We start from the raw sequence: 72,089 nt of genomic DNA on the forward strand, positions 1-72,089 counted from the left end.
TATTAAAAAGTATAAAATTTATACGAAAATCTCTCAAAAATTCATCGAATACACCAAAATATACAGAATTTTTAATATATATATATTTGCAGTCAATGAGCTTTTGAATTTTTTTCTTTCTTTTTTTTTTTTTTGGTGCACAAATGTGTACTTTTTAAGTGTATTTAGATTAAATGAATTTAATTTTTTTTAAATGTTAAAAAAATTCATTAAAAATAAAAGAATACGGACTAAAAACTCAAAAAACTATTTTTGAAAATTTCAAATCAAATAGTAGATTGGAAAAATAACAATTCACTGTAAGTTTTTTAAAAATAAATTCAAATCAATGACAAATTTTACAAATTTTGATAATTAAGAAAAAAAAAAAAAGAGGGTGAATTACACTAACAGTCCATAATTTGGGACTATATCACTTTGATCATTGACTTTTCAATTGTAATACATTTAATCTTGAATTTCAAATCTTGTTTCCAATAAGAACAATCTGTCGCGCCCCAAAAAAATATAATACAAATAACCCAACTCATTAGGGGAATGAATATAACAGAATTCGTATATTTTCATATATCAGAGTTCGTATTACAAAAGATGTTACATGCATCATACATTCATAAATGTTCATCCTGAATCTACAACATGTAACACTGGCTAATAATAACAAAATAAATACCCTACGGGCTTACATCTTTCTAAGACATTACTTGGTTACAACCAAAAAGAGTCATAAGCTCAATGGATGTAAAGCCCTTGGCTTGAATAAACATTTAAGCATTTACAAAACAAAATAGAGCCTCCAGCTCCGAGGTCCTCCCAAGCTACGTCCTTGGAGGAAGTATGTCACCGGTACCTGAAAGTGGTTTCCCAATTAGGGTGAGCCAAAACCCAGTAGAAACAGTCTATCACAATAAATAAGGTTTAACTAAGCAATAAGTGTCAGACAAACGTTCAGTATTCATGGCCAAATTACATTCTTCCCACAACCATTCAGAACGGATATTCACATCGCATTCCATTTCCATTTATTCATTTTATATCAATTCATTTCATTCAAGTCATATATCAAATATATAACTTTCCAAATAACCCAACTGAGACTACAACTCAGTGCTTCAATCACATAGCTATCATACAAGCACTTCAACCTTGCCATTTTACGGCAATTTCGTCCGCAGGATCGGCACCCATTTATACATAAGATTTCGAGACTTTCACCCTAGACACTCTGGCCAACATAATTCTTAATGGAGTCCATCCCTTATCTCCTCCCAAACAATGGAGTACATCTCCTTTCTCCTTCCAAAATGTTATACATATACAATGTATTCAAAAACATTGTCATATTCAATGACTATCAATTATGCATATTCAATGCCTTATCATACTGTCATATTCAATGATACAATTTAAGTGATTAGTTTCAATTCACCTAATCCTCATGCAATTTCTACAACAATCATAACTATCCGCCACCGATAGTCCAATTCAATGATACAATTTAAGTGATTAGTTTCAATTCACCTAATCCTCATGCAATTTCTACAACAATCATAACTATCCGCCACCGATAGTCCAATACAGATATACAATCTTTATAACATGTAATTTATCAAATTTCCATAGGCGAGTGATTTAACAGATCCAACTACAACATTCATTCACACATTCTCCTAATTTCACATTTCTCATACCAATCCCATTATTTATACAAAATAATTATTTAACACATATTAAGGCAAATTTTTTCCTTTTTCAAATATCAATCCAAAGGTTAAAATCTACCATTCTAATCCAAGATAACCCCAATTCATCTATAGACCACAAAATAGAAATCCCTCTTTTCAATTTGAATCCAAACCCTAGGTTTTCTCCAAACATCCCAAAGTTCACCATGTATACATAACAACAAATAACTAGGTTAAAAATCATAACAAAGTGTAGAATATCCCTACCTCAAAGAGTGAAGTCGAACCAAGCAACAGTGAAACGTCGAGAACACCAAAACCCACATCTATTCAGATCAAAATGAAGATCTTGAAGTGCTCTACCTTTTTCTCAAAGGCACTAGGGTGAAAATCCCAACGGATCTAAATGAAATCTTAGAGAGTATGTGAGTTTTAGAGAGAGAAAGTCTTGATCTATGTTTTTGGGGAGTTTGACAAAGAGAGAGAGAGAAAGAGAAGAAAAAGTAATACCAAAACATCTTTTTCTCGGACTGATATATACGTAGTCTGCTCAAGCGTGGAAAGTGATGCTCGAGCGTCAGAAACAAGGTCCTGCTCGAGCGTGAAAAATGGCACTCGAGCGTAGGATACGCTCTATCAGAAGTTTTGCAGATGAAGGACCTCGCTTGAGCGTGAGAATGGATGCTCGAGCGTCTAATGCATTCTCCCAGTATTTGCAGACCTGCAAAAATACTGAGAAGTGACAAATCCCGCTCGAGCACAAGAATGGCCGCTCGAGCGTAGGAACAAAATTTGTGAAGCCCGCTCGAGCGCAAGAATGCCTACTCGAGAGTAAGAGCCAAAATCTGGGCACAAGGTTTTGGAAAAACAAGCAACCAACCTGTTCCAAACACACAACCACAACCCGATAACCAAAAATAAAGGGGAAAACAAGGGAAACAAGATATGAATAACCATTCTAAACCATACCAACCCGAGTCCGAAACACAAGAAGTGACGGTTCAAAACCGAAATCGCTATAACCTTCCCCTTTTAAAGAATTTCGTCCCCGAAATTACAAATCAAGTCCAAAATCAAAATTAAGCATTCACAACAACGTTATTCTCACAAGTTCAATACAATGACCCATCCTCCGATCATTTATTCTTATCGACTCGATATACAAGTCCCATATTAAAATGAAATTTACAATTTCGGAAAACATTTGCAATGTTTAAACCAAGGTTCAAGTTCTCAAAATTTTACATAGCATATACAATGCTTTCAAAATGATATAATACACATGATACTCCATATTCTTAAACATATGCAATGTTTATAATAAACTCATGTTTCCAAGATGTAAACAACATATACAATGCTCTCATAATTTAAACATATACAATGCTTATATTCCTCATCATCATAATCAAAATCTCAATACATGTTTAGATATCAACAAACAAGTCCGAATATTTCTCTCGGACTTCCAATTCACTCTCTCAAGTCGTTTCCTCGACCCCATGATGTTTCCACAATACTTTAACCTAAGGAATTGTCTTGCCTCGCAAGACTTGGTCCCGTCTATCCAAGACTCTCACCGGTCTCTCTTCATACGAGACATCCTCATCTACCTCCAAGTCGGTTCAATCCAATACGTGCAATGGATCTGGCTCATACTTCCGAAGTATACTAATATGAAACACGTCATGTACTCTGGAAAGTTATGGCGGTAACGCCAAACGATAAGCAACCTCTTCGATCCGTTCAAGGATCTCAAATGGCCCAATAAATCGAGGGAATAACTTCTCACTCTTCCCGAATCTCATCAAACCCCACCTAGGTGATATCTTCAGGAACACATGGTCTCCCACCTCAAAAGACAAGGGCCTCCTCCTACAGTCGGCATAACTTTTCTGGCGACTCTGAGCCGTAACCAACCTCTTACAGATAAGTGCCACTTTCTCCGTCGTTTCCCAAACCAACTTTGGGCCCAACAAAGGTGCATCACCCACTTCGGTCCAACACACAGGAGATCTACACGGTCGTCCATACAAGGCCTCAAATGGTGCCATGCCAATGCTCGATTGGAAGCTATTGTTATAGGCAAACTCCACTGAGGGCAAATGCCTCTCCCACGACCCTTTAAAATCAAGCACACACCCTCGAAGCATATCCTTAAGGATCTAAATAGTATGCTCGGACTGCCCGTCAGTCTGAGGATGATACGCAGTACTATAAAAAAAGAGGAAGAAACACTATATATATACACTATCATATTGATATGACTTTTTTAGAGGAAAAAAAAAACTCTTTAGAATATGCCACATAAAAAAGGAAAAAACACTACTTATATATCTATTTATACTATTATACTATGTGAGGCCTAAAGTTTATCTCTTGCACTTTTGCCACGTGTAAATTGAATAAAAAAAAAGAGAGAAACTTTTCCTCTACACTTACACACACATTCTTCATAGTAGTTTCACTGTCAAATTTTGAAAATCAAATTTATAAGTTTACTTTCAAATTTGAATAATAATATGTTACACCTAGTGTGTGCACCTTCTGCTATATATATATATACACACTATAATATGTATATATATATATATATATTACAGTACTTATACTTTTTAGAATTATAGGAATAATTTACATTTAAACAAACTTCGAATTGTGTATTTGTAATTTATCAAAAAAACAAAAGATTTATACTTCAAAATTGACTAAACTCTTTTCATAATTACCAAAAAAGTTTTTATCCAAATTAATCCCTTCCACAACAGTTGATGCACAAAATTGGAAAGCAAAACAAAAACCCATCAAAATATGCAAGTGATTTCTTATAATATAAAATAATAAAAAAAGATTTATATTTCAAAATTGACCAAGACTCTTTCTATAATTACCAAAAAACCTTTATCTAAATTAGTCTCACCTACAAGAGTCAAAGGACAAAATTGAAAAGAAAAAAAAATCAACCCATCAAAATATGAAGTGAATCTTATATAGATACTAGTAAAGCATGCCCGTGCAAGGCACAGACTGGTTGCACAAGATATTTGGATTTTGTTTTTAATCTGAATAAATTATAAATACTTTTTAAGATTTGTAATACAATCATAATGATGTAAATTTAAATTGATAAAATCTAAAATTGTGAATTTATTTTGTTATAAATGTGAAACTCTATTTTTTCTTTCTTCTTTTTAGGGTAATAACCATGTGCCATCTGTTTTTCTCTTTTTTGGATTAGTAATGTTTAATTTTACAAAAGCTCAAAGTTCAATAGTCAAAAGTTGAGAATATACAACCCATACAAACAATCACTTCAAAATCATTTTTAAAGAAAATGGAGAAATGCTATGATATAACTTTATAATAAAATGCATGTCCTGCCATAAAATGCATAATTTTACCACCAAAATTCGTAACTGTCACACCCCCAAAAATAATACTGTAGGAGAGGGTTCAAGAAAAGAGTTAGAAAATTCGAAGATCTTCGAAGATCCTTGAAGAACAACTTCGAATTCTCTAGAATATGATGAGAGGCTTAGATTCTTCAATAATCTCAACTTAGGAACACAACAACAAAGGAGATGATGGAGATAAGAGATTGGGTGAAGAAGAAGGCAAAATGGCTAGAGAATAGAATAATGGCAAGGCGCTCCCATGGATCTCCCACTTTCACTCTCAAGGTTGATAGTGGAGAAGGGAAATTAGTTCTTTCCCAAGAGTTAAAAATCTCCAAAATCCATCCCTTGTAAAGCTATGGGTGGGTGCTATTTATAGGCACCTCATGATGTAGGATGGAGCCCATGTGCAAGGCACATGGGGGATATTCTCTCTAACCACCTTGTCCGAGGAGGTGACCTCTCCGAGGAGGTGACTTCTCCGAGGATGAGAAAACCCCGAAGAGGAGATCAACCTCTCGGCGAACCCTTCTTCTTAGCCACACCTAACCAATGATCCCCAATCATCCCAAAGGGTCAGGGGTAGTCCCAGAGGACGTCCTGCCGCAAAAAATATTGCCGAGTCTCATGGACCCCCCAGGGTCGTGCCACCTCGACCCGGGTATAGGCTAGTTTAACCGAAGAGTGAATTTGTCTCCACTCACCGTCCTCGGGATCGGGTCCTTTGTTCGAACTCCATTACGCCCATGGTTCTGGTGCGTAGATCCCGGAAAGCTCCGAGCCCGCAAGTGTTCTGAGACTCATTAACGGAGCGACTTCTAGATTGCGTCTGAATCCGTTCGAAGCCAAGTACTTCGGATCTCTAGATTCGTGGATCCGAATCCTTTCGAGTCCGAGTGCCTCGGATCTCTAGGCTTGCTTAATACCCTTTCGAGTTCGGGCCCGAGTAAGTCTCTAGGTTCGTGGATCCGAACCCTTTCGAGGCTTAGAGCGATTCAATCCGTTTGATGGCGATAAATCTGGGCCCATCGATTCTTGGACTTGCGATAAATTCGGGCTCACTAATCTTGGGCTATTGGGCCTAAATAATTTTAGTGGGCTCAAATTAGCCCCTCTTACATTTGCCCCTTGCGTGTATGAGAAATTTTAAATTTCTCAGACATGCATACTGTCATTTCTTCGATCCTGTTTCGCATCACGTTCCCCAAAAAAAAAAAAAATATTTTGTCACGACAGAGCCTATGGGTAAAGTTGATGACGCACTTCAATTTACAGAAAAAATTGACAAGCAAAACATTTTTTTTTTTTTTTTTTTTTTTACAAAATGAGAAAATATAGATGTATATATTTTTTAACCAAAGAATAAAGAAGCTTTTTTTTTTTCTTAAACAAAAAGAAAGAAAGGATAATGCCCACACACTCTTTTTGTTTGGCAAATCCGTGAGTCAGGTAGTTATGTATAGATATATATGAAGGAATGTGTGATGGAATATACCAAGCATGATGCCTCTTTTTTTTATTTAAGGAAAGGCTCAAAAACCCTAAACCTTAGAAACTTTGCACAGCCGCCACACCCATTTCAGCCTTCTCTCTCTCTACAGAGACCAACCCAACCTTTTTCTTCTCCAACAAAACAGAGGCTATCGTGACCAGCTGGTTATATACCTACTGAAGACCACCGACGTTTGCACGCCGGCCATCGTCGCACCTCCAGGCGCTGTCGGTATCACCGAAGATAAGCCACGGTTGCTGCTTGCTACAAACATTGTGAACCCAAGTTGCTGTTGGTGTTACAGACTCTGCCACAGACGCGACTGAATAGTGCTGATCCACATACGTCGCCCACTCAACGCGACGTGTGCGGCCCTTCCGAACACCATCCTGCTAAACACGGCATGCCTGGTTCTGTTGCTGCTGCACCTCTCTGCAACGTCATTGCTCTGCGAAGTCTCCAGCAACATCACTGCGAAGCCGACCTACTGCTCACGCCGTGGCTCCGGACACCACTGATGCTGCGACTCAAAATCCCACCAGCTCGCGCTATCACCAGCCCAATTCGCTGTTTGTTGGCCTGTCCTTCACGCTTGTTGCCTTGCGCCGAGACCAAACCAGCCTACCATCGGCCTCTCTGTGCTGAAACTCTTCCTCTGGCCTCGACGGTACCAACCAGACACGCCGCCCGTTCAACGCGTCGTGCGTGGTCTTGCCTAATGTGACTCTCGGTGATATTTTCAGAGTTTGGACCATGCAGATTTCGGTTTTGATTGCACACCCATTGGCTCCAGCCGTGATTGATCAATGCAAAATGCATCGCCGATTCAACGCGATGTCAGTTTGCCTACTTCATGTCTTCAGCCATTGCTCGTGCCACCATTCTTATTGTCCACAGTCTGTAAAACTTTTCTGATTTCAGCTTATATTTCCACCATTCTTGAACCTCTTTCTCTTGTATATATATGTATTTGTTTTGTAGCAGCTTTTTGTGGAAAATTTTATTTCAAAATCCATGACTTCAGTGACACACATTCTTTTTTAACAGGTTAGAGACTGAAGCCGTGTGTACGTTGATTACTATTGCAGGGCCAAATTCAATCTGCTATTGAAGCCGTGTGTACACTGTTGGTTTCAATCTGAAGCCAATCACTGTTGGCTTCTCTCTGCTGGTACTCCGCCATTGGCTTCAACTACTCCAACGCAGACCACGCACGTTGCCCACTCAACGTGACGTGTGTGGTTGCCGACTTCCTCTGCGACATCCCCGTTGTCTTCGTTTCGAATTGTCCAACATTGACCACACACGTCCGCCCACTCAACGCGACGTGTGTGGTCTTGCCTAGCACTGCACAGCTCGTGCCACCGCCGACCTACTGTCTTCAATTGTGATCTAGCCAATGCCAACCATGCCGCCCTCTCAACGCGGCATCGGTCATCGGTCCATCCTCTTTGTGTTGCTATTTCAGATTGCCGAAACGCATTCTTGAATATATATATATATATATATTTGTTGTTCATGAACTTGCTCAGAGTAATAAAATTGTTGTAGCTTAAATAGATAATTATTATTTGTTGATGTTGTCCCATTCTGATAATGCCTGAATCATGATCTGAAATTGATATTGTTTGTCTCATTTGTTGGCTTTGCTATTTTAGGCAAATGAATTCTTGATTGAAATCCACGACCTCGGGGCCCTTGGAACCCACACTAATGAGAGCAAGGACTATTCCTCGGAAGTCCTGAACAAAAGCAAGACTGTCCCTCGGGAGTCCGAAGGTAGCACACACCCTACTTTGGCAAGAAAGATTCCTCTGGAAGATAACCGAGTCTACCAAGCTTGCACCAACAGAAGTAAAGATTGTCTCTCAGAAGTTCGAACGAAAACAAGGCTGTCCTCCAGAAGTCCGAGCAGAAACGAGGCTGTCCCTCGGAAGTCCGAGTGGATGTGCACTTCTACTTCAGCAGCTAATGGAAGCAAAGGCTATCCCTCGAGAGTTCGAGTAAGAGTTCACTCTACTTTGAAAAGAAAGATCCTCGGAGCTCGTATTGATGAAATCAAGGGCTGTTCTTCGGACCTGCACTAATGAGAGCAAGAGTTGTCCCTCGGAAGGCTCTTCCTCAGAAGTCTGAGCAGAAACAAGGCTGTCTCTCGGAAGTCCGAGTGGATGCGCACTTCTACTTCGGCAGCTAATGGAAGAAAAGGCTATCCCTCGAAGCTCGCACTGATAGAAGCAAGATCTATTTTTCGAAAGTCTGAGGCGGAGAACACACTTTACTTCAGCAAGAAAGATCCTTAAAGCTTGAACTGACAGAAGTAAGGGCTATTCTTCGGAAGTCGAAATGGGAACACACACTCTACTTCAATAAGAGAGACCCTCGAAGCTTGCATTGATGGAAGCCATGGCTGCTCTTCGGAGGTCCGAGTGGAAGTATACTTCTACTGTGTCAAGAAAACTCCCTTCAGGTTGGTAACTGAGTCTACCATTCCTTTTTCTTCTTTGAGAGGCAACAAAAATTGAAAACTGTTTCAAGCAACATAACACAATGAAGATATACAATGTAGAAAAAATAACTTTTAATGGAGATACATAATATGGAGGAAATAAATTTCTTCATAACATAAGAAAGATAGAACTTCATGGACAATGCAGTAAATGCAAACTGTAAATGTCATAGGTAGACTTCTTCTACGGAATGTTGACATTTGCCCCTAGAGTTGCAAGATCATTTGGAAAGCTTTCACTAGCTGCTCAGGTTGTGGCCGTCATATACCACCATAGCCATGTCTTTGGATCTTTCTGTACAGACTGATGTCCCCATCCCTGCAGGATTTTTTCATGAATCTGTTGTAGTCGGAAGCTTGCTTCTTGTTGGCCAACACACCGGGCTAGGAATCCGGTACCTCCTCGGAAGTAAAGTTCACCTTGAATAATTGTGAATTGGGCAAGCTTGGCCATAGTCAGTTTTCCAATTTTGCTTCTGAGTTGTTCGAGGACTTCTCCTCTCCAGTCCTCCGGAAGGCCTTTGTCTTCAGGTATTATCGAAGGCTCTGTTCTCTTCTTGATAATAATTGTCGCCTCCTCCTCTGGGATATCAACTCTTGCCCCTAATGTAGCGAGGGCATCTGAAAACTTGTTGTCGGAACGAGGCACATGCTCTATTTCGACCTTCTGAAATTTGTCAAGAAGCCTTTGGACTGTTGTTCGATATGTGACCAAGGCAGGCTCCTTTAAGACGAACTGTCCTGAAACTTGCTTCACTATCAACTTTGAGTCCCCCTGAATCCGAATCTTCTTGCCACCTTCCCGGTTATAGTAGGTCTGCTGATGAGGTATCGGATTGGATCACTCCTAGTAACAATCTGAATCTGATGTGCTAAGAAGTAATGTCTGAGCTTTTGGGCGGTGAATACCAAAGTTGAGCAATGTCTCTCTATCGGAGTATATCGGACTTCTGCTCCTCGAATCTTCCGGCCGATGTAATACACCGGGCGTTCTGCTCCATCTATATCTTGGACCAATAATGCCCCTATGGACTTGGGGGTTGAAGTTAGGTACAACATTAGAGGGACCCCGGGCTGCGGGGCTATCATGGTTTGAGGCGAGGTTAAGGCCGCCTTGATTCTCTCAAAGGCCTTTTGGTGCTCTTGGTTCCACGTGAACTTGGCATCTCCTTTTAACAAAGAGCCGCAAGGCGCAGAGATCTCTGCCAGTGCTGGGATAAACCTCCGAATATAAGACACCTTCCCGAGGAACTTCTTTAACTCCTTCTGAGAATGCGGGGGAGGCATTGCTCTGATAGATTTGACCTTGTCTTCATCTGCCTCGATACCATGCCTATGTACAAGAAACCCGAGGAACTTCCCGGCCGTCACCCCGAAAGCACATTTGAGAGGATTCATCCTCATTTTGAATTTCTGGCACCTCTTGAATACCTTCTCAAGGTCTCGGAGATGGTCTTCTTCTTTCTTGGATTTCACCACTAGATCATCAACATAATCTTCCATCTCATGATGGATCATGTCATGAAAGATTGCAGTCATAGCCCTTTGGTAAGTTGCACCGGCATTCTTGAGTCCGAAAGGCATGACTGTATAGAAGAAGTTTTCGAGAGGTGTTCTAAAAGCAGTCTTTTCTGCGTCCTCTTCAGCCATCTTAATCTGATTGTATCCACTGAATCCATCCATGAATGAGAACATCTGGTGTCCCGAGGTAGTATCCACAAGGGTGTCGATGTGAGGAAGAGGGAATTCATCCTTCGGGCAAGATTTGTTCAAATCTCGAAAGTCTACACATACTCTGATTTGGCCATTCTTCTTCTTTACTGGCACGATGTTTGCTAACCACGTGGGGTACTGTATTGGCCGGATGAAACCAGCCTGTTGAAGTTTTTCAATCTCCTCCTTAATCTTCTTTTCGAGATCTGGATGATATTTTCGAGCAGCTTGCTTAATTGGCTTGGAGTTTGGGAACACATCAAGATAGTGGGAGACTAGGTCAGGATCTAGTCCGGGCATTTCCTTATATGACCAAGCAAACACATCTGAGTATCGGCTTATCAACTTTAACAACTGTTCCCGCTTCTCTGGGCTAAGGCTCGAACTTACGAATACCGACCTTGGTGTATCTTGTCCATCACTCAAATCTATTTCAATAAGTTGTTCAGGCTGAGGCTTCGGCCCATCTTGCATGCATTCTGGAGCCACTTCAAGCTTTATTACTATATCATTGTCAGGAGGCTCTTCTTTTGACTCGAAGTCGGTGACTGAAGAAACCGACTCCCCGCATCTTCATAAATAGTACACCATCTTGCCTCCTTCTCGGACTTTCATCACCTTCCGAGGAATAGGCGGACTTTCTGGTCTAGACATCGCCCGCTTACTTGATTCTGCCATCGACTCCTTGTCATCTTTGATATCCTCCCAACGAGAAATTTTGACCCCTCGAGGCTTAGAGGTGGTGGGAACTTCTTCGACAGCCAATTCAGTGAAGTAGATGGCATCAGAATAATGAGCTTCATGGATCTCGAAAGGCCTTTTTGTAGCTTGAATTGTCACTGTCTTCTTTCCCCATTTAGCCTTAACACACTGATGATAACTTGATGGTACAGCCCCATATTTATGCATCCAGGTCCTCCCTAAAATGATGTGATAATTTGCCTCAGAATCGATAATATGGAACTTGGTGGCCGAGTGAATCTCTCCGACGGCTAAATCAACTGTTACACATCCGATAGTAACTCTCCTTTCTCCACCGAAGCCAGTGATGACTATCGGCTGCTTCACAAATGCGTTCTTCAGAGATTCCGGCCTTTTCTAGAGTAGCGCGAGTCATAATGTTGATGGAGGCTCCACTATCTAGAAAGGCCCTTTTAAACTCAACTCCGTTAATAAAAGCAGTCACATAAAGCGGGCGATTATGAGAAAAAGGATACTTCCGATCAGCCTCGGAGAAAGTAATGGCACTAGATTGCTCTTTTGCCTTCCTCGGGATAGACCCCTCAGTCGACATGCATTCCTCATGGTGTGCCTCGGCTATATTAATGATAGACTTGGTGATTTCAATTCTTGCCTCCCTGGAAAGTCCAAGCTGGTCAAAGAACTGCTTGAACTTTACACAGTCTTGCAAGGTTTTGGCATAGTGATCCGGATCTTTTTCCACTCTTGAAGGCTCGTAGTTAACCATCTCCTCGGTCTCTTCAAAATGAGATGCCACATAAACATGGTGTCCTCCTCTTCCGTAGTACTCTTCTCCTCCTTCTGGATCAAAGGGATCTTCGCCATGAGTCATAAATGTTCTGCCCTCTGGATCGAGAGCACTTCCATAGTAAACTTGCTCACCCTCTGGCTCGAGGATGTCGTCCAGATAACAGTCATCGTCATCGAGATTGGCGATAGCCTCGATCATCGGGCCTTCATAAGCTATCATAGCAACATTCTTGCCCTTGTCTCGGTGTTGAGGATATGGTTGTTCTCGGATGTCTTGAGTCCCTCGCTTTTTGAACCTCAATTCGTCTGCCTCGACTTTATCTCTGAAGATTTTCCTGAGAGTCCAACACTTCTCTGTCGGATGTTTCAATGTACGATGGTAGACACAAAATTCAGGGCTCTCGCGGTCCTTTTTTTGAAGGCATTTCTTCGACATAAGGCAATTTTAGCTCTCCGTCAGCCACCCATTCCTTAACTAGAGCTTTTACTTCCTCGATTCCACATGGATAAGAAACATTCCCCTTTTCACCATTATATTGCTTCCTCTTCTGGCCTCTATGACCTCCTCCTTGTGAATTTCGGGTATCCGGGGCAGAGGCAGCAGCAACGATAGGTCCACGAGATGACTTGAAACTAGTCTTGTAACTGGCTTTAAATCCGGACTCCTGAGCCTGAGGAATGCTAATGTTCCGAGCTGCTTCTATTAATGCCAAGAAGGTGGGTAGCTTGTGATTAACTAGAAACATTTTGTACCTGCTCAATGCCCCTTCTAGACAAATTTGAACCAGATAACTTTCCTCAACTGCTTCATGACAATCCACGGCCTTGTCCTGAAACCTTTTGACGTAGTCAAGGATGTCTTCACTTTCTTGTTGCTTCTCTTTACACAATGTAAGTGTGGTCACCTTCTCCGCCACTTGAAAGAACTTGGAGTGGATTTTGTTAACCATTTCCTCCTAACTTCGGACAGAGTTTGGGGCCAAATTAACATACCAACTATATGCTCGGTCGGTGAGGGACTTAGAGAATTCTCTCAGTCGGAGGACGTGGTTTGAACCATGAATACCTAGAGTCTCGATGAATCGCACAACATGTTCTCGGGCATTTCCTTGTTTGCCGTCGAACTTGATGAACTTCGGCACTGTATACCCCTCAGGGTATGGATAGCTCAGCATCTCAATGGGGTAAGGCGGCTTGACGTCTGGATCAGGCAAAGAGGGTAAGGTCCTCTTGCCCCGTTCGAGATCGAACATGGCCTGCACATCGGCGAGAGTGAGAAATTGTTGAGGGAGAGAGTTTGATGGTGGTATTCCCGGGACTTGGCTTATGTACCCGAAGACTGAGCTAGGGGCGTCTTGGCCATTCTGGTGCTGCGAATTCATCATTGGTGAGGACATTTGACGATACTGGCCATCAGCGCCTATAGACAAGCCAGTTGGTGATGGGATATTGAATTGAGGCCCATAGAGTCCACCGCACGGCGCCGCTATACCGGGTTGTGCTTGCAGATTTGTTGTCGGCACCAAAGGAGGCCCGCTTGGTGCTTGGGTAACATTTATTGATGGCGTAACAAGATTAGGTATGGGCAGAGCTCCCTTTTGCGCCATCATGCTCCTTATGTTTTCCTGGACACCAACAGTCGCTGGAGCACCATTCATTACACCAGAAACTCCCCTAGTCACCATTGGATCTTGGCTTGGCACGCCATGGAGCCCGGGCATGGGCAAACTGCTGCTGCCTACTGTGGTTTGAGCATGTGTTACTGTGGCCGTGTTGCCATGAGCCATAGGCTGATTGGGGCCTACTTCTCCTTGGATTTGATTTTGCGCTCCGGCGGGAATAACTCCACCACCAGTTTGATTTCCATTTGGCGCCGGTGCAAAGTTAGAACTCATCACCAACATGGTGTGAGTGAGATTCTGAAGAGTGGTAAGAATCTCTTGCTGAGTATTTTGAAGTCCTTGAATGGCTTCAAGCAAAAGTGGTTGCTCTGGAGCCATGGTTCTGTCATCACCACCATTAGAGGATCCTTGTTGGTGAACTTCATATTCTCCCGCCATCCTTGTTGGAGTTGTGTGGATTCCAGATCTCGTTGAGACCATTAACCAATCCGCCTCCCCAGTGGAGTCGCCAAAATGTAGGAGAGGGTTCAAGAAAGGAGTTGGAAAATTCGAAGATCGAATTCTCTAGAATATGATGAGAGGCTTAGATTCTTCAATAATCTCAACTTAGGAACACAACAACAAAGGAGATGATGGAGATAAGAGATTGGGTGAAGAAGAAGGCAAAATGGCTAGAGAATAGAATAATGGCAAGGCTCTCCCATGGATCTCCCACTTTCACTCTCAAGGTTGATAGTGGAGAAGGGAAATTAGTTCTTTCCCAAGAGTTCAAAAATCTCCAAAATCCATCCCTTGTAAAGCTATGGGTGGGTGCTATTTATAGGCACCTCATGATGTAGGATGGAGCCCATGTGCAAGGCACATGGGGGATATTCTCTCTAACCACCTTGTCCGAGGGGGTGACCTCTCCGAGGAGGTGACTTCTCCGAGGATGAGAAAACCCCGAAGAGGAGATCAATCCCTCGGCGAACCCTTCTTCTTAGCCACACCTAACCAATGATCCCCAATCATCCCAAAGGGTCAGGGGTAGTCCCAGAGGACGTCCTGCCGCAAAAAATATTGCCGAGTCTCATGGACCCCCCAGGGTCGTGCCACCTCAACCCGGGTATAGGCTAGTTTAACCGAAGAGTGAATTTATCTCCACTCACCGTCCTCGGGATCGGGTCCTTTGTTCGAACTCCATTATGCCCATGGTTCTGGTGCGTAGATCCCGGAAAGCTCCGAGCCCGCAAGTGTTCTGGGACTCATTAACGGAGCGACTTCTAGATTGCGTCTGAATCCGTTCGAAGCCAAGTGTTTCGGACCTCTAGGTTCGTGGATCCGAACCCTTTCGAGTCCGAGTGCCTCGGATCTCTAGGCTTGCTTAATACCCTTTCGAGTCCGGGCCTGAGTAAGTCTCTAGGTTTGTGGATCCGAACCCTTTCGAGGCTTAGAGCCATTCAGCCCGTTTGATGGCGATAAATCTGGGCCCATCGATTCTTGGACTTGCGATAAATTCGGGCTCACTAATCTTGGGCTATTGGGCCTAAATAATTTAGTGGGCTTAAATTAGCTCCTCTTACAAATACAATAAACCAACCAAGACAACATGTGAATGACAGTAAGAATCAGAGTATAAAATCCTGCTATTACATGAAATCCAATTATATAAGAGTGTGACATATGCAATTATACATTTATGAGCCCGCTCCTGGATCTATAGCATATATCATAGCATGAGATAGAACGGGAAGCAAAACAAGAATAAATGTCCTAAAGGCTTACATCTTTCCAAGATAGTTTTTTATTACAACAAAAGTGGACTTTCAGTCCAATACATTTAAGCCCTTTGGCCGTACAAAAATTAAGTACAAAAATAATAAAATTAAGCCTTCAGCTCTACAGTCCTCCCAAACTAAGTCTTTGGTGTTGGCATATCACCGGCACCTGAAAATGATTTCCCAAATAGAATGAGCCAAAGCCCAGTAGAAACAATCTAGTACAATATATGAATCTTAACAAAGATATAAATATGATGCACATATATAGTATTGGTGACAAAATCTTTTACAACTTGTTTGCAAACCGTGCCACGCCAAGTTTTATATCACAATTCATGTTATCTTAATATCCTTTTTATCTTAATTCGTTTTTATCTCATTTCATGAGCAATTTTCATTTATCACAAACAAACATACTGAGCATACAACTCAAAGGTTCTCAAAATGATATAATCATCACATAAACACTTCCATTTTCCATTTTACGGAATTTTTGTCCACGGGAATCGGAACCCATGTATACATAACATTTTGGGACTTTCACCCTGGACACACAGGCCAATTTAATTCAATGAAATCCATCTCCTATCTCCTCCCAAACAACATACATATACAATATATTAAAACACACAGTCATATTCAATGACAACCGAAAAAGATTAGTTTCAATTCGCCTAATCCTCATACAATTTCTACAACAATGATAGCTATCCTCCACCGATAGCCCAAAATAGTTATTTCTAAACAGATATACAATCTTTACAGCAGATAATTTTTTTTCAAATTTCCATAGGTGAGAGATGATATACATCCAACTTCACCACTTATATCAACATTCATCTAATTTCATATTCCTATTTTCAATTTCATTATTTATGCAAAATAATTACTTGCACATTTTAGGGAAAAACCCCATTTCCTCCCAAATCTTAACCCAACCACCAAATCATCTATTTTAACATAACACAAGTTCATATTCATTCCCATGATCATTTCCAAGTTATCCTTTTTAAAGCCTTTCTTTCAAATTTAAAACCCCAAACCCTAGGTTTGTTAAAATCATTTCAAAACCCAATGTTTCTCACACATCAAGGAATAGCTAAGTTAAAACTCATAAAGAGTGTAGAGAGTCCCTACCTCAAGCTTAGAAGACCAAATGGTGAGATGGAGGATTTCAACGACGCCGAAACCAAGCTTTAATCGGACTAAAAGAGAGCTCTTAAGGTGCACTACCTTTTTAACAAAGGCACACGGGTAGAGAGATCATTAGATCTAAGTGAAAATATAGAGAGAATGTGAGTTTTAGAGAGAGAGAGAGAGTCTCGATCTAGGGTTTTTAAGGGAAAATGAAATGAAAAAGTGATGTAAAATGAGGCTGCTACGAACTAATATACGCACAGTCAGCTCGAGCGTCAGACACAATAAGTTGTTCCACTCGAGCGTAAGAAATGACCGCTCGAGCGCAAAATACATACATCCAGCAGTTTTACAGACAGAAGAACATCGCTCGAGCGCAAGAATGGCGACTCGAGCGCACACCCGCTCGAGCGTAGAAAACGCCACTCAAGCGTAAAATACACTCTCCTAGTAGTTTTGCAAACTAGCAAAAGTACTGAGAGTTTGCAAAGCCTACTCGAGCTCAAGAAGTGCCACTCGAGCAGAAGAGCAAAATTCTGGGCAACAAGAGTTGGGAAATCAAATAACTAACCTGTTCCAAACACAACCACAACAATCCCAAAGCCAAGTTTAAGGGACAAGAAGATAAGCAAGACATATTCAACAGTACGAAACCAAGAAACCTGTATCCAAATTACAAGAAGGGTCGGGTCAAAATCGAAATCGCTATAACCTTCCTCTGTTAAAGAATTTTTTCCTTGAAATTTCAAATCAAGTTTTAAAACTCTATTTAAACCAATTACACTAATGATAATCAATCCATTCCATCACCATGACCCATTCTCCGATCAACCATTCTTATCAACTTAATACATAAGTTCCAATATCGAAAGTACAATCCACATTTTTCGAAACATATACAATGTTTATATAAATCCATGTTTTCCAAACATATACAACATATACAATGTTTCTATATTCTCAAACATATATAATGTTTTCATATTTCATTAACATAGCAAAATTTCAATATATGCTCATACCTCAACTCACAGACTTTCAACTCACGTTCCCAATTTGCTTCCTCAACTCCATGATGTTCCCAAAGCACCTTAACTAATATAAATGTCTTGCTTCACAAAGACTTGACTCAATGACAAGGAATGAACATGGATGCCTCCCAACTGGCAAAACTCGCGGCGGTTTATGAGACAAGAACAAATACCCCCAATAACGATAATAACAGTAACAACAACTCCAACAACAACAGCACTCTAAGACATCCACCACGTCTCGACTACCTACAATACCCAAATCACCATTGAGTGCTTAACACTCCAACATAGGGAATAAGGAAACCGCTCACTGTAGACGTCCCCGAACGCCCCGGGAGGGTTAGTCCCGTTCTGTTCATTTGGGGTCACTACAGCTCGGACTCTTAAATGTCACGGTTCCTAATCTGAACCAAAGAGTCCAAATCCGGCAAATCATTTTGAGAAACTGATTTTTTTGAAAAAGTAGTGCCAAATATGGACTGCTTTGCCAGATACAGAGTCGCCACCTAAATATTTTATTTTGGGAAATTTAGGAAACCCTGACTCGGTGCCAAGAGGCCACGTGTCCGTCATCACCAAAGTTGCCTCGGCTCGGGAACTTGGGTACGATTGGGGAAGGTCACTTCGTGAGCACCCCCACTCGCCCGGTCATAGACTGGCCTCTACTAACCATGATATCAATTTTTGAAAACATTGTATGTTCTTATTCCGGTTATTAGCCTAGTTTACTATGTGATGCTCACAACATACAAGTATAGACCGGGTCGCCCAAATTGGAACAAAACATTTCATGCTTGTTTTTTAAAATGGTTTGCTACCCGCAGGTAGGCTTGAAACATTTGATGATTTATTCCAATTCAGATAACCCAACCTTCACCCACAGGCATTCAGGCAGTTATATCATATAAGCACATAGCCTCATGGTAAGCATGCTATTCATGGCAGCACTCACACGCATGCAAGGATGCTAAAGCATAAAGCTTACCGAGTACTCCAAGCCAAAATAGAAACTACATTAGAAATTATGCATGATCCTAAGTATACAGAAATGCCTAATGCAACACATGCAAAATGCAACTATAGCAAGCTCGGCTATTCTAAGATGGCATATGGAATGTTACAACTATCATGTATTCAACTTTGAAATTGAAAATACAATGCAGTTAGTATGATGCGCCGAGCCCGGTGCATGCAATACAGATGAATGAATGCAAACATGCTGTCATACTGTATGCTAATTGAAACATGCCCTAATCTAACCATCATAAGCGGATAAATAAAAGGGAGAAAGACGTGGGGTTAGAAGACATACAACACACTCACGCACACTTATTACAGTTATGCCCTCGCACAGAGGGTCCGAATAAATAATACAGTCCAAATATTACAGTCCCGAATAAAAGAATATTACAGTCCAAAATATTACAAAATTCTAATTAATTAATGAATTAACTAAGAAAGTAAATGAAACTGGCGTGCAAGCCAGGGACCGCCTTGCTTCTGATGGATGATGTATGTCCGAATTGTCTTGCGCGGAAATCCACCGGAATGCCCCAATTAGCCTCTGTTTACACCTGTTCTTGAAATGCGTGCCAAGCCCCAAAAAGTTGCTGATTCCTGATTTTGCTGCAACAGAGAGCAGGAAAGGGGCATAGCAATGTATTTGCACAGATATATGCATGTCTCGAACCTCGTGCCACCAATCACGCATACCGAGGCATGATGGCCGAGGAGTCGAAATGCACAACTCAATATAGGATGAATGCACATGAAACTATAGCTAAAACCTAACTCCATCATGGATAATCCGGAGTGTCGGTGACTGGGGAATTGAGACACATTCCGTCACTCGGAGTACGAAATGTACCTTGTTTCTCGTGCCCGGGGTAACTCCTATTCCGAACACGATGCAATATGCATGATATGCATGAAATGCAACTAAGATATAATCCTAACATACACGATGCTATGGAAAAGAGATGCCTCGAAGTGCGTACACCCAGGCACGCAAATCGAGAAAATGACAGAATGCAATGAAAATGAGATGCCTCGAAATGCGTGCACACGGGCACGCAAACCGAGGCAATGGTATACGCAATGAAAATGAGGTGCCTCGAAATGCGTGCACACGGGCACGCAAACCGAGGCAATGGCAAAATGCTATGAAAATGAGGTGCCTCAAAATGCGTGCACACGGGCACGCAAACCGAGGCGATGGCAGAATGCTATAAAAATGAGGTGCCTCGAAATGCGTGCACACGGGCATGCAAACCGAGGCGATGGCAGAATGCTATGAAAATGAGGTGCCTCGAAATGCGTGCACACGGGCACGCAAACCGAGGCGATGACAGAATGCTATAAAAATGAGGTGCCTCGAAATACGTACACACGGGCACGCAAACCGAGGCGATGGCAGAATGCTATAAAAATGAGGTGCCTCGAAATCCGTGCACACGGGCACGCAAACCGAGGGGATGGCAGAATGTGATGTAATGACATGAAAACATGATATGGGCTTATACTAACATGAGTGAGCCTCGGCCACATTCACATAGGATGCCGTCGGATAAAAAAGGAGTGCCTCGAAATGCGTGCACACGGGCACGCAAACCTAGGCAATGACAGAATGTGATGTAATGACATGAAAACATGATATGGGCTTATACCAACATGAGTGAGCCTCGGCCACACTCACATAGGATGCCGTCGGATAAAAAAGGAGTGCCTCAAAATGTGTGCACACGGGCACGCAAACCGAGGCAATGACAGAATGTGATGTAATGACATGAAAACATGATATGGGCTTATACCAACATGAGTGAGCCTCGGCCACACTCACATAGGATGCCTTCGGATAAAAAAGGAGTGCCTCGAAATGCGTGCACACGGGCACGCAAACCGAGGCAATGACAGAATGTGATGTAATATGGCAAAAATGATATGCAAGCATGCTAATGGAATTTCAGCACTAAAACATGGGGGAAAACAGTCCCGAAATGAGGCGAAATGACATGAAATGCATGGAATTGTCCCGAAATGCGAATTTAGGCACCCGAAATGGCCTATAGCTATGCCAAACATGCACAACATGGACATGCAATGCAAAGACAGAAGCTAGACAGTCCCAAAAGATGCACTTTCACAGTTATAAACATGGCCAAACAGCAAGCATAGGTATGGCAAAAATGGCATGCAAGAATAGGGGCCAAAAGAGGGGTAATGAAGCAAGTGATATAAGCAAAACCCAAACTGAAAAATTTCCTTCTACAACATTTAAGAGGGACCAAAAATATGAATATTTACAGTATATGGCAGCCTCAAAATCAGTATACAAACATGATAGAAATGTGATGCAAAATGAGGCTCAAAAGTGGCTATAACATGAAGTATGCAAAATATTCACCAAACAGCCAAAGACCCTTAATGAAACATGTAGAATGGGCCAAAATAAGCACTTTTTCAGAACTGTAAAATGGCCAAAAACAAAAGCATGGTAGGCTAACTAAACATGCAAGAATGGGGAATAAAAGAGAGATATAACATGAAGTGACCTATGGAGGCCCCAAACCATGAAAGGACCTAAATGAAACATGAAGAATGGACCAAAATAATCACTTTTTTCAGAACTGTAAAATGGCCAAAAACAAAAGCATGGTAGGCTGCCATTGCATGCAAGAATGGGGAAGAAAAGAGGAGTATAAAGGTAGGTATAACATGGAAGTCCCAAATGGTGTTGAGCTCTTCTTCAATATTGAAGAGGGGCTCAAAATAAGCCTAATATCAGTTTACAACATGCTCAAAAACAGATTACTCATAGGTCGAAAATAGCATGCAATATTATGACATATAAGAGGATCAATGAAGCAAGTGTATCATGGAGGGCTCAAACAGGGTTGAGCCCTTAATGAAAAGTGAAGATGAGCTCAAAAGAGGGCCCTTTTCAGTTAGGGCCGGAGCTTGAAACAAAAAGCAAGTGAGGCTTACAAATGGATCAAGAAAAAGGGTCAAAGTGAAGAAAAGTTACTCACCCTTGAAGACTAAGACTTTGGTTGCTTCTTGGATCAATTTGCAGCTTCTTTGGCCTTTGAGAAACCTTCCTTGTTGCTGGAAATGAGGTGGTGGTGGTAGAGCTTGGTGGTGTAGAAGGAATGGAGCTTAGGGACTTAGGGTTTTTTAAGAAAATGAGAGGGATAAAGATGGAGTTGTGTATGGATGCTTGAAGGTGAAGTTTTCTAACCCCAACAAAGGATCTAGCTTGCTTGTTATAAAGGCCAAAGAAGGGGTGTAAAGGTGGGGGAAAAGGAGAGTAACTTTCCCCCACAAAATATCCCCCGGATAAAGATCTTTTCTGGGGGATAAAGCCCCACAGCTGTAAAGTGCACAGTGCAAGCAATACGGCCGGCCTGGAACTTTTGTTGCAGGTGGCCGGCCGGCCACACCCCCTAGCCGGCCGGCTAGGGGTCAAAAAGGTCAATCAGATTTTCTGGCCGGCCACCAACTGGTGGGGTCCTCCTACCTGTGTACAACACAACCCTGTGGTTAAAAGCCCAAGAAAGTGGGTCTAAGGGGTTCAACATTAGCCCGGAAGGAGGGGGTCAAAAGGGTCAAGTTGAATTAATGGCCGGCCATGAACTTTTAGGGTCCTCTCATGTGTGTACATCACAAATATGTGGTTCAAAGTTCAAGAAAAAGGGTCCAAGGGGTTCAACATTAGCCCGGAAGGAGGGGGTCAAAAGGGTCAAGTTGAATTAATGGCCGGCCATGAACTTTTAGGGTCCTCTCATGTGTGTACATCGCAAATATGTAGTTCAAAGTTCAAGAAAAAGGGTCCAAGGGGTTCAACATTAGCCCGGAAGGAGGGGGTCAAAAGGGTCAAGTTGAATTAATGGCCGGCCATGAACTTTTAGGGTCCTCTCATGTGTGTACATCACAAATATGTGGTTCAAAGTTCAAGAAAAAGGGTCCAAGGGGTTCAACATTAGCCTGGAAGTGCGAAAAACGGGCGCCGGAGGGCGTCGGAGGATGTATAACTGGTTACTGCAACAATTGCTGGCCTCCCACCCTTCAGTGACCTTCCTAGTGATAAAACAGAGGTACCTGCCAAAAATGAACGAAAACCGTTGCAAAACGAATGCTCGGGGACCAAAACGCGCAGTTCGGGGTCCCGAAAATGGGCTGTTAAGCACCGAAAGTGGCATTCGGCCACGAAGTGGGCTTCTCAGCCCCCAGTGTCCCTCAAAAGGGAGCAAATAGGAAGTATGCCAAAAATCAGGACAAACGGAGATGGTTAAGCGGTCCCGAACCGAGGCACACGGCCTAACGGCTCCGAAAACCGGAAACCGGACTCCGAAATGGGAAAAATGGCCTACGGCCACCAAATGTAGCCTATGGACATTGAGAGATGGTCTACTGGACCTCTCCCTTCCCTCAGGAAAAGAAACATAGAAAACCGAGTCTGGTTCGCAAACCGAGACAAGGTACAGAAGAGGGTTCGGAAGTCCGGAGGCAGGGCTCACGGCCGCAACTCTGAAACTTCTGAACGAGCACATTATGCAACATCACCAAGCGCTCAATCGGTGACGTCTGAGTCTTAAGGTCGGTCAAAAATGGGGTGTCTACACTCACACACAAGACTTTCCGTCAACTCTCGTAGAACGAGAACGCAAGATAAAACACAATTAATCAACAACGTTATGGCACATTAATGCCAGGCAATTCTAAGTCCTTGCCAAGAGACATATAACATGTAACCAGCAACTTAGGCTACATCAAAATGTGACTTCTCAACATAAGATATAAGATATTCCGTTCAGGTTAAAAAAAAATCTCTATTTATCCCATTTGTCTGAAAACACCTAGTTTTTCCCCAAATGGTGTTCAGATTTACACCATCACAATTTAAGCACATTATCAGTTGGCCACAGCAAAACTAAGAGATTTCCAAATTATTTTCTTGAAAACTAAAATCGTAAATTCACGTTTCAACCCAAAACCGTTTTAGTTTATGAAAAGTACCCAAGGCCATAATATACTAAAAAGGAGAGTTTGGTTTTCCTCTAAATTATTCATCAGCATTCCTCCAATGAATCACAACACAATCATCCAACAAAACCCATCACATTCACAGTGGTGCCGCAATACCCAAAACAAAATTTCCACGATGAGAACCCCTATAAATTTTCGAAATGCCAGCAACGTAATAACACAAGGGAAAAAATTTCACACCCATCAATCACATAATGATGTAAAACGCTTATAAGACTAAAGTTCTCAACTGAAATCCCAAACCGATTACTACAACTCAAAACAACCTTCTAACTGTCCATGTGGGATTTACATTTCACACCAAGGCACCATTCAATTACACAACCCTCAATTTCGACCTATTTCCGAGGTGACTATATGTCAACCAACCCAACTACTAACCAATCAACTATTCAACACTATCCACCCATACCAGCCTTCAAGCACCGACATACCACTTAATTTTACCCAACTTAGTATCAATACCAACATCTTGCCCAACCTTACCAACTCCGAAATGGAGTTCCATACACAACCTCTCAGGTCCATTGAATCACTCTGGATTCTTCAAAGTTAATCCCCGGTACTCTGATTCTCCATTCACCCCTCACACGTATGCCGATGTGGCATGCACATCATCGCTTCACATTTGAGTCCTAACTGGACTTCTCAAGTCAAACAATACATTCTCTCAAATCAACATACACTCCAGCACCTTACACCACGCACATAAGGACCGAATAAGTCAAAACAACTCTGAGAGAGCACACCACTCACTCCACACCATCTTACTACTTCACTCAGAGTTTCACTATCCAAACTAGATAACAAACACTCATACCATGGAGACCCAGGACTATCGAATATTAAATTGCTCAATCCAATCATTAACTACACTATTGCCCTATGACCGATCCTCTTTTACACATCATCTACGAACCATACACCGCCATACACCATACTAGCAAAACCACCTCACTTATTGCACGATATCTTACCCTTAACCCTAAATGGATTATCTCCACACTGAATCCTTCATTCTGAGAATGTACTCACAACCTCGGCCGAATTCACAACAACGAAATTCACATACTTATTCTCTCAAACCAAGTCAACTCGCAACGGCCTACTACGCTACAACACCATTGTTACCACGCAACCACCCAAATTGAACAACTAGTAAACACAACACCTCCATCCCTCAGTAACAAATAAGGTCAACTCTTTAATCCACATTCTACTCGTCACTCAATACACGAGTACAACCAAAACACTAAGTCTCCTAGTCAATCCACCAGCTGTTGATACTTATTGAACAATTGCCTTGAACCAAGCCCCGAGCACATACACACGACACCTACAAGGCTTTCAAAGTCTTACCATCCTAACTCTATAGAAGAACCAAAGAAGTTCTCAACCTCCTTATCGTCATTCCAAACCTCGACCCATAAACACAAAACCACTGTGACCTTACACATAGGTCACACACTAACTATGGATTATACACCCGACCAATCCTTTCAACAACATCTCTTAACTTAACCAGAATTGAGGTACACACCTCTCACACCCAAATACAATAAGGGAATCCTAGAACTTAGGAAACGCCCGTTATGCCACTGTTTGAAATAATAATACTAGCTACTCAGAACACACCACCCACTAATGCCAACAACCACTACTACGATAAAGGACTAACATCCCTCCACAAGAAACAACTAACTAGATAATACAAAGATCTGCTGCCATTACTTACCATTAAGGTACAAGTCTATACCCAACGAAACTATATGTGATTCACCTTTGAAAACAACATGTTGTATGTACAAAACCTAATGCCAATCGTATACTTCACATCCTTTCAAGGAATTCTCACAATAGTAGACCAAAACCTCTAACACGCATATAAGACCAAATAAGGGATGCTCATGAAATTACACACACCCGGCAAGTATAACTATCCTCGCCCCATGGTAACCTCGACCAAAACACGCATCCCTTAACAACTTTTTTTAATTTCAAAATATGGCTCACCGGCTATCACCTCCTTAAACAAAATCATAAGCGTATATATGCATCAATACGAAAATTTTTCGATCTCATAACAACTTATCACATTAATAAAACTTCAGAGTCATTACATGCTTCAATCCACCCAATCTATGGGAATGAACAAGCAAAGGTACATATATATATATACATATATATAAACAAGCAGTTATGATGTCTCAATATCTCCAAAAAACATTGGTTACATAACATAACCTTATGATTACAACGATAACTGTAGACACCCCATTTTTGACCGCCCTTAAGACTTGGGCGCTACTGATTGTTTACTTGGTGATGAAAGTTGTGCAGTGCAAAGGTTCGATTTCTTCTGCAAGAGGAGCTTCAAATCCCAACTTCACACCCCTCTTTGGACCAAAACGATCTTGAGCAAAAGATTTTATACCTTAAAACCCCCTATTTCAAAATAGTTTTTGAAAGAGTTCCTACGATGTTTCGACGCTCGTATTTTGTTAAATGTTGCGCTTTTCGGTAAACCAAGCAAGGACAAAGTGGAAATGAATGAAAAAGAGGTGAACTCTTTGAAAAATATTTCAAAACACCTTATTTAGGGGTTTGGGGTTGAGGAAAATGGGAGAGGAGAGAAGAAAACTAGTAGAGGAGAAGTTTAGCATGAATCCGGGTAGGATCGAAACTAAGCAATCTTCACTCAAACAGGCATAACTTTTTGCACAGTTGGAATTTGATGTGAGGCTGTCACCATTGGAAATAAGACTTCAAGGGCTTAAATTTAGGCACAAGAATGACCTACAAAGGAATCCGGTTGAAGTCGTTATGTCCAGTTGAAGTCGGGCCCAAAAAGAAGATTTTTCTGGCCAACCAGAGGTGGAGAATGCTGGCCATAAATGGGATTTTTTGGCCATGTGCCGGCCAAGAATGGCCTGTGCCGGCCCCCTGCCATCCAAGAGTTTCCCATGTCGACCAACAATGATGTAGTGCCGGCCATCAGTGATCCAGTGCCGGCCATTGATGCAGAAAGGCAGTTTTCTATAGATATTTTTACTTCTAGCTGTTCCAGCTGTCCCTTTTGGGATATTTTTGACCAAAGCTTGCATTCTTCTATATATAGAGAGGCTTCTCTATTTTTTAGAGGTTAGAACAATTTAGCAAAGGTTTGGGAGCCTCTCTCTCTAAATCCTCTCACTCTAGATTCCTCTCTCTCTAAAGCTTTTGTGCTTGGAAGCTTGCATATATCCATCTTCAACCTATCAACCCTTAACAAGAGTGGTTCATCTTTGGGCTGAGATTGCTTGAAGCTCTCTTGAAGCTCCTTAATGTGGTTTTGCTTAGTTTTGTTGCTTAAGTGTTGTCTTCCCTTCAAAAGGTATAAGACTCACTCTTTAAGCTTGTTTTCATACTTGTTTTTGCCATCCTTTTGTGCTGTTTTTGGGGTGGTTTTCAACTGCAAAAAAAATCTATCTTTCAGTCCTAAAAATGGCAGTTTGAGCCTATTTTATGTTAGGGGGTTGTCTTTTCCTTTTGTTCCTTAGCTTGTGTAGATTTTTATGCCATCTTTCATCACCTTTCAAACCAACTTTTTTGGCCTTTGAACCACTGAATTCCAGGGGAATTTCAGTGATGAAAACCATGTTTTGAGGTCCAAAATAGGAGGGGTTGGCCTCCCTTCCTTGTGTCTTGTTTGCATGAGTAGATAGCCTAACATGTGAGCATGTTTTTTTGCCATCTTATGACTTGATCTCAGAATATTTTTGCTACTTTTTTAACCTGCTTTACCTCTGTTTGGGGCTGGTTAAGTCACTTGAGGCTTGCTTTGTATGCTTGTAGTTCAATGGTGCTTAATAGTCTAGTTTGTGCTATGTGTTAGCCTTTCATTCTAGCCTTTTTTAGCTTATTTCAAGCATGTTTTAGAACTCTATTTAGGGTGTTTTAGGACTATTTTGGACTGTTGGTCCCTTTTAAGCATTGTATTGCATGCCTCTAGTGTAGTGCTCTTCACCAGTCTTGATGTTTTTGGCTCCTAACATGTTGTACATGAGTTATTTGCATGTTGTAGTGTTATTTTTCATGCCATATCAGCACTAAAAATTTTTCCACCTCCCTCTATTCTTCACTTTTTTTTTGCTTTGAAAGTGGCCTTGAGCCCCTTGTTGGCTTGAGTGTGGAATTGAGGTCTCATGCCTAATGGTTTTAACTCTCTCTTGAGGGTTCCTCCTAACCAACAGCATGAGACCTCTTTCATGCTCAAGACACTTGTGGCTTAGGCCATCTTTCCAATTAGAGGACTTTCACATTTGGACAAATCAATTAATGAATGGCTTGGTAATCTTAAAATGTGTAAGCAAGAATTGAATCAAGTAAAACATGCCAAGATAAGCATTGTTGTTTTTATTGCATTATGTTCAATCGGACGTTATATTGAACACAAGGTAGATTGGTCCATTTCATACTCAAAGTGATGAAAATGAGCCAATCTTCCTTTGTCTCCATTGCCCTTGATCATGCATGATAGGGTAGTGGTCCTAGAGTCTTGTTTTGTGCATTGATTGAATGTGTACAAGTTGGATCCTTGTGCATTGTGAATGCTTGATTGGTGGTCTTGGATCCAATAATGCAACTCCTTTGTTGCTTTGAGATGATAAGGAGGGGCATGGTACAGATATACCCTTAGGAGACCCTCTATTTTCCTCTGGTTTGAGCTCTGTTGCAGAATGGTGATGCAGCACACCAGTGTCCGGCAATGCCTCACTGATGACCGGCACTACTTCATCCTTGGCCGGTAGATGGCCAATAGCAAGCTCCCATGGCCAGCAAGCCACTGGTGCACTCCTCAGCATTGATTTGGTAAGGCAGAGCAGAAAGTTCTTGGAGACACCCTACAAACAGAGCCTCTCAAGAGCAAACCGGTGGGCTTTTCAGGGCGAGAAACCGAATGCATGCATGTTCAACTTTCTGAAGCAGAGCTAAAGTAGTGTAATTTAATGCTTTACTTGTTAGTTAGCATTGGATTTGTAATTTAATTAATTAGTGTGCTAATTAGTTAAGTGTTGTAATAATTAAGTAGCTTAGCTTAGCTATTTCTTTATTCGATTGGTTTGTAATAATTAGTCTAATTAGTTTAATTACATTAGTTAGTTAGTTAGCTTAGCTTAGAGTAGCTTAGCTTATTTATTCGGACACTCCTTCGCGAGGGCGTAATGTTGTAATAAGCATGCGTGCGTGCGTGTGTGCATGTGTTCCAACCCCACTTGTTTCTCCCTTTTACTTAACCGCTTTCAACGGTTAGTTTAGGGCACGTTTGGATTAACATACCTTATGTTTGCATACGTGCATCATTCATTTGTCTTGCATGCACCGGGCTCGGGTATCATTCAAACTGCATCGTATTTCAATACCTATTTGAATACATGTATCAAATTGTTGCATTCATATGCCATCTTAGATAACCGAGCCTATTTAATTGCATATTGCATGTGTTGCATTAGGCATCTCAACATAGTTAGGATCATGCATATTTCTAACTAACTTTTGTTTTGGCTCAGAGTACACTGTAAGTTTTACGCTTTAGCATACTTGCATGAGTGTGAGTGTTGCCGTGATAGCATGCTTGCCATGAGGCTATTTGCTTAAATGCTTAACTACATGAATGCCTGTGGATGAAGGCTTAATTGCCTGAATTGAAACAACTCGATGATTATGAGTTTTAAGCCCGCATTGCGAAGTGGCAAAATCATGTTTTAAAGCCCACTTGAGGGTGGCAAATCCGCGCTTTAGCCTACTCGTGAGTAGCATTTTCAAACCATTTTCAAAAACAAACATGAGTTGTTTTGTTCCAATTCTCGTGATTGAGTCTATACTTGTATGTGTGCGCCACATAGTAAAGTCAGCTAGTAATCCGGATAAGAACACATAAGGTTTATAAAACAACATATCATGCTTAGTAGAGGCCGATCCTTTGATTGGGCGAACGGGGGTGCTCATTTCAGGACCTTCCCCTCTCGTACCCAAGTTCCCAAGCCGAGGCAACTTTGGTGATGACGGACACGTGGCCTTTGGCATGAGTCAGGGTTTCCTAAATTTCTCAAAAATAAAATATTTAGGTGGCGACTCTGTAATCTGGCCAAGCAGTCCAGTTTTGGCATTATTTGATGTAAAATCAAATTTCTAAAATGATTTACCGGATTGGACTTTTTGGTGTTTATCAGCCTCACATTGCACTTTCTGAGATTACATTCAGAACCGTGACAGAAGTCTGAACTGTAGTAAGACCAATTCGCGCCCTCTCCGAAAGGGGGCGTGCGGAGAAAGTCGGGTCTACAATAACCCACCAGTTACAAAACAAAATAGCCAAAAAAAAAAAAAACCATCCTAGTAGTACTACCACCGTTACCATCCCTCACAGGACCGCTAAAGTTTGTTATTCTCAAACCCAAGATACCCTAAGAGCTCATAAGCCATGGACAAGAATTGTTGATGTGCCCTAACTGGCCACACTTGGAACAAATGTGTAATTCCTCACTCGGGGTCAGATAATTTGGTTTTCCCGAGGCCCTCGAAATCTGGCCTACTTGGTTTTCATAACGATATTGCCCTGCCCAGGCGAATAAGGTTGAATCCAACTAGGTTGCGAAACTCCCAAAGAAGCCCCCAACTAGGTATAGAAACGTTTAGCATGACCTAGTTGATTACACGTGCAACAAATAAGTGGTTTCCGAATACGTGACTGGTTCAAAGTCTAAACTAGTGAGGATCCCAGTGACTGCTCCCCTATTGAACACTCGTTCACTCCAAGTCCTAGCCGGGTAGATGATCCCGGTGGTGCAACTACTGGTTGAACCAGCAACCCTGCCCTCTTCCTCCGTGGGCAAGCTGGAGACTTGTGGCCTAGTTGACCACATTTGAAACAAGTGAAACCCCTCTGCTTACCCTTCCCCAAAGCCAAACTTGGCACTGGAAAGGTAGATCCAAACTGCACTTCCTGTGACTGTTGTGGGTTGAAACCCCTTTGCCTCTTAAAAGGTCTACCGACATCCCGAGTTACAGGGGTCACCAAAATGGCCTCCTCCCTACTCCGTCCCATGACTAATACTGCGGCTTTTACATGAGCCGCTATTTCAACAAGCACACTATAACTTCTATGCCAAGACCCGGCAATCCTTTCTCAGATGTCGTCACACAACCTACTTTTAAACTCCGAACAACGAAGTTCCTCAGTCTCCACCAACTCTGGAGAAAATCTCGACAGGTTAGTAAACTATGCTTCAAATTGTACCAAAGGTGTAGTACCTTAGTGTGGCTCCACAAATTATTTTCGCAATTCTTCCCGTGTGGAAGAAGGGAAATTGTCACTTCCTCATCTAGGCATCCTAATAAGGGTAACCCAAAGATTAGCATAGTCACAAATGTGCCGAAGCCAATTTACTTAAGTCCTGGTACAATGTACAACATTTAATCCACTCCACGTAAGCACCTAGTCGCATAAACACATACGAATTTCCTTCCTGGATAATGATTGTCCCGTGACGTTGCCAGAGTTCTAATTAGAAACAGTAGTGATCAAGTACTCTTCTAATAGAACTTCTAGAAACCCATAGATCCAATCAATATCTTAGCAATGAAATCTCATACCCACATAGTCATATAAACATGTTATCACGTAAGCATGCTATACATACTAACATCTCTACTAAGCGAGACAAACCCATTGTAGTAATAACCACTTCCCATGTACCCAAGTATTCAATACGCTTTGATACCAAGTTGTCACACCCCCAAAATAATACAATAAACCAACCAAGACAATATGTGAATGGCAGTAAGAATCAGAGTATAAAATCCTGCTATTACATGAAATCCAATTATACGAGAGGGTGACATATGCATTATACATTTATGGGCCCGCCCCTAGATCTACAGCATATATCATAGCATGAGATAGAGCGGGAAACAAAACAAGAATAAATGTCCTAAAGGCTCACATTTTCCCAAGATAGTTTTTGGTTACAACAAAAGTGGACTTTCAGTCTAATACATTTAAGCCCTTTGGTTGTACAAAAATTAAGTATGAAAATAATAAAATTGAGCCTTCAGCTCCACAGTCCTCCCAAGCTAAGTCATTGGTATTGGCATATCACCAGCACCTGAAAATGGTTTTCCCAAATAGAGTGAGCCAAAACCCAATAGAAACAATCTAGTACAATATATGAATCTTAACAAAGATATAAATATGATGCACATATATAGTATCGGTGACAAAATCTTTTACAACTTGTTTGCAGACCGCGTCATGTCAAGTTTTATATCACAATTCATGCTATTTTAATCTCCTTTTTATCTTAATTCATTTTATCTCATTTCATGAGCTCTTTTCATTTATCACAAACAAGCATACTGAGGATACATCTCAAAGGTTCTCAAAACGATAAAATCATCACATAAACACTTCCATTTGCCATTTTACGAAATTTTCGTCCGCGGGAATCGGCATCCATGTATACATAACATTTCGGGACTTTCACCCAGGACACACATGCCAACTTAATTCAATGGAGTCCATCCCCTTTCTTCTCCCAAACAATAGAGTACATCCGCTATCTCCTTCCAAATATCATACATATACAATGTATTAAAACACATAATCATATTCAATGACAACCGAAAAGAGATTAGTTTCAATTCACCTAATCCTCATGCAATTTTTACAACAATCATAGCTATCCTCCACCGATAGCCCAAAACAGTTATTTCTAAACAGATATACAATCTTTACAACGGATTATTTTTTTTCAAATTTCCATAGGTGGGAGATGATACACATCCAACTTCACCACTTGTATCAACATTCATCTAATTTTATATTCCCATTTTCAATTTCATTATTTATACAAAATAATTACTTGAACATATTCGGGCAAAACCCCATTTTCTTCCAAATCTCAACCTAACTACCAAATCATCTATTTTAACACAACACAAGTTCATATTCATTCCTATGATCATTTCGAAGTCATCCTATTTAAAACTCCAAACCTTACGTTTGTTAAAATCACCTCAAAACCTAATGTTTCTCACACATCAAGGAACAACCAAGTTAAAACTCATAGAGAGTGTAGAAAGTCCCTACCTCAAGCTTAGAAGACCAAAGGGTGAGATGGAGGATTTCGAAGACGCCGAAACCAAGCTTTAATTGGACCAAAGAAGAGCTCTTGAAGCGCACTACCTTTTTAACAAAGGCACACGGATGAGAGATCACTAAATCTAAGTGAAAATATAGAGAGAATATGAGTTTTAGAGAGGGAGAGTCTCGATCTAGGATTTTTGAAGGGAAAAAATAAAAAGTGAAGGACATCACTCGAGCGCAAGAATGGCCACTCGAGCGTAGGAAACACCGCTCGAGCATAGAATACACTCTCGTAGTAGTTTTGTAGACCTGCAAAAGTACTGAGAGTTTGCAAAGCCCGCTCGAGCGGAAGAGCAAAATTCTGGGCAACAAGAGTTGGGAAATCAAAAAACCAACTTGTTTCGAACACAACCACAACAATCCCAAAGACAAGTTTAAGGGAGAAGAAGATAAGCAAGACATATTCAAAAGTACAAAACCAAGAAACTCGTATCCAGATTACAACAAGGGTTGGGCCAAAATCGGAATCACTATAGTAACATCAACTACAAAATGAGTAACTTAGTAACAAATTGGTGTAAAAAAATGTTCAAATTTTGTTGATTCATGGTGCAAAAATTTGTGATTTAGTTACGACATTTTTTATTACACAATTTCTAGCAAGATTATACATATAGTGGTTGATGTTGCGAAATTTTGTGGTTTTTTTTTTTTTTTTTTTTTGGTGGTAAAGTGCATATTGTATACACTTCTAAAGGGGTGGATATTATAGCATTTTTCAAGAAAATAACGCTAAAAAAATCCCAAATTTTAATTTATTTCTTCATCACATGGCTTATGGACATGGGTCAAATGTTAAAGTACAAAAATTTGTATGAAAAAAAATGTAAATTAATTAAATTATTTAAGTTGATTACCTGTGTACTATCTTTTATGAGAGTATAGACGGCTTAACTTTTTATAAATTTTAGACACTAAAATTTAAATGAAGCATTTTTATATATTTTATACATCTTAATATTTTAAATTAAAATATTAATAAATAAATCATTAATAATATAAGAAATATCTTTTAAAAAATAATTTTGATAATTTTATTACTGTATAAGAGAGTAGTTATTTACTTATTTATTTATTTATTTATTTTGGTTGTAGTTGTAATTTCAAATATTATATGAGCAATTCATATTTTAAACAAATTTTATGGATGTATTTTTAATTTATTTAAAAACAAAATATTCATATTTTATTACTGACCAAGTCTTTTTTTTTTTGGTAAAAAAAAAAAACCATCATCTAAATTAGTATTAGCAATATTGGAAAATATTACCAAAAAAAGAGGGCAAAATGGAGGGGAGGGGGAAGTACAAGCCTCTTTGACCAAAATTATTTCCAAAAATAAAATATTCATATTTCATAACTGACCAAGTTTTTATGCATAATTATGAAAAGACTTTTATCTAAATTAGTGCCTGCAATATTGATAAATATTACCAAAATTAGAGGGAAAAATAGGAAAAAAATATTTATTTATTTATTTTTGTTGTAGTTTTAATTTCTAGTATTATAGGGGCAATTCATATTTTAAACAAATCTCATAGATGTATTTTTAATTTATTTAAAAACAAAATATTCATATTTTATTACTGAGCAAGTTTTTCTGCATAAGTACAAAACAAACCATCATCTAAATTAGTACCAAAAATATTGGTAAATATTACCTTAAAAAAAGAGGGAAAATAGGGAAAAAAAAATACAAGCCTCTTTGACCAAAGCTATTTTCAAAAATAAAATATTCATGTTTCATAACTGACCAAGTTTTTCTACATAATCACAAAAAAAAAAAAAAACATTCATCTAAATTAGTACCAACAATATTGATAAATATTACCAAAATAAGAGGGCAAAATAGGAAAGAGAAGTACAAGCCTTTTGACCAAAACTATTCTTATCCATATATATATATATATATATATATACTAGTTTAAAAAGGCCCGCGCTATTATTACTGTACGAGGAGTAAATATTCTTTACTTCTACACTCCATGCCTCCATACTGGCCTTACTCAAAACAGCATCAACCCTCCTGCAAACGGAATAGAGGTGAGCTGACCGGCAGGTGTCTAGCAAGAAACCCCTCCGATGGTCTAGTCAGTGCCCTCAGAGAATATAGAAGAATGAGAGAGTTCTGTGGTTCAAGATTGCTTACCCTTTACAATGAACTTGTCGGTCTTATGTAGACAAGTTGTCCCACTTTTTCATGTGGTGCACATTATTCCCAGTCTCTTGGGGCGAGGGCATTCTGTTCTCTTATTTCCTTACATGCATGTACTTGTAAAAAAATAGACAACCTAACAAACAGCAATAACTTGGGCAGCGCGCAATTTGTCCTCCACATGGTACTGGGCCAAGAGAGACACTCAACCGAGCTATCTCTAGCTGTGACCGAACCTCCATAGCTCAGCCTAACCTAGACTAGTTCTTTCAATCTGAACTAAACCTAGTCGGTCAGCCGTCGCATGGTTTTCACAACTCGGCCAAGCTCATTCAAGCTCGGTCAGGCTACTTCCATCTGTAGTCAGGTCATATTCCACGTGGCCATTCAGCTTAGTCCAATCTCATAGCGCGGCAAGGACTTACGCATGTCTCTATTAGTTCGGTCAATCCTTATTGGCTTTGCTCGGCCAATCATGGAATGACGGTCTTAGCTCAGTCCCATCCGAGTTGCAACTCGGTCCTTTTTGTTTGGCACAAAATTTCCCTCTAAATTGTCCCTTAATTCCATCTATTGTAACATGATTGACAATACTTCACTCTTGTACAACTTTATTTCAGCTCGGTTAAGTTTTATCACTTGTCTCCAAGGTTTGCATTGCACTGCTGCATAAATCTTCATGGCTCAACCGAGATAGATTAGCTCGGTTAAGGCATTCAAATGCCATTTTTCATCTTGTCTCTTTATTTGCCTCTGACTTGTAACTAAATTTATTGAGTGGGGACCATTGTTGATCTCGGCTCAATTTATTCAAAGTGTACTTTGGCCTTCGTGCCTTTTTTGGATATCTCAGCTTTCCCACATACCGTATAGCTTGGCCCTCCAGCTCGGCATGGCACTCAATTAATGCAATTGATTCAACTTTGCATTTGGTGGAATGGATGTAGGGAAACTTGATATTCCAAAAACTTAATCAATTTTGTAAGTTTTGCTCACTTTTGATGAAAGTGCTTGGTGAGACACGCCTTAATTCCTATGCATGATCACGGCGCCCCCGGTCCTGATGATAGGTGCATCCGGGCTTTTGGTTGCACCGAGCTGGGTCTCTTAGCATCTTTGGCGGCCAAGTAAAGAACGGTTCTCTTTTGATTTTCTCCAGAATACAATAGATAGGTTCTTTGAAGACTGTAACAATTGCTTCATGGGATTTAGACTTATCTACTTCGTTTACTGCGACTCCTCGGGGTTCTCCTTAGTCTGTTTTTTGTCGGTTCCTCTGAGGGATCTCTTCGGCCAATACTACTTCGATAGGGATCCGATCATCTTCAAGACGAGCGTACTGCTCAATACAGGCATGTAAGTCTCTCAGCATTATGGCTGGGCGTTTGGTCAGAGATTGCCTTAACTTGCTCTCAGGCGGCAGACCATGCTTAAAGGACATTATGGCCATCTCATCATTACAAATATTTTCTTCCAAGTCATTATACTCTTTCTAGTACCTTCTTGCATAATTGCGCAATGTCTCCTCCTGTTCCTTTCGAAGGCCAAACAAGGTATCTGGTTCTTTCAGGATTTTGGTGTTAGAGACAAATCTGGCCAAGAATTCTTCAGATAGCTGTTTCCAGTTGAAAATCAATCCAGCAGGGAGACGATCAAACCATCGGAGTCCTGATTTCCCCAGGATAGATAGAAAGACTTTGCACATTAGCGCCTCATCTCGGCTCCACAAAGACATCATCTACAGATAATGGCTGATGTACGTTAATGGGTCTGACTTCCCATCGTATGACGTGAGCTTTGGTGGAGTGAATTTCTTTAGGGGTTTTATAGCCTCAATGTTTGGGGAGAAATGCGAGGAAACGAGCTGATCCAACGCTCAGTGTTCTCTCTGGTGGACTGTTCTGTCAAGGTGCTGAGCTTGCCACTCCCGTCGTTGCTCATTTTCTCTGTTCTCAATTAACTAGGTACGGAGATCCAGCGGATGAAGAGGATATTCCGTCTACTGGCTAGCCGTTCTCTACCTCTTAGCCCTCTTCCGGCGTGAACCATGGGTGTGGTTGCTAGCTGCTTTACTTTGCACCGGAGTTGGTTGACTTCGCTGCCCAGGTTCATTCCTTAGGACCTTCTTCAGTGGTGGTTCCAGTGATAGACTTCTCCAGCGCAGGCGAGAGGGTTTTGCGTCGGTCCTTTTCTCTGTCGATTCGTCCATCATCTTTTTCAATTGTGCTTTCAGTTCTTGTATCTCCATTCCCATGGAATCAATGATATGATATCTGTAATCTCTTTCCAACAGAAAATGATGAGAAAACCCACCGACCCGGGGCTGTCGATGCTCCACAGATTCTGGAGTCCGGTTGTTGTTTTTGATATGCTCCTTTAGAACCGTTGGCAGCACCAGGCCCTTATCCTTCGTTTTCTACGTTTGCGGAGTCAATGTCGAGGGTGGAATATCCTCAATTCCCATTTCCGGAATCAAATGCAGAACTCAGAAATGAAGGATTCACACTCACCGCACTAATTGTGCGCATCAAATTCTGAACTAGATGATTGTGGACTGAAGCTCTGCACCTGATTGGACTATCCAAAAATCGAGACCCTGTAACAAGAAGCACCATTAGAGTTGCCCGGCCGGAGTTGGCCGAATAATCCCTTCGGTGTGGGAGTAAGTGATCGGAGAAGATGGTATGTCCTCTCTAAGTGTAGAGAGTTGTGTTTTAGTGAGTATGATTTAGCTTCATTTTCTTACCTTCAATGTAAAGTGTGTGGATTTTATATAGAATGCCTTACTTGTTGTCCAAGATGGGTTTATAAAGCTTTGGTGCTGCCTGGCTCCCTTTAACATTACTCCAGGTAGGGGACATTTGGTAATTAACAATAGATGTATATACTCATTGTTACCATGCTTATAACAGATCACATTCCCTTGATCAACTGTTTTCGTGATTCTAGGAGGAGGGGACCAGTTGAGGTGGCATCCAGCACATGCATACATTCATGGTTTCCACGTTTCTCTGAGAGGTTCCCTCATCTCGGTACCATTGTGCCTTGGCTCGGCTTTTTGTAAGACTGTTTGTAGAGATGGGCTGGCCTATTTTGACATCTTTGTGTGGGCTCGGCCCACTCTAGTTCTGGAGATGGGTTCGGCTCGTCGGTTCGGTCCATAGACTATGTTCTACAGCTCGGCCCAGCCTAGTATCACGACTAGACTGGCCTTTTGTAGACATCCCATTTTTGACCGTCCTCAAGACTTGGATGTCATCATTTGTGCACTCGATGATTGTGTCTATTTGTACTCATTTTGGTGCCCAAAGTCCTCGACGGAATGCCCTGTCTTTGAGCCTTCAAACTCCATCCTTTCTATGCCATGTTTTGGACCAACATCTTCAAATTTGCAACCCTTGGTGGCTGCCGGCCACCAATTGAGGTTGCCTGCCACCCAAGTGGCCTACCGGCCATCACTGGTAATGTGGCTGGTCGGCCATTGATGTCTTTTTGCAGATATTTTCTTGACAGTTGTTCTAGCTATTGGCACAATGGGCTTGATCACCAAACACGTGTATGGAATGATATAACTCAGCCAAAAGCTTATTTTTCTATAAATATGGGACCTTCTCCCCCATTGCAAAGGGTTAGAAAATTTTGGAGCAAAATTCTCTCTCTCTCTCTACATTTCTCTTTCTCTCTTGAACTTTTGTGCATGCAAGTGTAGATACACTTCAAGTTTGCCTATCAATCCTTAACTAAAGTTGCTTATCTTTGGGCAGAGGTTACTTGGGACCCTCTTTGAGCTTTAGAAGGTGGTATTGGCTTGATTTATTGCCTCATTTATGTTTTCCCTTTAAGAGGTATACACTCTCCTTTTATACTTGTTTTACAAATTTTCTTTGCCATCTCTTTCAACTGTTTTTGGGGTGATTTTGAACTATAAAAAACTATGTTTTTGTGACCTGAAAGGTGGTGGTTTGAGGCCATTTTTAGTTAGGGGGTGGTCCACCCTTCTTGCTTCTTTGTTTATAAAGTTTTTGTACCTTTGTTCACCATTTTCAAACCAACTTTTTTGGGCCTTTTAACTAATGAATTTCAAAGGTTTTTCAGTGGCAAAAAACTCATTTTGGATTCTAAATTTGGAGAGGTTAGCCTCCCCTCCTTGTGTCTTGTTTGCATGCCTTGTTAGCTCCATATGTTAACATGTTTTTCTAGCTTAACTTACCTCAAGTCCAGCATGTTTTAGCCTCTGAAATAGCCTGCTTTAGCTTTGTTTTGGCTGGTTAGTTCGTTTGAGCCTTGTTTTGCATGGTTATAGTATAATAGTCCTCACAAGTTGGTGTTTTAGGGTCTTAGACACCTCTTGTTTGAGTTGATAACATCTTTTGGTGTTATTTTTCATTTTATTTCAGCACTATAAACTCTGCAACCTCCCTATTTTCTTCACTTTTTCATTTTCTTTTAAGGTTGTTTCAAGCTTGGGATCCTTTAAGCTTGAGATGGAGGTAATGCTTAATAGTTTAATCCTCTTTGAGGGTTCATTATCAACGGCATGATCTCTCTCTTACCTTACATTATCCCTTGGTTGACACTTCTTTCATCTTAGCGAACGCTCACCAATGGACTAATTGATTAAGGGATGATTTGGTAACTAATGTGTAAACAAAATTGGCAAGTAAAAGTGGTAAGATAAGCATTTCTTTGTGTTGCATTGCATGTGTTCAAAACGGACGTTAATTTGAACATAAGGAAAATGGGACATTTCATACTCAATAGTGATGAAATGTGCCACTTTCCTAGGTCTCCGTAGCCCTTGATCATGCATGATAGGGTGATGGCATTTGAGTCTTGTTTAGCACTCATTAAACTTGTACAAATTGGTCCCTTAGCCATCATGCATGGAAATTGCTTGATTGATGGTTTGAAGGCCAACTGTATCACTCCTTTGAGCTTGTGTTGATGATAAGGGGTGATACATAATACAAACAACCTGTGAAAATGACTCTTATTTGCCCTGTTTGCTCTCTGTTGCAGCAAGAAAAAGGAGCATCACCAGTGGCCGGCCACTGCCATTGGCCGGCAGGCCACCACTGTTGGACGGCATCCCTTGTTGGTGGCCGGGTGGCCACCAATGAAAATTTGGCAGAAAGCTAGTCAAGTAGAGCAGAGTCGATCTGCAGAAGGAGGACCAGTGCATAGGGTGTGTAATAGAGGCAATTGGAAGCAAAACAGCGGGCATTCTCCTGGTGGAAACCGAGCATGCATTGGGCATCCCTTGCCTCCAGGGACCATTTGTTTAAATTGATTAGTTAATTAGTTGTAGCTAAATAATTAATGTTGTAATTATTTAAGTAGAGTAGTTAATTAATTCATATTTTAATTAATTAGCTTAGTTGCTTTGTAATTAATTAGTTAAGTATTTAGCTAATTAGTTTGCTTTGTAATATTTAATTAGCTTAGATAGTTCATTATTTAATTGTTTTAATTAATTAGCTTAGAATAGTTAGTTAATTCATTTCAAGTGTTGTAATAACTAGTTAAGTAGTGTAGCTTAGCTAGTTTCATTCAAACCCTCCTTCGCGAGGGCGTAATGGTGTAATAAGTGTGCGTGCGTGTGTATATGTCTTCCAACCTCACGTCTTTCTCTCTTTTATTTACCCACTTTTGATGGTTAGATTAGGGACATGTTTTAGTTAGCATGCCTTATGTTGACATTCATTCATTTGTATTGCATGCACCGAGGCTCAGTGCATCATTTAAACTACATTGCAATTGCAATAAATCTTTGAATACGTGTTTAAACCGCATGTCATCAAATCAATCCATATGCCATATTAGTAGCCGAGCCTATTAATTGCATATTGCATATGTTGCATTAGGCATTTTGCATAGTTAGGAATCATGCATAGTTTTCTAACCCATATTTTCTTAGCTTGGAGTACTAGATGAGTTTTTACGCTTTAGCATACTCGCATGAATGTGAATGTTGCCATGATTAGCATGCTTGCCATGAGGCTATGTGCTTACTTGTTAAACTGCTTGAGTGCCTGTGGATGAAGGATTGTTATTTAAATTGGAATGATTCAACGAATGTAAGTTTGAAGCCCACTTTGTTAAGTGGCATATCCTATTTTAAGCCCACTATGTTTGGTGGAAAATACGCAACTTTAAGCCCACTTGAGCTGCAAATTCAAACCATTTTTACAAAAACAAACATGAATTGAATTGTTCAAATTGAGCAAACTAGTCTATACTTGCTTGCACGCATCACATAGTAAAGCTAGTCTAATAACTGGAATAAGAGCATATAATGTTTATAAAAAATCATATCATGATTAGTAGAGGCCGATCTTTAATCGGGCGAGCGGGGGTGCTCAAATCATGACCTTCCCCTCTCATACCTAAGTTCCCGAGCCGAGGCAACTTTGGTGATGACAGACACGTGGTCTTTGGCACGGGTCATGGGTTTCCTAAATTTTTCTAAAATAAAATATTTAGGTGGCGACTTTGTATCTGGCAAAGCAGTCCAATTTTGGCATTTTTTATCCTAAAATCAATTTTTCAAAAGATTTGTCGGATTTAGACTCTTTGGTGTTTATCGATTTCACATTGCACTTGTGAGATTAGATTTAGAAATGCGGGAGTCCGAACTATAGGGCTTTCTTTCAAACCTTCCGAAAGAGGGCGTAAAAAAACCGAGCTACACCTTTCCACTTTGAGTTGGGCCCAAGCGCTTAAGGACTTGGGTGGACTATTGGTCATGGAGTTGGGCTTAACTGGTTGGCCCATGCATTTGCCCAACCCACTTGGATTTGGGTTTAGTGGATTGGACCAGCTCAAGGCTTGGATCTGACCCATTTCATATTTAGTCCCTTCAAGTGCAGATTGAAGAAGTTCAACTGTTACCTAGATGAAAGGATCATTCATTCATTCTTTCTTTCTTTTTTCTCTCTCTAGATGAAGTAATCATTCTATCACAAATAATTTAAATCAGAGGCTGCAACATGGAGTGTAATTAATAAATTTAGGATAAGAACAAACAATTAACTTACATATAACATACATCTACGAGAAATCTAAATAAATTTGAGTTCAAACAAGATACGAGTAGAAGAAATGCATACCAATATAGGAAATCCCACAACGATTGCAGTAGCAACACTGACTAATATAGCTAAAGCATTGAAAGCCACAAAGCTGAAAGCATCGGCAATCATACCCATTGAATAAGGAACAACTGCAGCTGCCCCTCCAAGCATTGTAACGGTCACGAGAGGATAATTAAGTGGTGGTGGCACTTGAATGTAGCGCCTGAATGAATGGAAAACAACTCTGACCTCCAAGCAAATGACAACAACAATCAAAGCAACAGCACCATTGATTGTGAGAATATATTGTGTATATATGGCATTGTGTATATTAGGAATTAGGCACATATTAGGCAAGATTGTTGTATTTCCTTTTTCAGTTATAAATTTAAGGCTATATAAACTGATGAACTCTCTGTAAACAAATACAACAATCTTGCCTAATATGTGCCTAATTCCTAATATACACAATGTCATATATATGCAATATATTCTCGCAGTATCTTCATTTTAGTTAATACATGTTCACTATCATGTTGTCTTAACTATTCTTTTAAAGATGTTCCATGATCATTCTTTTCTTTTTTGGTACTCCCTCGTACCATTTTTTGAGTCTTATTTTTCATTTGTGGCAGTCTCGCTTAAAAATTTTAAAATTCAGAAGTTTAATTATCACCTTATTTTATTATTATTATTATTATTATTATTATTATTATTATTATTATTATTATGTGGTGAGAGAGAGTTCTATTAAAAAAAAAAAGGGAGAATATTATAATGAGGCTCAAGACCCGTGCTTCTAGGTACACATGGCCCTAAGAGGCACACGATACAATACTTAGCCTAGCCAATGAAGAAAATCCAACCACAACCCATTTAGCTAGGCAAAAAGTAACAACATAAAATCAAAGAACCATATAAAAGGGAAACAAGAAAAACACTATGGTCGTGCGATATTCATATCTAAGTCAAAACAGTTGCAGTTACAATTGCTATTAATAGTGATGATTTTATAGTCGTAAATCATAAGTTGTTAACATACATTCATAATACTGTTAGCTTTTGATAAAACTCTTTCTATAATGAACTATTATTTTGTATTGAATTTTTCTCTCTTATTATTCATATATTTTGCCCAAAGGCTTACATCCTTTTATATAGAGAAAGTTATACATAAGTTCAATGAATAAGGTCCATGAACCTAAACAACCTTACAAACAATTAACTAGGTACATGAATATAATCTAGACAATGTACTTAATAAATATAAAATACATGAATATAAAAATACATGAATACAAAGAATGAATGAACTCAATGTATCCAATGCATGCAATGTATTCAATGTATCTAATGTAAATATGGCATTAATTTTAACACTCCCCTTTAATGCCATATTGTGTGACACCCAACATTTCTCTAAAAAATTCGAACTTGTCCCTTGGTAGAGCTTTGGTGAAGATGTCCGCAACTTGATCTTTAGTCTTGCAATACTTGATTTGAATCGCATCATCATCCACAGCTTCTCGAATGAAATGATGTTTGATAGCAATGTGTTTGGTACGAGAATAGCAGACGGGATTCTTTATCATAGCAATAGCAGACTTATTATCACACATAATTGGACTAGTTTCACCTTGCTTCTCACCAAAATCATCCAAAATTCTTCTTAGCCAAATTGCTTGTGTAGTTGCCAATGATGCTGAAATATATTCGACTTCAGTAGATGATTGTGCCACAGTTTGTTGTTTCTTGGATGACCATGAAATTACGCCCGATCCAAGAGAAAATGCATACCCAGAAGTGCTTCTCATATCATCAACACATCCAACCCAATAACTATCACAAAATCCAATTAACTTCGCATCAAGAAATTTCTCATAAAAAGTTCCATAATCAAGTGTACCTTGAATGTATCTCAACACTCTTTTTGCAACCCCAAAATGAATTTGGCTTGGACTGTGCATGAACCGAGACAATAAACTTGTAGCATACATGATGTCTGGTCTTGTAGCAGTTAAGTACAACAAACTTCCAACCAAACTTCTATAACAAGATGCTTCAGCTTCTTTGCTTCCATCTTCCTTTGACAACTTTCCATTCACAATCAAGGGAGTAGCAACTGATTTGCAATTCTTCATTTGGAATTTCTCAAGAAGTGTTTGAGCATACTTCTTTTGGCAAATAAAAACACCATCATCATTTTGGTAAATCTCAATGCCTAAAAAATGATGCAATAGTCCCAAATCACTCATTTCATATTTCTTCATCATCTCCCTTTTAAAATCTTCAATCAATTTTTCATCACTACTGGTAAAAACCAAATCATGAACATAAAGTGAAACAATGAGAATACCGGTTGTACCTTGCCTCTTGATGTACAAAGTTGGCTCACTTTTGCTTCTTTGAAAACCCTTTTCATTGAAGTAAGCATCAATTTCACTATACCATGCCCGGGGTGCTTGCTTTAGGCCATATAAAGCCTTCTTCAACTTGTACACTTTGACTTCTTTGCCTTTGACAACAAAGCCTTGAGGTTAATCAACATACACCTCTTCTTCTAATTTTCCATTTAAAAATGCTGATTTTACATCAAGTTGGTGCAAGAACCAACCCTTTTGAGCCGCCAAAGCGATGATAGCTCTAATTGTATCAAGTCGAGCCACAGGAGCAAAAGTTTCTTGGAAATCAATTCCAGGTTGTTGTGAATACCTTTTTGCCACAAGTCTTGCTTTGTTCTTTTGAATAGAGCCATCTGGATTGAACTTTGTTTTGAAAATCCACTTCACTCCAATTATTTCTTTTTCTTTCGGTTTCTCCACTAACTCCCAAGTCTTGTTCTTCTCAATCACATGAATTTCATCTTCCATAGCTTTCTTCCATGCTTCATCTCTAATCGCCTCTTCAAAATTTTCAGGTTCAACAATGCATAAATTGCATCTTGCATACACATCAGTAAGACTCCCTATATTTCTTGGAGTTAAACTTGGAGATGAAGAACTTGAACTTGAACTTGAACTTGAATTTGGAGAAAATTGTGAAATAGCAATTGGTGACAATCTTTGTGGAGATTCAAAAGTTGCAACATCTTCAACTTGTAGACTTTCTGATTCTTCATTGAAAGCAATGCTTTGATCTTGGACTTTTTTTTCCTTCCAATCAAAAGACGCCTTCTCATCAAAGAGAACATCTCTAGAAATAATCACCTTCTTTTGATCCAAACTGAAGAGTCTATAGCCTTTGGATTTTGAGCTATAACCCACAAAGATGCATTTCTTACTATTTTCATCAAGCTTGTGCCTCACTTCTTTTGGAACATGAGCATAACAAATACAACCAAACACTTTCAAGTGATTCACCGATGGTTTCCTTCCACTCCAAGCTTCAAATGGAGTTTTGTCCTTAAGAGCTTTTGTAGGACATCTATTCATCAAGTAAATTGCTGTATACACAGCCTCACCTCAAAAAGTTTTGGGTAGCCTCTTCTCATGTAGCATAGACTTGGACATCTCCTCTATGGTTCTATTCTTTCTTTCCGCCACACCATTTTGTTGTGGAGTGTACCCAACAGTCAATTGCCTTTCCATTCCAATATCTTCACAAAATTTCATAAACTCATTTGAGTTGTATTCTCTGCCTCTATCAATTCTCAATACTTTCATCAAACAACCACTTTGTCTCTCAACAAGATTTTGAAATTTCTTGAAGATAGAGAAAACTTCACTTTTTTGTCTCATGAAATACACCCAAGTCATTCTAGTAAAATCATCAACAAAGATAATAAAGTATTTGTTACCTCCATGAGTTGGTGTGTCCATAGGTCCACACACATCGGTATGGACAAGCTCCAATGGTGCTTTAGCTCTCCATGCTTTCTCCTTTGGAAATGACTCCCGATGATGCTTTCCAAGTGCACAACCTTCACAAATATGTTGCACTTTATGAATGGTTGGCAACCCAAAAACCATATTGTTTTGTTGTAGATGCTTCAAGCTTTGAAAATTCAAGTGCCCAAATCTTCTATGCCAAAGCCATGAATTATCAATCATATCCATCTTCAAAGTCACATTTTTGCTATACCGGAAAATGAGAGGAAAACTTCTATTCTTCTCCATATTGATTTTTGCTACAACTTGGCTTTTCCTCCCTTTGTCAAAAATTTTGCAAAAATCGTCTTCAAAGTGAACAAGATATCCATGCTCCTTAAGTTGTCCAATACTTAGCAAATTTTGCTCCAAGTCTGGAACTAAGAGAACATCGGAAATGAATCTTGTACCCATCTTGGTTTCTATAGCAATAGTACCCTTTCCTTTTGTTTAGACTAAAGCACAATTCCCCATTTTTACTTGAGAACTAGAGGAAGCATCCATTTTCACAAAAATGTTTTCATCTCCTGTCATGTGATTACTACATCCGCTATTGAGAAACCATACATCCTTGGTTTGATCCGATGCCTTGTGACCAGCATAGAACATGTGCCCTTCATTTTCTTACTCCTCGGAAAAATTAGCTTGTTGAGTGCTCTTGACTTGGCAATCCTTCTTGACATGCCCAAATTTGTTGCAATTGTAACATTTTGGCTTTCCTCGAAACCAACAATCTTTATCAACATGATTGCTTCGGTTACAAATTCCACACTTTTGTTGAGTGGACTCTTCATTTTTCTTTCTTTGAAAATTAGACCTTCCTCTTCCTCTTGCATTTCTTGCTCTTCCGGTTGCATTTCTTCCTCCTCCTCTTGCTCTTCCTTGGGAATTAGAGGTACTAACATTGAGATGGATTGAAAGGCACTTTCAATTGACTTTTCAGATTGCCTACTCAACCTTTGCTCAAATGCTTTAATTGAACCCATCAATTCTTCAATACTCAAATCAGCAAGATCTTTAGTTTCTTCAATGACAGCAACAATAGGATTGTATTTCTCCGACAAACTTATCAAAAAAAATTCAACAACTCTTTGATTAGTAATATTATCCCCATAAATTTTCATTTGGTTTACAAGTTCCATAACCCTAGAAAAATAATCCTTCAACAATTCCATATCCTTCATCTTTAAATTTTCAAAATCTCTTTTCAATGATTGAAGTTTGATGGTTCTTACCTTCAAGTTGCCTCTATACACTTTTTGAAGAATATCCCATGCCTCCTTCGCTTTTTGTTGCATTGATAATTCTTGGAAAGATTGCTTCTGAAACTCCTTGTTAAATAAAAGAGAGAGCCTTTGAATCCTTCTTCCTTTGCTTTTTTAATTGGTTCTTTTGGGGATTTGTCAAAGCTCCTTCATTTTTAGGTTCCTCCAACCCATTTTCAACAAGATCCCAAAGATCCGTATAGACAAAAATAGTTCTCATTTTCACATACCAAAAATCAAAATTTTCACCATTAAAGATAGGAGTAGATACATTTTGGTTGTTGGAATTCGCCATGGACGTCGGTTTGTTCTTGTTCGGGGCTTGTTTTCCTGTATCTGATCTCTACACCCAGCTTGTTCTTGACCCAACCAAAGCTCTGATACCACTTCTGTTAGCTTTTGATAAAACTCTCTCTATAATGAACTATTATTTTGTATTGAATTTTTCTCTCTTATTATTCATATATTTTGCCCAAAGGCTTACATCCTTTTATATAGAGAAGGTTATACATAAGTTCAATTAATAAGGTCCATGAACCTAAACAACCTTACAAACAATTAATTAGGTACATGAATATAAAAATACATGAATACAAAGAATGTATGAACGCAATGTATCCAATGCATGGAATGTATCCAATGTATCTAATGTAAATATGGCATTAATTTTAACAAATACTAGTAGTAGTAAGAAGAGTGGTATTCGAACCTTTGTTCAACAAATTTAACCTAAAAACAATCACAAATCTTCAAGGAATCATATGAAAAATAATGGGGGAAAAAATGTAGATTCATCTAAGCTTATTTGGAGCTCAAAGACTCGTAGATCTAAGATTTTTAGCCCAAGTCTATGTTTTTGTGAGATTTTAGCTACTGAAAGCCTAAAAAATGGAAAATGATCTTTTATAGTCAGTATTGCCAAAAAGCTCAGTTATTGCTATGCTTGTTATTTACATTCATGCCGGAAAATTGATTGTAACTGGTGCTGAAAACCACCAACAGTGATGTTATGTAACCATGGACCACTTTTTTAAACACTGCATAATGCGGTTTTTCTTCGTGTTACTCATGAAACCTATGTCATTATTTATTTTTTCTTCACATTACTTTATGAAAACCTACTGATATATTTCATTTTTTTTTCTATTTTTTATCACATTCATTGGGATTTTAAATAGTTTTGGTGGGGCTTTGTTTAATTTTTAAGCATGAGTCATTCAATATATGTACCAACTTTTATACCACCTTTGGTGTTTTCACAAGTACATGTGTGAATACAAGATTGCCCTCTCAACCTGAGAAGACATGGGAATCAATATTGCAGGATTTCATTGGCTTGATCACCCTCCTCTTTTAGATGTCCTGTTCCACAGGTTTTTTTGTCTTTTTTTACTCTACCTTTATTTATTTATTTATTTATTTATTTATTTATTTTATTTTTTTTTATCAAAGTTGTGTTTCTCCATTTGCAGGTTTACTTTGTTGGCTATCTAGTCTAATATTGGTTCCTGCAAGTATAAGTAGAGCATTTGTTCTCTAGAGCATCTGAAAAAGGTAAGCATGTTCCAGTTGTTTCTACTTGTACTCTCTTTAATTTCTTTGCATTGAATTTGCACCCCAGCATAGTATTAGTAACTGCCTACTGCACCTTGTTCTGTAACTTTTACTCTGTTAAACCTCATTGCTACTTTTACAACTTGAAAAAATACTTTGGTATGTTTAACTCAACTGTTTTTTTTCCTTCAATTGTGTTTTCCTATTTGCTTCATTATGATCATGATTACCCAACTCTTCAAAATTAAAAAACATTCATGGTAGCTTACATGGATGTAGTGTCTTGCTTTCTAGATTCCTACAGTTGCTTGAATAGTTTGTAGTTGAAAAGGATTAGAGCTCCAGTGGCCTATAAGCTCTTCATTTTTGGAACATTTCATTTTCATCTTGATTTCCTTGTAACTGTGTCATTATTCCTCCTTTTTGGGCCTTCCTTGAACCTAGGGATAATTTTTTTCCCCATTTGGTTGCTTGGTACAGGAAACTTTATTATTGGTAGGAAAATAAAAGAAATGCAAACAGATCTCAGACCTAACATGTACCCTTGACAAAACAAGCCTTACAAAAAAAGAAGTCTAAAGAAGATCTAATTTGTACATCTACTTTACACCAACAATTATACCCCAATGAAACATGCTCGATTATCATCCCTAGACTAACCAGTAACTCCAGTAGTTTCCAGCACACATCAAAATTCCAAATTTGACATACATCAGACCTTAGGTGCACAAAGAGGGGATGGGGATAGTAGTGGGGGTGGAGGTGAGGGAGCGAGGGCATATAGAAGTTCCTAAAGTTGGGAGCACCTATGGGAGCGTGTGTATATTATATATATATATATATATTGCTTAGTTGTAATATATGTGTTAAAATATGAATTATTATTGGAGATTGATGTCAACTACAAATTGCCTTGTGAAGTATAAATAATTATGTAAATAGAAAGCATTAAAATAAGTTTAAGCTTTTCTTTTGTTTTTTTTTTTTGTTTTTTTTTTTTTTTGTTTTTGTTTTTGTTTATTTGAGATTTGTATGTTTGTTAGGTTCTATCTTAATTGGGAGCGAGTTTATTCCTCTACAAGAGTGAGTTCTTTACAAGTTTCTTACTTGAGAGTGCAGAATCACGTTTTTTAGTTGAAACATCACCCAAGTAGAAGTTTCCTGTTATTAAGTTTGGGAATTGGATTTATTTATTTATTTTTGTAATTTTTTTTTTTTTTGTAATAAAAGAACATGCACAAAATAGAGAGAATGATTTGACAAATTATAATGACTTTTTTGGCTAAAAATTCAACTTTCTAAACAAGGCCTAAATGTCAAGAAATACTAAAACATTTTTAAAAAAACAGACTGAGAGAGCCTTACAATGTTCTCATGGGCATTTACAGATAAACTAGATGATTTTCCTTTGTTTCAGGTGACAACAAAAGATGGTAATCTTCTTAGCTTGCAGAGGATTTCCAATGGGGAAGTTTGGCATGGAATCAGACAAACCACCTGTTCTTCAACATGGGATCATGATTGTAACAGAACAAGATAGGACTAAGATTATCAAAACACACAAAAATAATTTAACTAAAAGTATCATATATATGTATATATGTTTATTTAAATAACACCTTTATAGAACAATATAGCTAAGATTATCAAAATAAATAATTAGAATTGTGGGGAAGTGGTTTGGAAATACTCTTCAAATCCTGAGGGACGCTCGCGATCCTCAGATTGTCACCTGAAAAGAAATGAACACTCCGGTCGGGGGTGCCAGAATTAGTACTCCGACGGACAAGTTAGTCTCTACTCTCTCTGGATTACTTGTATTTTAAGTTAAGCATATTGATTCTCACATACCTCTTTCTGGTTGATGTTCTTCTATTTATATCTTTTCCTTCTTGGGCTCAGGATTGGGTCCACTTTCAATTCGCCATTCGGCTTCTTTTGTAGGAAACCGCTTTTCACTCGGCCCCTTGCTCAACCGGCTATTTGGCCGAATAGGGTAGGATTTGAATGTGCGAGACGGGGCCGAGTTCTATATATACTTCAACTCTCCAAGTTCAACTATTCGGCCTCTTTACGACTCCCAATATTTGGCCCCCACAATTGCCCCCCAAGCACTCCACTAATCGACAGTTGGCTGGTGTAATAACCCGACCCTCGTCTATGAGTCTGGTATACTTTCAGTTCCCTCATTCTGTATATTTATATGCTTATTGCGAAATTCCATGTGGAATTACGGTTACGTAAGTGAATCCCATGTTTAAGGATGTCTATCTGTTCAACAAGAAAAGTATCTGTTACATTAGAAGGTTTGAATTAGAAATTGGAGGCCTTAAGGGCTTAATTATCTGAAATTGATTTTATATATGTGATCAGCATAATTTTTAGGTAATATTAAGCATTTTTGGGAAATTTCAATTTGGGATGTTTAAACGATTGATTTTCGTCCTTATTCAATTGCTCTATATATATATATATGTTTATATGAGCACAAGACTTAGGAACCTTCTCATAAGTTTCCCTGGGAAGAGAAAAGTGAAGAGAGGATAGGAACAAGAAGGAATTGAGAGAGATTGAAGCTAAGGTAAGGTTAAATTCCCTAATCCAATCCCCTTCCTCAATTTGAAATAAAAAGTTCTTGATTGGGTATGATCTAGAGTGTGATGAGAATCTTGGTTGTGCATGGTGAAGTTTTGGTATGAAAATCCTATCATTTATGTGTCTCTTTCCTCATCCAATTGGTATTCATTCTTTTGATCATGATTTTGAGTCTCTAGGTTATGTTAGATACAAGTGAAGTTAAGAATTTCAAGAAATGGAATTATGTTTATGAGTTTCAATTCTTGGTTGATTAAATTGAGTTGTGTTCATGATTAATGCAAGTTAGATTGTGTATATGATGCTTTGAATTACATGTTTTTGAACCATGATTTAGCATTGAAAAGATCCATCCTTGAGCCTTGGAAACATTCTCCAAAAGATGAGATTTTGATGCAAATTTCGGACCAAAAGGGGGAATCGCCGCACGTGCGGGAGTCACTGCCGCACGTGTGGCAAATGCTGAAATTTTGGGTTTGGTTTTGCCTAAAAGGCACGTGCGGGGGCATTCTGCCGCACGTGCGGGGGAGTTTGCCGCACGTGCAGGGCTCACAGCCGCACGTGCGGCCCATGCTGAAAAACGTGGATCGCTCCGTTTTGCGTGTAGAATCCTCTAATGTCGTCGGAATATGTATTTAATGCCTTTTTAATATGTATAATTCCTTCGAAGTAAAACGAAACAGAAAGTAATTTGGTATAAAAAGGGAACTAAATTGTAAGGTTTGAATGTGTGCAGGGCACACTCCAGGAGGGGCAAACACTCCGTTGTAGCACTGTGAGTAGTAGTACAAGAATGTACATTTTATATACTATTGACAATTATTGTCACTAATGCTCTGTTCTTTGTAAGTATTATTCAAACATTTATGACAATTGGAAAGCAACGTGAACTTATATGAACGCTGAAAGATTTGCGTACGTCGGTATGATTTTGGAATCCCTATATTCCGTTAATGACGAATATTAGCCCTTTGTTATTTATCAGTATAATATGTTATTTCTTAAAAAATAAGTGGAACTCATGTTCATTCTTAAAGAATGATGTTGTGTGAATTTAAGATTACGTTACGAAGGGACCCAAGACCGTTTAGAATCTATGGTAGGAATGTAAAGGTTTACCATCAGTATGCAACCCACATAAGAATATGAATCATTTTATTTTGTTAAGTGCATGATAATGACATGATATAACAAGAAAAACTCTATTTCTATTAACTTAATGATTATTCATATATGTAGAAGTATTCACATCATCTTTAGTACAAGACCCTTACCGAGGGGTAATAATACCGTGGTTCAAATAATTAAGTTACAAGTTTACGTATGTTCTAAGTCTAAGTCTGTTATAAGTTTACGTATGCTCTAAGTCAAGAATGTTACGAGTTTATATATGTGTGACAAGTTCCAATATGTACAAGTTTAAGTAAGGTTACAAGTACAAGTATATACAAGTTTAAATGTGTTACAAGTTTTCAAGTTTAAGTATGTTATAAGTTCATGTATGTTACAAGTCCAAGTATGTTATAAGTCCATGTATGTTATAAATTCAAGTATGTTACAAGTTTAAGTACGATACAAGCGTAAGTATGTTACAAGCTATGTTACATGCTTAAATATGTACAAGTTCAAGTGTACTATAAGTTCACAATGTTGAGGAATTTCTTTATGGAACTAACAAGAATGCTTTTTATTGATCTGCCAGCGCTATTAAAAGGCTAAGTATAAGTAAGTATGAATTCTGATCTCTGTTAATGATTCAAGCATAATGCATATGTATGAATTTATTTCCGTTTATGGTATGACATTTATGTATGGTTTGGTCTGTAAGACCTGCTAATTATTGGTATGGAACAGAGTGCTACTTGGAACTAAGTGCTACATTGTGAGCCACCGCTAGAGTCCATGTGAGACACCTCTTGAGTCCATACATATGTGAAAATTATGAGGCTCATGGCCATCTGTATTAGTTGTTATGAAATGAAACAAAGTGCTACACGGAACTAAGTGCTACGATGTGAGTTACCTCTAGAGTCCGTGTGAGACACCTCTTGAGTTCATATATGCATGTCCAAGGGCTTTAATGCCAATATGTTTTAAGGGCTTAATGCCATTCTGATAAGGACTGTAATGCCAATCTGATAAGGGCTTATGCCATTCTAATATGAAACAAAGTGCTACCCGGAACTAAGTGCTACAATGTGAGTCACCTCTAGAATCCGTGTGAGACACCTCTTGAGTTCATACTGTAATGCCATTCTGACAAGGGCTTCATGCCATATGTACAAGGGCTATATGCCACCATGTTTAAGGGCTCCATGCCATATGTTCAAGGGCTATATGCCATTATGTTTAAAAGCTTAATGTTAATGTGTTCAAGGGCTTAAAACCATTATGACTCACGATTGGGGCCTAAGGCCAATTAAAATGAAAACAGAAACAGATCAACTACATGATCTTCGCATTTATTTATGCATTGTTATGTATTATGTTTTAATTGTGCATTTATGTATCATACTATTCACTGAGCTTGGCTCACCCTATGTTATGTCTGTTTCTGTAGGTAACCAACCAAGTGGTCAGTCCTAAACCATGACGCTTGTCCTCTTTGGTCAACCTTTCCATGTCCAAGCCTAAGAGGAGCTGCTCTTATTTTCATGAAGTTTTGACGAACTTTGGTTTTGCACTCTAGTTGTTGGCCTAAGGTTGAAATGTATATAATACTTTCTTCCGAAACGTTTTTGGTGTATGCCCAATTATAGAGCTGGGCTTGTGTTTATGTGCGTATATATCCGATATTCAGGTGTATGTTTTAGATTTTACTTGTCTGTTTAAAGTTTGGAATCCTGACATGATAGTAGTAGCTCAATGGAGTTTGTTTCTATTGTCAAATTTTGACATTTAATGCTTCCGTTCAGGCCCCATATATTATATATATAGCAGGTTAAGTGTCTGTTTCTGAAGTGGTCATGCCCAAACTTTTAGGGGCGGGTTTGGGGCGTGACAGCTGGAGTGTTTAGTTTCGAACTCGAAAAGTCAGAGCCGAAATTCGGCGGCTAACCTCATTCCAACGCAGATGTCTAAGCACATGCCTCTCGGTTATCATTTCAACTTCCCGCCCCCTCGTACACTTCTATTTATTGTGATTTAAAATTTCGACGTCTTTTCAAATATATACACATTTTTAGGTGCTCGTCGCTGGACTGCCTTCTGAATTACCTCTGCAACTTCCTTTCATTCACTATCCTCTTCGTCTCTTGTAAGTTCTTTCCCTCTCTGCTTTGAATCCTTTTTCCTGGTTTGTTTTTGGTTTAGCATATTTCTATAGGCTGAAGGAAATGGAAAAATATTTGAAAGATCTCCTCTCATCGGATCGAATTTCTGGCTTCTGACGCCATTTATCCATTCTTGATGATGTCCGTCTGTCACTCGTGACAGACGGCACCCTCGATATGGAGAGGGCTAATGAAACCACGATCGTCTTCCCTCTCCTATCAATCACAGAGGGTGGAGTCTGTTTCTCCCTTCACCCATTCCTTAGGGTTGTGCTTTGCCATTGGGGTCTAATCCCTTCTCAACCCAATGTCAACTTTTTTAGAATCGTAATGGGGATTATAGAGCTAAACCGTCGCCTTAGGATTAACCTTGGCATTCCTGCTATTCGGCATTGTTATGCCTTGGCCAAGTCTTATGGTCGGCACAAACATTATTTCCTTACCGATCGTCAATTAGTGACTATGCTTTCCAGTTCTGGGAAACGAGTCGATGATGTTATGGTCGTTGTCCAAGGTAACTGGGAATTCGGCAAAGGCGAGGATCACCTCGATCATATTCCTAGGAGGAGGGGCGAACCAGTTGGCCGTATAGCTTCTTGTGTTTATTTTTTGTTATATTTATAACGCTTCATTTTTGAGACCTCATGGTTTTACTTATGTAGGAAATGATTTGAAGAAAGTCCTGACTTCAACCGACGACGCCGTTCTTTCAGAAATCAAAGTCGCGCTCAAATATTTCGGTCGTCCGAGTCTTCAGAAACAGGGGAGGGCGGCCCACGTTCTGCTTCGCTATGAGCCGACATATACGACCTTCTCGACGGCAGAAAACATCCCAATTTCGAAAGGTGAAGAGTTTCTTACCACTCTTATTTTGACCGACTTCAAAAACTTGCGGCAAGTTGGTTTTGAGGGGTCTGATTCGGAGAGGGCGGAAGTAGCTGAGGTCGCCGAGTCAGATCAGTCCAAAGCAGAAGTAGACAAGGCTTTGAAGTTGGCCTTTGAGGAAGACGGTCTCAATTTAGCCGACCCTCCGTCCACTTCGGGCCGAGGGGACCTTCCATTTGACGACGTTTTTAACGGTTTAGAGGACCTTCCCGGTGCATACCCCGAAGAAATGGCTGGGTTAAGCCTCACACAACTTGCCAAAAAGAAAAACGCGGAAAGGATGGCCACGCGGCGAAGAGCAGAGGCCATTCGATCTGAAGTGCCACCTGCCGCCGAATCTCAGCCCTCCTTGCCTGTTATTGAGGAGGAAACGGCAAAAAACCGAAGTACCGAGTTCGAGGTGGTTGTGCAAGCCAATCAAGAGGCTGAGCAAAGGGTAGAGAAGCGTCCTGCCGAGTTCGAGGCCAGCTCAGAAGAAAATCGTGCCGACAAATGGCCTCATTTAGAGGAATCGGATGTGACTGTGCCTTTTGTCATTCAACCGAAGATAAAAAAACACGCAGATCTCCTTTGATGCTTCAGCAATTAAAGACCCAGCCGTTGTACTTAGCATGGCTACGTCCGTCTCATTGCCGGCTGACAAGGCAGCTTTCCGGGCAGAGCCGAATCTGCTGGCAATAGCACTAGCCGCTCAATCGGCTCTCTTGGTATATACCTTGACCTTGTCTTTCCCTTTTATGCAAATATTGTTTTGGTTTTAATATCCTGTTTCGCAGACGGTCGGGAGAATAGCTGAGATAGGTCGTCGCCAGCATGACGCCGTCAAATGACTTGACCGTTTACAAATGGAAGTAGAGGGCCAAAGAAGCAGGGCTGATTTCGAGGCGGCAAGGGCGAAAATGGAAAGCGCCAGGGCTGAGGTCGAGATGGAGAAGGCGAGAAATGCGGATCAGGTGAGATTGATCGCTGAGAAGAAGGCAGACATGAGCGAAGACGTGCTCAAGTTAGCCCAAGAGGCGATCGCCAAACTGGAGGCTGAATTGGAAGAAATAAAGAAGGCGAAGGAAGCAGCCGACTCGGAGGCTTCCAAGGCGTTCGAGGCCGGGCAAAGTGCTGCTCTCACCAACTATGTGGAAGAAGTCCCCAAATTTTAAAATCGGGGATTCAAACATGGCTGGCTCAAAACCCTTGCTGCTGCTGATGTGACATTGGCTATGCCGATTCCATACGAGCAAGTGGATGTTGAGCCGCTGGAGTCTGACTCCGAGGATTAATTTGGACGACACTTGTTTTTGTTTTAGGATTTTGAATGTATTCTTGCAGCTTTTCGTTTAGTAGTTTTCATGTATTGCTACAGTCATAGTTTTTTGCTAGGCATTTTCATGCGAACTTGTAGCTTTTTGCTTAGTAGTTTTCATATGTAAAATGGCTACAATTTGTGCCCAATTTGCTAATGAAAATTTCCTTTGTACTTTGCTATTATTTGTGCTAAATTTTGTGATTGATGAATGGTATTGTTTTTTACTCTTTTGGATAAAACATTCATGTATACTTGCCGATTAGATAACTAGGCAATTTTAATTCCTCCTCGTTGAATAGTCGATCAGATTACTAAATCTTCCCTTGCCTCAGCCAATGCATGAACTCCAAAAAATTGAATACTAATAGTTCATGGAGTGGCTGTGGCACACAATGATCGGCATCGGGCTTATATGCTTGGCCGATCAGATTAATAAATCTGCCCTTGCCCCAGCCAATGCATGAACTCCAAAAAGCCGAATGCTAATAGTTCATGGAGTGGCTGTGGCATACATCGATCGGTATCGAGCTTAGATGCTTGGCCGATCAGATTAATAAATCTGCCCTTGCCCCGGCCAATGCATGAACTCCAAAAAGCTGAATGCTAATAGTTCATGGAGTGGCTGTGGCACACATCAATCGGCATCGGGCTTATATGCTTGGCCTATCAGATTAATAACTCTGCCCTTGCCCCAGCCAATGCATGAACTCTAAAAAGCCGAATGCTAATAGTTCATGGAGTGGCTGTGGCACACATCGATCGGCATCGAGCTTAGATGCTTGGCCGATCAGATTAATAAATTTGCCCTTGCCACGGCCAATGCATGAACTCCAAAAAGCCGAATACTAATAGTTTATGGACTGGTTGCGGTGTACGTCGATCGGCATTTGTCTTTTGGAGTTTAGCGTTAATGAAATCGCATCGGGGGCGCTGCAAGCATTAGAAATAAAGGGGATAGACTCTTCGCGCCAGTGACTCCACTTATTGTGTTCAAACTCAATTTAAAACAATTTGTTGTGTAAGGTGAGATAAGTGCGAATGTTAAATAGATTGTTCTTCAACAACAAAGGAGAAGCGGGAATATTAGCTGAGCTTGACACTGCAATGAATCGCAGCAGCGAACCCACCTGTGCAGGAGGTAGGATGTCCAAAGAACGGGAAAAACGTTAGCCTCCAAGTCATTAAAGTAGATCACCCTAAAAGGAAAAACAACAACGGGGAAGCTCCCCACAACCGCGACCGAGAAATGAGGCCGACGCGACGCGGCGACCGTTGAGTTTTGCTGTTTTTGTGGGGAATAAACCAATGACGGAGGCAGACTCCATTGTCAACGAACCAGGTGTAGCGGTCGAGTTTTCTCGACAGATTTTTCCACCGAAAGTCCAGCAGTCAATGGTTGGTCGACAGGATTTCGAAGTATTTCGAGAGGCATCCATGGAGCGGTAAAAGGGTTGTATACCGCTTATGAAGTCGGCATACGCCAGCGCGCCGCACGGCGAGAAATAGAGAAAAAGGACAAATGAATTCGGAACTTTGAGGCTCGCGCGGGGAAGGCCGAGCGTGAGCTTAGGGAACTTAGGAAGGCTCAAACCACCGAGCCGCGTGCGACAGGTCAATCTAACCTGGTTGTAGAGGAGAGAGTGACCCAACGGCTGTTAAGTCACGCGATAGCCGATCGGGATACGGCAAGCATGTTTGCCGTGGAAAATGCAAGGACCGTGGGTTATGAAAAAGGCTTCCACGACAGCCGAAGAGCTGGGATAGACAAGACCAAGGAGAAACTCGCAGAGGAGGTGTGCCGATGCGAGAATCGGGGCTTTAGGTACAGGTGGATTAAGGCTCTCCAAGCCTCAGAGGCACTCCAAAGAGCAGGAGTTGAATCGGCGTCGCCATTATATCATCGTCACGACTTTCCTTTTGACGCTTTTGAAATTGAGAAGAGTGATGACGAGGGCGATGCCGAATAGAACTAAACATATATTGTAAACGTTCCAACACAGATTGGGCGTCAGCTATGTATCTATTTGATGATTTAATAAAATATTTTATTTTAAATGTTTGTGATTGATTTTGAATATTTACATGCCTGATTGGGCATCTCGTTTCGAATGTTTTCATATTTTAATTTTGTTTATGCGGTTGCGTCGGCCCAACTTATTCAAGCATTTCAGTTTCAATGTTTGTATGCTTTTTAAGTGTAAATGATTTTTGCCGGCTCAGCTTAACAAAACATTCCACTTTGAATATTTATATGCCTTAACCTTCGTCGTAAAGGGCGCTCCGAATCCTTAGTCTTAATTGGCCCAAACATGTTATGCACGACTGGGGCTCCAGATTCGGAGACTTTATTTGGCCAATCGTGATATCCACGAAGGGCGCTCCGAATCTGGAGTCGTATTTGGCCCAAAGGTGTCATGCACCGATGAGGCTCCAAATTCGGTGGCTTTAATCGGCCCAAAGGTGTCATTCACCGATGGGGCTCCGAATTCGGAGACTTAATTTGGCTAATCGTGATATCTACGAAGGGCGCTCCGAATCCGGAGGCTTTAATCGGCCCAAGGGTGTCATTCTCCGATGGGGCTCCAAATCTAGAGACTTAATTTGGCCAATCGTGATGTCCACAAAGGGCGCTCTGAATCCAGAGGCTTCAATCGACCTAAGGGTGTCATTCACCGATGGGGCTCCGAATCCGGAGACTTAATTTGGCCAATCGTGATATCCACGAAGGGCGCTCCGAATCTAGAGGCTTTAATCGGCCCAAAGGTGTCATTCACTGAAGGGGCTCCGAATCCGGAGACTTAATTTGGCCAATCGTGATATCCACGAAGGGCGCTTCGAATTCGGAGGCTTTAATCGACCCAAAGGTGTCATTCATCGAAGGGGCTCCAAATCCGAAGACTTAATTTGGCCAATCGTGATATCCACGAAGGGCGCTCCGAATCTGGAGGCTTTAATCGGCCCAAAGGTGTCACTGACTAAAGGGGCTCCGAATTCGGAGACTTAATTTGGCCAATCGTGATATCCACGAGGAGCGCTCTGAATCCGGAGGCTTTAATCGGCCCAAAGGTGTCATTCACCAATGGGGCTCCGAATCCGGAGACTTAATTTGGCCAATCATGATATCCATGAAGGGCGCTCCGAATCTGGAGGCTTTAATCGGCCCAAAGGTGTCATTCACCTTTGGGGCTCCGAATCCAGAGATTTAATTTGGCCGATTGTGATATCCACGAAGGGCGCTCTAAATCCGGAGGCTTTATCTGCCCAAGGGTGTCATTCTCCGATTGGGCTCCGAATCCGGAGACTTAATTTGGCCAATCGTGATATCCACAAAAGGCGCTTCGAATCCGGGGACTTTAATCAACCCAAAGGTGTCATTCACTGATGGGGCTCCGAATCTGGAGACTTTTGAACTGAATTGCGCGATAAGGAAATGGGAGACTTTGCATTGGAAGAGTGAAATATGTACATGGTGCACCATTTAAAACTAGTATCATTCCCCACAGGTCGGGTTTAATGATAAAATTTACGCAAGTGCGTTGAATTCCAAGGCCGTGGTAGGCTCCTTCCAGACATGTCTTTGAGCCGATGTGCCCCTACTCTAGCAATCGAATCGACCTGATATGGACCATCCCAGTTTGGACCCAATTTTCCATCAACCGATTTTCTGGCAACTGAGAGTACTTTCTTCAGGACCAACTCTCCTGGTGTGTAGCGGCGCAGCTGAACACGTTGATTATACGACTTAGTAAGCTGCTGCTGGTACCGTGCCATGGACGCAACAGCACGGTCTCTTCGTTCTTCAATCAGAGTCAAATCCAAGGCCAACATCATGTCGTTTTGGCCCATGTCAAAAACTTTTGACTTCAAGGTTAGAAGGCCGATCTCCACGGGTATAATTGCCCGAGTTCCAAAGTATAAAGCAAACGGCGTTTCCCCAGTGGATCGCCTCGGCGTAGTTCGATGAGCCCACAACACACTCGGCAATTCTTCTACCCATTTGCCTTTAGCTTTCTCCAGCATTTTCTTGATGCCATCCAAGATGGATTTGTTAGAGGCTTCAGCTTGACCATTGCTTTGTGGGTAAGCCGGTGTGGAAAAGTAAGGCCGGATATCATACTTGCTGCACAAATCTCTGTAGACGCCGCAATCAAATTGGGTACCGTTGTCTGAGATAAGTGCTCTTGGAATGCCGAATCGTGTTATGATATTTCTCCATACAAAGCGATTAACATCAGTATCTCGAATGTGCGTTAATGCCTCCGCTTCGACCAATTTTGTGAAGTAATCTGTCGCGACAATCAGGTATCGTTTGTTCCCTGGGGCCCTCGGCAATGGTCTGACGATGTCAAGTCCCCATTGGGCAAACGGCCAAGGACTGGTTATGGAGCTTAGCTCTTCAGTAGGCAGGTGGGTCAAGGGAGAGAACTTCTAGCACTGTTCACACTTTTTCACATAACATTCAGCATCAGCTCTCATTGTCGGCCAGTAATACCCCTGTGTTATGGCTCGATGAGCCAAAGAGCGCCCGCCAGAATGAGCGCCACAACTGCCTTCATGTATTTCAGTCAGAAGCTCTTCGACTTTGTTCGGATGCACGCATTCCAAATATGGACCAGAAAGGGATTTTTTATAAAGTTTCCCTTGCGGATCCGAGTAGTATCGTAGGGCTTTGTTTCGCAGCTTGTACGCTTCTTTCTTGTCCTCTGGGAGCTGTTCGGAAGACAGGAATGCAGCAATGGGATCCATCCAGCTCGGTCCAGATTCTATGACATTGACCTGGATTCCTCCGAAGGGCCAATGCTCAGCTCCGGGATGAAACCTACTTCGATGGTCCATTTAATCTCTGAGTTAATGGTGGAGGCTAGGCAAGCCAGGGCATCTGCATGTGTGTTCTGATCACGTGTTATCTGATTCAATTCATGATGGTCAAATTTTGCCAGCAAGGAGTTAGCCGTTTTCATGTAAGCCACCATATGGTCGTTTCTTGCCGTGTACTCCCCATTTAGCTGATTGATCACCAGTTTTGAATCGCAAAATACAAGCAAACACCGAGCACCTAGAAGATGTGCATTTCGCAAACCGGTTAGAAGGGCTTCATATTCGGCTTCGTTATTTGAAGCTTCGAAGCCGAGCTTGGCGGCCTACTCAATTATTGCGCCATCGAGAGCCATGATTACTACTCCGGCTCCACTGCCCTGCTGATTGGATGATTCATCACAGTATAACTGCCAAATGTCCCCAACATAAATTCTCCAGTTCAGCTTCGATCGAGTTTCATCAGACTTGAAGTCGGAAAGATCCCCAGTGAATTAGGTAACAAAGTCGGCAAGCACCTGTCCCCTAATTGAGGTTCTAGGTAGAAATTGAATATCGTACTGGCCGAGTTCAAGAGCCCACTTTGAAACACGTCCTAATGTTTCTGTACTACGTAGTACTGATCGGAGGGGATAATCTGTTAGCACCCCGATGCTATGCCCCTGGAAGTAATACATCAGTTTTCTTGCTGCCATGACTAGGGCTAGGATGAGTTTTTCCAGTGAAAGGTAGCGTGTTTCGGCGTCAACCATTGCCTTGCTCACATAATGCACTGGCCGTTGCTCCCCCAGCTCTTCCTTTATCAGTACGGCGCTGACGGCTAGGTCGGAAACTACCAGATACAAAATGAGTGGGTCACCAGCCGATGGTGTTGTCAAGAGTGGAACTGATCGGAGGTACGTTTTGAGGCCGTTGAAAGCGGCTTCGCACTCGGTAGACCATTCAAAAGCCTTGCTTGCCGTAGTGTATAGAAGAATTGTTGGCAGCGATCGGTAGACCGATTGATGAACTTGTTGAGCATGGCGGCCATCCCTATCAACTTTTGAACCTCTTTTACTGAACGAGGGGAGCCGAGCTCCAAGATTGCTATGATTTGCCTCGGGTTGGCTTCGATTCCACGGTGGTTAACAATGTAACCCAAGAATTTTACAGAGCCGATCCCAAATGCACATTTGGAAGCGTTCAGCTTTATTTTATATTTGCGTAGAATGCCGAATGTCTCTTCCAAATCGGCTAGATGAGTTTACTCTTTTTTGGACTTGACCACCATGTCATCAATGTACACTTCCATAGTGTGGCCGAGTTGCTCCTTGAACATAGCAGTGCCCAATCTTTGTTAAGTTGCCCCCGCATTCTTCAACCCAAAAGGCATAACCTTATAGCAGTAGGTTCCTCTCAGGGTGAGGAATGCAGTTTTGTCTTGGTCCTCCGGATGCATAGCGATTTGATGGTAGCCTCTATAAGCATCGAGGAAGCTCATACGCTGATGGCGTGCCGTCGCATCTACAAGCTGGTCAATTCTGGGTAGGGGAAAACAATCCTTCGGGTAGGCTTTGTTTAGGTCCGTGAAATCAATGCACACTCGCCAAGTCCCATTTTTCTTTATCACAACCACAGTATTAGAGAGCCATATAGGGTAGGTCATTTCCCTGATTGCCCTGGCGTCAAGCAACCTGTCGACCTCTTCAACAACGACGGCTGTATGCTCTATGGTTGACCACCGACTTTTCTGAATGATCGGCTTGCATTCATGGTCAACATTCAAACGGTGCTGCGAAACAAACGGATCTATACCCGACATCTCGTATGGAGTCCATGCAAAGACATCAAGGTTGCAGAGCAGGAAGGAAATTAGTTGTTGTCTGTCGGCTTGATTTAGGGAGGCGCCGACCATGAAGAACCTGTCTGGGTTTCCGTCGATTTCAACTCGATCTAGGGCTTCCGTGGCCTTTTTACTTGGGAGCCGCCCAACATCGTCGAGGCTCTCCCAATCCGGCACCTCGATAGAATTCACTTGCAACTCCTATGGCATCTTTCCGACAAGGAGATAGCATGCTTGTGCCAACTTCTGGGAGCCACGGATTTACTCAATGCCGCGTTCTGTCGAGAAGCGTAGCAGCTAATGATAGGTGCTTGGCACGACCTGCATAGTATGCAACCAAGTTCGGCCCATGATGAGATTATGCGGCGATGGCAGTTTGATGACTAAGAACTCCGCATCCACTGTTCGGGAGCCCGCTCGAACGGGTAGTGTGATTTTCCCCAACGGGTATTCTGGATTGGCGTTGATGCCGAATAGTGGATAAAGAGCCGGAGAGAGATCTGATTCGGAGAAGCTGAGTTTGGTGAATGTCTTGTAATACATAACTTTCAATATGCTTCCTAGGTCAATGAGTACGCGCTCAACGGTGAATCGGTTTACGCGTAACTCGATTACCAAGGGATCAATGTGGGGAAGTGTCACTCCGGCCAAATCTGAATCATCAAAAGTAATGCTCGCAGCTTCAAGGGGCCGTTTAGCCAGAGTGAGTTGATTTTGAGGGTCGGGATTCGACTGAATCATATGCACCGCGGATGACATTTGCAGGCTATATATCATGTGGATCACGCCGAGTGGAGGTGAATCCTGTCTTAAAGCTATTGCTTTGGTTCAGTTGCCTTTTCGGACGTACTGTTGTAGCCAACCATCTTGTACCAATTCTTCCAGGTGATCCTTCAATGCATAACAACTCTCAATATCATGGCCATGATCCTTGTGATACTCACACCGCCTATCCCATCTTCGCGTGTCAGGAGGTCCCACCATTTTTTACTGCCATTTGAAGAACAGAAGATGTTGGATTTTGGACATGACCGCGCTGATCGGCTCTAACAACTCCGTATATTTCTTGTCGACGCGCCTTGTGCACCTGCTATCGACTTGCAATTGTTCATTTGCTCGGTGGGAGCATTGGTCGCTTGGTTGGTGAGAATCCCGTCTCTTATCTCATTTAGCCTGATGTCGTGGTTCAAGGCTCTGAGGTGGTACAGAATTTAATGGCTGAGTAATTTCAGAAGTAGCCGTCTTGTTGGTCACATTTTCGGCTTTAACCTGCAAGGCGTTATCTTTCACTTTACAGTATTCTTTAACTTTCTTCATCAACGACTAGACGATTTTTGGAGGCCGTCTGGTCAAAGAGCTGCAGAGGGCACTATCGGTATGCAGCCCCATCTTGAAGGCGGTAATGGCCATGGAGTCATTACAAGCATCATCTACCAAATTAAAGCACTCCCAATACCGCGCCGAATACGTATGAAGGGTTTCCCCAGTTGAATCTGCATTGCCCAGAGGGAATCGGCATTGCCCAGAGGGAATCGGCTTGCTTTAACTGGACCTCATTAGTGATAAACCTTGCACTAAAAGATTTTTGGAGTTGGTGGAAGCTTTCGATCGAAGCTGGCTCCAGTTTATAATACCACCTGACAGCCAGTGGTCCCAGGCTGCTCAAAAATATTCTGCACATGAGAGCCTCGTCGTCTACATACAATATCATAGCTTGCTTGTAATGGTGGATGTGATCGGTGGGGTCTGATTTACCGTCGTACAAGGTGAATGACGGTGCTTTGAATTTCTTAGGTAGCACTGCCCTTGCAATTCGTCGTATAAAGAGATCGTACTAGTCTTCTTCGTCTGAACTGTTTCTTCTTCGCTTATGCCTTATACGTGGACTTTCTTCAGAGAAACTGGTAGTTTTGAGTCGCCCCTTCTTCTTGGGCTCCGGAGATAATGAGTCGGAGTCGCTATCAATGTCTTGTTGTCGGGCTCGAGGTCGTCGACCACCTGCCCTCAGAGGTCGTTCCGGATCTTGGCGTATAGCTTGTTTGGGCTTCGCCACTTCCAAGGCCAAATCCTGACGGAGACGTTCGTTCTCAGCGATCATTTTCTCCAACCTCTGTTCGTTTTGCTTTGCTTGTTCCATGATCGCTTGCATTGTCTCATGCACTGAAGTCGAGGGTGAGGTGAAGTTCAAGGCGCGTCTTACGACAATAGTCTCTGGTCCAAGCATGTTTGTTGGAATGAGGTCGTCTCTCTGTGTGGTTTCGTCAGTGACCATCGGAGGGTCTTCCATTACGCCCGTCATGGATGTATTTGAGTATTCCCACAGACGGCACCAATTGTGGAGAAGTGGTTTGGAAATACTCTTCAGATCTTGGAGGATGCTCGCGATCCTCAGATTGTCACCTGAAAAGAAATGAACACTTCGGTTAGGGGTGTCGGAATTAGCACTCCGACGGACCAGTTAGTCTCTACTCTCTCTGGATTACTTGTATTTTAAGTTAAGCATATTGATTCTCACATACCTCTTTCTGACTGATGTTCTTCTATTTATATCTTTTCTTTCTTGAGCCTCGGGATTGGACCCACTTTCAATTCGCCATTCGGCTTCTTTTGTAGCAAACCGCTTTTCACTCGGCCCCTTGCTCAACCGGCTATTCGGCCGAATAGGGTAGGATTTGAACGTGCGAGATGGGACCGAGTGCTATATATACTTCGACTCTTCAAGTTCAACTATTTGGCCTCTTTACGACTCCCAATATTCGGCCCCCACAAGAATCACTCTTTAATTTCAAATTATTGTTTTTTCTCCATTTATTTATTTATTTATACTGGGGGGGATGGGTGGGGGGGTTTAAATAACCAAACTTGAAAAAGTATCAAGATGATGCAAGGAATACCAAAAAAGGAACCTAAAGGCTCAAAACACTAAATGCAAAACAGAACTCAGAAACTAATTAATCAAGCCATCTACAAAATATACAAAAGTAACCATGCTTTAATCTTTATTTCTAATATTAAAGTAAGTATTCACTTTACTATGTTATTTTTTGGTACAAAAATATCATATATATATATATATATATATATATATTTAAAATACACATTTATAGTTCAACAGTATGAAATATGAAAAGATATATAATTTGATATTAAAGATGTATACTATGCGTTACAAATATGAAAAGTTTGTATATAGATCAATGAAAATCATGTTTTGAAAAAGAACACATGGTTGTAATAGGTAAGACATTCACATCTATGACAAAAGACATTGGTTGGATCCTAGGCACGATCTATGATCCTATTTTACATTATTGATTATGTTTTGTTTTATAACATGATGTTGATTCATGTTCTTTTATGAACTATGAAAAACAAGAATCGAAGATTCATCATGTGAGAAGTTAAAATTTCAAAATTTCAAATCACTAAGTTGAGATAAATTGAAACACAATATGCATTGATTTATGACATTGTACTCATCACAAAATTCACATCTTACAAGGAACAGTTCTAACATTTGTATTTTGTAGCAAAACTAAAGTATATATTCCCTATATAAAAAAGATTTATTTACAAGTGTAAATCTCTATTGGATAAGAAAGACACCATTCAAGAAAAGTTTCATAAATTGCGTTATTTCATAGAATGTCTCTTTAAAGTGGAAATGAAATTCATCACAGGTCTTCAATTTTTCGTTCTTCGATTTTCATCTCCAATACTCTCCTAAGGAGGTTTGTTGTACAGAGTACCTACATCATCAAACCTTTTCAAATCTTTTACTAAATGCCTCTAAAATATTCATTTTGCAAGGAGAAACCTTTTGTGTTGATAAAGTTCAAATGACTACTTGGTGTACCAAAATGAATCGTGCAATACATATCACGAATCCTACAATCTTGATGTGATTCTAGTTTACATCGATTGACTCCCTAGAGATAGGGATCGATTACTTGTTGTACCAAACTGAATTGTGTGATATGTGTCGTGAATTGTATGATTTACCAATAACAATGCTTCACACATAGTTGTTGAGTCTTTGACACTCTGATTTCTAGAAAACCTTGTATGTATCTCTTCTCATTCATACCTACATGATTCTATCTTCATAATCTTTTGGGGGGATCCCCCTATTGTGCTCTTGCCAAAATTGTTAGATAAGAGCTACTACAACCACCTAGTAAACAACTGGATCTCATGTTCCATTGTAGTGGACAAAACAACAGCTGCATAACACATTGAATCTTTTGTAGAAGTAGAGTTGGGGAACAAATGGTCTCAAGGCTCGACCTTGTTTCTGCAGAAAAACACAAGTGGATTGGATTAGATAACATTTCTGGGATTGTGTATCCTATCCCATGTTTATATTGGTCCAGGATTATGGGGAGGGATTGACAAATCCAATAAATTTTGTAATTTAGCCAATTTGTTTGAACCTCTCCGTAGTCTGTCATTTTGTATCTCACTCCCCTCTTAGGATTCAATAGTCCACTACATGGGGATACCATGTCCTAGTGGATTATTAGTCCGGACACCAATATTTTTTAGCCAAATGTTAGATTATGTATTTTGTTAGATTATTAACATAAAACAGCCTTGAGGAATATAGAACCCAAATTATTCCAACCTCACAGCCTGTGGGTGTAGTAAAGGGTACTGGGCAGTCATAACCCTGAGTTCATTCAGTTCTTCAGTGTTAGATACAGGCCATGGCCTCTCTTATGTTGAGAAGTAATGCTCTGTACTTCAGATACTTGCCCTAAACCTGCTTCATAAATCACTCTTCGCATTTATCAATTAATGAGCCCATTATAAGTGCCAGTTTTGAAACCAGAGTAGCTTCAGTTTAGTGCAATCTATAAACATGGGGGGTAGTCTGTCATACCATAGCAACAAGAGGAAGAATGCATCATGATCATCCCAAATTTTTTTTTTTTTTTAAAGGTATTATGTTTTTTTCTTTGTATTATATATCATCAAAATTGCAGGTAAGTGGTTGGATATTTTAGAAGTAAAAATTTAGCTCATGAGTAGTAAAATTATTTGAATTATTCATGGTTAACCAATACACTCCAGCTTCCTAAGAATATGCTTATGCCCTTCATCGGGAGCTTATTGCTCCAAGTAATCAAATTTTAAGGGATCAACAGTACGTTCAATAGAATCTGAAGGCTTCTTTCCTTATATTTTTTTGGAGTCACATACAGTAGACACAGCCCTTTCCATTTTATTTGTTTAAACATCTAGGGTCTGTTTGTAACACCCCCAAAATAATACGACAAATCCAACTCATAAGCGGAAGAATAATAGAAACAAAATACTTTCATTCATCAAAGTTCGTTTACAAGAGTTAACACATGCGATATACATTCACAAATATTCATCTTGAATCTATAGCATGTGTTAGAACGATAAGAGAATTGAAAGTAAACAAATAGTCATATGCCCTATAGGTTTACATCTTTCCAAGTCATTGCTTGGTTATACAAAAATGAGCCTAGCTCATTACAATTTAAAGCCCTTGGCTATACAAAAATATAACAAAATAAAGAAGCTCTTGCTCTCAAAATCCCTCCAAGCTATTACTTTGGCGAAGACATGTCACCAATACCTAAAAATGGTTTTCCCAAATAGGGTGAGTCAAAACCCAGTAGGAACAATCTAACACAATACATTCACATTTTATATGATCATGCAGTACCAAAGTTCATATTTCAATCCATTTTTCTTCAATTCATTTCAAGTTCATTTTTTCTTATCCATTCTTAGTCAATTTCATTATCTTTCAACAACCCAACTGAAACTACAACTCAATGGTTTTCCAATTCAATACACTACTACACAAACACTTTAATCTGCCATTTTACCAAAATTTCGTCCGCGGGATTGGCTTCCATGTATATACAAGATTTCTGGACTTTCACCCTAGACACTCCAGCCAACTTAATTTCAATGGAGTCCATCCCCTATCTCCTCCCAAACAATGGAGTAAATCCTCTTTCTCCTCACAAACATCATACATATACAATGTATTTAAAATATAGTCATATTCAATGACAGTCAATAATAGATTAGTTTCAATTCACCGAATCCTCATGTAATTTCTACAACAATCATAGCTATCCTCCACTGATAGCCCAAGACAGATATTTCTAAACAGATATATAATCTTCTCAATAGATAAATTATTCAAATTTCCATGGGAGAAAGACAACACGTGTCCAACTCCACCATTTATATCAATAATCCTCTAATTTCACATTTATAATGTCAATTTCAGTTATTTATACAAAATAACAATTTGATCCATTTAGGGCAAAACTCCATATTTTCCAAATATCAACCCAAGTACCAAAATCAACAACTTTGACACAATATCACCTCATATTCGAACTCTATACCCATTTATTTTACATTCACAAAAAAAAGCTCTTTTCTTATTTCACACCCAAACCCTAGGTTTGTTCAAACCACCCCCAAATCCCACAATTGTTACATAACGGCAAATAACTAAGCTAAAAACCATACGTAGAAAATCCGTAGCTCAAAGAGAGAAGACGGGCCAAGCAAGACTGAAACTTCAAAGATGCCCAAATCCAACTTTATTCGAATCAAAATGGAGATCTTGAGATGGTCTACCTTTTTATCAAAGGAATTAAGGTGAATAAATCACTAAAACTAAGTGAAAATGTAGAGAGATAGAGTATTTTAGAGAGAAAGGGTCTCAACTTTAGGTTTTAGGGAGAAAAGATCCGAAAAAGTGATGTAAAAAGTGATTTTCGCGATCTGATATACGCACAGTCTGCTCGAGCGCAAGAGTTGACACTCGAGCGTCAAACACAATAAGTTGTTCCGCTCGAGTACAAGAAGTGATGCTCCAGTATAGAACACACATATCCAGTAGTTTTGTTGACGATTGACCAACGCTCAAGCTCAAGAAAGGCCATTCGAGCGCCCACCCGCTCGAGCTTAGGAAATGCTGCTCGAGCGTAAAAAATACTCTCTCAGTAGTTTTGCAAACCTGCAAGGTACTGAGAGTTTGCAAAGTCGCTTGAGCGGAGGACCAAATTTCTAGGCAACACAAGGTTTGAAAAAGAAGCGACCAACCTGCCCAAACACAACCTCAATAATCCAAAAGCAAATTTCAAGGAGATAGAAGTGAAGCATGAGGTAAACAACAATATGAAAGCATTAAACCTGAGTCTGGGATACCACAAGAGTCAGGTCAAAACTCGGATCGCTATATGTTTGGTTTAATTTTAAAATGAATAATACTTCGTAGCTTGAAAAAAATTGGCCCGAAGTGGCTCGAATACCCAAAACGATGTCGTTTTGGGTATTCCTTTTTTTTTCCCTCTTTTTCCCCCATCTCTCTGAAACAGACAGAAGAAAGAGAGAAGACATGAAAGAGAGAGAGAGACAGACAAACAAACAGAAGATGGAGAGAAGGAGGAGGAAGAGAAGAAAGAAGAGAAAAAAAAAAAGATGGAAAGGAGGAGGAAGAGAAAAATGAGAAGAAGAATACATATACAGATCTGTATACACAGAGGAGACGGTGATGCCGGTGCCGGTAGGTGGCTCTCTCTCTCTGATGGCGGCGCCGATCGAGTATACAGATGGCTGGCCGTGCATCAATTTGGTGCAAAGCTTTGTTTTTGTGTTCTGAGGTGAACTAGTGCAGATAGAGTGTCCTCAAGCTCTGTTTGTCCCTTTCTTCCTTCTCTGTCATGGGAAAGCCTCGAGAGAAGGTTGAAATTTATTCTAAGGCCATCAATGAGCAAAATGATTGCTTGATGGTCTCAGATGCAATTTTGGACAAAAGTCAATAAAATGCAAAGAATAAGACCACCCATCTCTTTTGTCATAGTATGAACTCAAAGAGGGAGGTTGCAATGCTTTAAGAATCATCAAAATGCCATGGATTAGTATGTGACGACTCTTGACACAAGGAACTTAGCATAACGGCCGACCAAGTTGAAGCAATTTAAGCCACTTTCTTTATGTGTGTTGATCCAAGTTCTAAGCCAGTTTTATTAAGCCTTGCCATTCTTTAATCTATTTGTCCATGGTGATGTTAAAGTCCTCTAAATAAGAAGTAATGTCAAACGAGAGGTTCTTCTAAAGCATGAGAGAAAGACTATACTGTTGGCAATGAACCTTCGAAAAGATTAAACCATTAAGTAGAAGTCTTTCTTACATATCTTGAACAACCTCAATCGGTTGAAATCATTCTTAAGAATGAAAGAAATGGATAATGGATTGATTGGTAAAATTAGACTCTTAAACATGGAAATAAGTAAAGGAAAGCTTGGAACAACATGCAACAAGTTATGTATGCCAACTTATGAGACAACAAATGAACTAAACAAAACATGAACCAATTTAAAAGGCTTGGACAACCCTAAAATAGCCCTTAACATATG

The sequence above is a fragment of the Camellia sinensis genome, chromosome 6 (assembly GCF_055761805.1).
Source record: "Camellia sinensis isolate YWXY chromosome 6, ASM5576180v1, whole genome shotgun sequence".
Taxonomy (NCBI): domain Eukaryota; kingdom Viridiplantae; phylum Streptophyta; class Magnoliopsida; order Ericales; family Theaceae; genus Camellia; species Camellia sinensis.